Below are 72089 nucleotides of genomic sequence, written 5' to 3' on the forward strand. Positions count from 1 at the left end.
AACAAAAGTTAGTAAATTGCAAATACACCGCCCACCTTCATATCTTTGCTACATCTTGAAAAGGTTCAAAAACAACCAAAATCAAAACTTTCTTATCTTTTACAATTTGTTTCAATCTTCTCTTTGACGTGCCCAACCCTCTTATATTCCAAAACATAATTTTGTCAATCATAAGTTTAATTTTTGAGGCACTACCTTAGCCCTCTTAGACTTTCTCACTTGCTCATCACCTTTATTTCCTCCTTCTGATAGACCCACTGTCACATTATCTAGATCAGAGTAATATTCCTTTTAAGTATCAATGCAAACCTCCATATCTCCCTCAGATAACAAATCATAATTATCCCTACACACCACACCATCCTCATCCCCCTCTCTCTCAACCACCTCCTTCACCAAAAACACCTCCCCATCCTTATCCTTTTCAATTCCCCCCCCCCCCCCACCTCCTTCATAAAAAACTCTGATTTCCTAAGCAATCCTAGAACAATCTCCTAGTTCTACCTGCACCCCTAACATCCTTGACTTATGATCTTGAACACATTCGGTTTTCTCTCCTTTGTTCATCTCTCCCAAATTAACTTCATCCACTTTTTGAGTACTCACATTACTAACCTCATTCACAACTTCTTTATTTTTCTCATTCACATTCGAAGGACCACTCACATCTCCATCATTCTTCTCCTCCACACTCTGATCCTGAATCAGCAAACTAGGACCTTCCTCTTCAACTATCATATTTCCTTTTCTACCCACGTCTTTCCCCACCATCCCATCTCCTTTCTTCCTCATACCTACCTTCCTTTTATCCTTAGGTTTAACTCCAAACCGGCATACCACATCAATGTGACCTTGCCTACAACATTTATTACAATAGAAACCCCTCTTCTCATATATTACCCTTTGCCAACTCTACTTTTGTCCCATCACCAACGGAAAACCCTCCACAGAATCCTTCTACAAATCCACTTCAACTCATAATCTTGCACCAGCGGCTCGTGTTTTATATAATGTGGCATTATCCGTCCCAAAAAATCTACCAAATCTAGAGGCCAAACTCTATAAACAATCCATTCTATATAAATGTAAAGGCAAACCTGGTAAGAAAATCCATTGAGGTGTGATCGATGGCTCCTTGTTGACATCAAAATTCATGGACCAGTTAAATAGCCGAAATTGGCACCCTACCACCTATCTTCCTTCTCGTGCCCATGCATGAATGTAGTCCTTTTCATTTACCAAATGCAACAAAACATGATAGTTGTCCATAAAGCTTATCATTGGAACTTCATAGAGACCCTAGGATTGGATAATATGCCTCCGAAGGACACCAATAGACGGCCTTGCAGAAAGAAATTTAAGCACCAACGCAAACTTCAGATCCTTTTCCATCTCCACATCCGAGAAAACAAAACCCAATTCTCCATTAATCAATTCTAGTTTCCTCAAATGGATTTTGAATTTTGAAGATGGAATTGGCCTCTTCAAAGCTTCTGCAAACGATTTTCCCCCAGCAAAACCTTCCCCTTTCTCAACCTTATCATCCCTCGAACCACTCCCCGCAACCCGTAAACTAGAGTTGGCACATCCTTTAACCCTCTGATAATAGTTACCGTAGACGGCACAACCATGGCTAGCAGCTACCTATTTTCCATATTGAACACCAAAACATAAAATAAAAAATAAAAAACCAAGCTTTTTGTGGACATGTTCCTTAGTGTGCGGTGCCCCTTCCCGAAAATTCACTAAATGTCGATTGTAAGTTGTCGTCACAGGTTAGCCGCTGCAGCTTCATCCTTGTCGTCATCGAAATGCCACTGCTACAGAATGACAAGCCGCCACAAATGCCAGAGACAACGCCGCTGCAACGCTAGAGAAAAATGCTAATCTGTGTCTCACAGAGAAGAAAGGCTCGTGGGTTTCTCCCTCTGCCTTCATCTTCTTTGTCGTATACTCTTCCACGTCACAGTCGCGGCTTCATGTCACCAACACTGGCCAACCCTCCTTCGTGAGAGCTTCCTGGCAGCACAGACGAAGATGCCGTCGCAAAAGCTATTGATCGCTATGTTGTCTTCCCCGTCACCGTCGTAGGTCATCGTCGCGGCTTCGTGTCGCCGATGCTGGCTAACCCTTGATACGTAACTCGCCCTCTTTCAAACCCAAAACACAACAATCAGTTGATAGTAGACCTTGCTTCTCGTCTGCCCTTTACCTTTGAGCTTTTCCTACCTCTTCCGCGAAAGCTTCTCAGCAGCACAGAACAAAGACGCCGTCTTGAAAGCAAGACGCCGTTAATCGCTACGTCGTCTTCCCCGTCACCATCACAGGTCACTGTCACGGCTTCATGTCACCAATGCTGGCTAACCCTACTTCGCGAGAGCTTCCCGGTAGCACGGACGAAGACGCCGTTGTGAGAGCCGTTGATCGCTACGTCGTCTTCCCTGTCACCATCATAGGTTGCCGTCGTAGCTTCGTGTTGCCGACACTGGCTAACCCTAGATATGTAACTCACCCTTCCAAATCAAACTTTATATGGTAAGATGTAATCAAACAATTGATAGAGTCAAAATCTTATATGCAAGGACTGTTAAGTATTTCCTCCAAGGTCTTAAATGTCGATTTCGACTCAGATTTCGGAAGCTCCAAAAGTACGAAAATTTCGATGAAAATTTCTATTTCGATTTCAATTTTAAAAAATAATGGAAATTAGTAGTAAAACATGGAATTCTTTGTGAAACTTTAGAAATGGTTAAAAAAACATTATAATATAAGTTTTAAGACTAATATATTACAAATTAAATACATATATGCTTTGTATGAGGTGTAAAAGTTATAAAATGGTATGTGTATCAAACATATTTGTAAGATAATGTAGAATTTCACCCTAACAAAATTCGATATGATATAAATTTCACCCTAAGAATATGTCTTTTTTTTTTAAAAAAAAAAAAAATCCAAACATGAACCAAATTGCACTTGCCAATTTTGCATAAATTTAATGTCATGTAACTAATTATTACTCTCTAATTTTTTTTAACTTTCTTGAAAATTAATTAATTAAAGAAGTAATTAAACAAAAGTTACAGAGTATGCATGAAGACTAATTAATAAAATTAAAAATCCCAATTAGGTGATCTACAGGCCACGACCCTACTCTTTGCACAACCCAGCCCATACCACTCTTTCTTCTCCACACTATCATCTTTCAAAGAAACCTCCCTCTGAGCAATTACTTTTCTGTAGTCCCTCATCAATAACAAGAATAGTTGCACCAAATTCCCTAGCCATCACACAAATGCTCTCCATCCCTTTCCTTCAGATCCTCTAGGGACAAACCAAATAACACTTATCATTTCAACCCAACACTAACTACTGATAACAAAAACAAGAAAAAAATTAAACAAAAATAAACAAAATAAAATAGTGAGCTTTCATGGTTCCTTACAAGGAAACTCTAGCTGCCTTGACACACAAGACCAAGGCACTATTACTGTCATGAAATATGTGCTACCCAATACAAAAAGGACCATTCTTGTTAAGTGAAGTCTTGAATACATTTTGCAGTGCCAAAAACAGAATCATCACAAGACAAGCTTAAGTAACGAGGAACAGTTTTTGAGTTGGCAACTAAAAGGTAACTACCAAATTACCAGGAAAAACTTTGAAACATGACAATAAAGTGATGAAGAAACTACAATGGTTATCAATCTGAATGTGTCCAACTTTATAGGATGAATGTAGCACCTCTACAATTCGAAATAATATAAATGGCTCCAAATCATAATCTGCAAAAAATTTGCAAGAAGGCTATCAATAGTGAAGTAAGTTCCGTAAGATGACAGAAAGAGCTTAAACCTTGGTTTCTGCATTTTTTTTTTTACAAGTTTTTACGAACCATTTTCCCCATCTTAAAAATGATATAGAATTTACAAAAGGAAAAAAATAATAAATAATAAAATTCAAATATTCGACCTATAATGACCCAAAAATTATACCAATTTTTTTTCTTTTCACCTATTTACTCTAATACCCCTGAATTGTCTGCTATAACCTCCCAGGCTTCAAGTGAGCACTGAGGAAACCCTACTCATATTACATACCTAAGCAATGGAAAACATAAAAATATACATCCATATTTACAATACCAGAATCTAGTTATCCCCAACACATAATTACATAAATACACATCATCCCAGAATCATATACCCCAAACTCCTTGTTACTTGCTCAAAAATACACCCACCTATCAAAACTTACCCTACAAATAGGGTAATGAACTCACCCTCTCTATCCGCGAGCTTGATCCGCTCGCCTAACTGGATCATCTGAAAATATTAAATCATTGGGATGAGACAACGCTCAGTAAGAGAAAATATGCTATTACTAGTGTGTGGCAACTGAGCTTACAAACATATTATACTGACAAATAACTGAAACTAAATTTTGCTGGAAAAACATCTCCTAGTACATCGTACACTCATATAGTTTAAAATACAACTGACATCTTTGAATACAATTTATTCATAATTCTATTACTATAGAATATCTGTTGCTTTTTTGTGAATATATATACATAAAAGTAACAGTGATAATACCCTGGGAAACTGTACATCCTGATTTAACATTTACCCCTCCTCAACCCAACCCTGATACAAACTCCATGGCAGAGTACCTGGTAAACTGCACTCCACCAATCCTTAGCCCGACCTTGACACAAACTCCGTGGCACAGTAACTGGAAAACTGATTAGAAATAGCAACGGTACCGTGCTCTGGTGATAACTGATCTAATTCATCATGGTCTAATACTATATATATGTATTATCTTTCTATTTCATCATGATTTCAAAATAACCATAACACCGTAAATTGATTTGAAAATACTATAATAACTAAACCGAAATATTTATAATAATTGGCCTGTAATATCTAAACTGTATGAACTGTAATATCATAGTGTTATGGCTTTAAAGTTCTGGAAATCATGGTAATCTGTTAATATTGTAAATCATGATAGTCTGAAAATTGTATAATGATATTTTCTGCTAATATATTGTAAAACACGATATCTGAAAGTTGTATAAATTTTGTACAGAGCTGTTATGAGCTCATAGCACACAATTAATTAAATAAACTCTCATGCTATAAAATCTGTATTTTCTAATATACTAATAATTTTTTAACTAAATAATAATCTGTAAAACATATAATTTTCTAATAACCATACTAAAATGCCCAGCATAGCATATTTCCCTTACCTAACTGGCTGGGAGGCTCGCCTCCAACTCTACCCTCACGCCCTCGACGTACCAATCTCAAAATCCTGCAATAATTTATACAGATTTCTTGGTGAATCACTGAATTTCCCTAGAAAATTATCCACTCACATTTCCTGAACCAACCTATTCACAATTTCTTAAACTTTAATATACCTGGGCTTTTGGAAAAATATCTACTGGGCTTCTTAACCCATGCCTGCAATGAAACGACCTGCTTAATAAACTGGGGTTTTTTTTTTTTTTTTTTTATACCATAATACTTAACATGCTCTGATACCATACTAGGGATAAACCCATTCATTAACCTAAGCTACGAGAAGCATAAATCACGTAGACATAACCATATGAAAATATATATACACAATACAAAACCAATGCCACTCAATACCAGAGTACTACATGTTTCCCAAAATATACACATATCACTGTTTTCCCAAAATACCCTCAACTAGCTAGGGTATACAAAAATTCTCCCAAAACATACTCACTCTCTAACAAGGCACCACTGAAGCCCCTCTATCTGTGAGCCTGATCTGCTCGCCTACCTGGCTCACTCGAAAAATGAATTAACACTGGGATGAGCCAATGCTCAGTAAGACAAAATATGCTATTACTAGTGTATGGCAAATGAGCTACTATACTATGAAAATTTGTTTTCTTATAATCATGAATAACTGAATGCAAAAGTACAGGTGCAGTAATAAAATACACCACCCATTTCCATGTTGCTTAACATAACAGTATTATGGGCTATAATTCAAAGTACTTCTAGTACAAGTAAGTATGTTCCAGGTTTCTGCAAATCTATACATACGTAATAATAACTGAAAATGTTCACTGTGGCTATCTGTGTGTCATGACTTGCCCCCTCATAACAGGGTTGTGAAGCCTGTAGGCTGAATTTACCCTAGCTGGCCAACCAAGAATAAATCACTATACTCCAACGGTCGATTTGCCCACCTCAACCCATATTTGGATGGGAAGCCTAACCTCTTCAAGGGCCTAGGTGATCGACCTTACCACGTATTATCTAAATATGTGGTTGCACTCATAAAGTAACATAATATCTGTAGCAATGGTACCGTGCTCTGTAGCTGCAAGTTCAACAGGATCTGATATCATATAATATATTTCTATATATAAATATATCTGATTTACCATCATTCTGAAGTACTGAAATAACCATGATGCTGCATAAACTGTAACTGTAGTTCATACGTAATACTGAGAACTGTATATTAACATTGTCATCTGCATAATCATAATACTGAAACTGTATAATCATGATACTGATATTTGTGTAATCATGGTACTGGGATTCATAAAATCATGGTACTAAAATATCGTAAAATCAGAATACTGAAATATCACAAAATCAAAATACTGAAATATCGTAAAACATATCTCTGTACTGTAATCATATTCATAAGCCACACGATATTGTAATACATAATTTTCATCATTTAAAAAACTACATAATATTTTAAAAAAATGTCTAGCATAGCATATTTCCCTTACCTGACTACTGGAAAGCCCCTATGAAATACTAGTCTAACACCCGCAGGGCCTCCTACAAAACACCCTAACAATAATATTTTTCAGAACTAAATATCAGTATTTCATCGCCTACATCATTTCTTATAACTACCATAAGGTCAAAAACGGACTAAAATGCCTTATCCTGAATTTGGGATGAAATCCAACTTCGATTCCCCAACGATCTGCTCCTGCTCCTGCAGACTTGTAGATAACTTCGCCAGGAGCATCGTGGTAACCTCAAATCTTTGATCTGGTGACTGGCGGGGCCAGAAAAGAAGAGAGAAGGGAGAGAGAGACGTAGGAGAGAGAGAGAGAGAGAGAGAGAGAGAGGAGAGTTAAAAGTGAATAAAAATAAGATTTTTAGCTATTTATAGGGTCAAATTCATCAACGAGACAAGTCACCTCATCAACGAGTCCTTCATTAAATTTTTCGACGAAATTCAGAGCATCCAAAACCTCACTCGGTATTTTCTTGTCGACGAAGCCCTATATTCGTCGATGAATTTTCTTCTGCACTCGTCGACAAACCCCTGTATTAGTCGACGAGTCTTGGCAATTTCCTAAAATTGAAAATATCCCCAAAAATACAATGTCATCGATGAATGCTCTGCGTTCGTTGAAGAAGTCTACTGCCTCCTTCTGTTTCTGTTCCATTTTCCTCCCTCTTTTTATTATTAAAATGCTATTATTCTTTGAGTCACTACATGCAAGGTCCCAAAAACATACTAACTCTGAAAATATAACACCTTAATTTTATTCCAAAAAACACCAATGCATACCCTCACAACACAAAATCCAAGTTCAGATAAAACAGGTAATACTAGAATTACCTAAAAATTCACTTACCCTGATTTTAGGATGATTCCCGAACATCCCAAATCGAATTTCTGCTTCGACTATGTTATAGAGAATCTCCCCAGGATCACCGTGGTGGCTTTTGATAATCGAACCAGGGAGAGATAGAGCCGAATTTGTAGAGAGAAGTGAGAGAAATCAAGTTAGAGAGAGAGAGAGAGAGAGAGAGAGAGAGAGAGAGAGAGAGAGAGAGAGAGAGAATGGGTAAAATGAATTTCTTCCTCTAAAAATTGGTTTTGGGCTATAAATAGAGTGTTGTCCACGTGGCCTCGAAGACGAGCCACGACACCCCGTCGACGAGTCCAAGAAGGAAGTTCGTCGACGAACTCCTAACCCTCGTTGACGAGTTTCACGCCTCGAAAATAGCCCTTTGGTAAAGCGTTTGTCGACAAGGCCTTGCTAAACCCCCTTGAAAAATTTCTCTTCTCTCTCTCTTTTATTAATTATTTAATTCCTATAATTATCTGGTTACTACACGACCTGTAGGTGGACATAAATATTGAGGAAATCAAATGCTTTTAAATTCTTCTTACAAGACAATAAAGATGGTTCAAAATCTTTTACCTCAAATTCATAGATTTGGCCAATACAAAGCTAATGATAGCACCCAAATCAGGTCCATTGCTGAGTCATCCTAGCCATTGAAAAACAAAAAACAAACAAATATATATATATATATATATATATATATATATATGAGCACATAATCTAGTAGTCTGGCTGCTCAAGTCTCAAATTTGCACTCTTTCCAGGAGTAATTAGGTGACCTGCATATCTCGTTTTCTTGGTCCTCTACCTCTACAGGAAGAAGCTGCTTCAAACCATGACAACTTTAACCTCTTTTATTTTCTCCCTCTTCCTCCTCTCCCTCCTCTCCTCCTCTGCCATTTTGCTACTGGAAACCTTTAGAAACACCACACAAACCCTCTCAGACTCCGGCTTCCAATCTATGGCACTGACCCTTTAGCTCACCTCCCCTACCTTGCTCCTCAATTCGTCATCAGTGGCCACCATATTTGCCCCTTTCAATGCCGCCTTCCTCCGTTGTGGCCAACCGTATCTTCTTCTGCTTCAATTTCAAATTTCCTCTCTGAGACTTCATCCCAAAAACCTCTCTGCTCTTCCCCCTAGCGCAACCATCCCCACCTTGTTGTTAAACCACTTATTGATCATCATTGCTCTATCTGACGACATCGATTTCACCATAAACAATGTTAAGATCGAAGCTTCTCCGATTTATGACAATGGATCGTCAATGTTTATATATGGAATTGAAGAATTCTTTAATTCTTATTTTGGGATGCATCAGAATTTGGCCCCAATTTCGACCCCTGATTCAATGGTTAGCAACCTACTGTGGAGTGACCCATTTGGGTCTGGTGTTGGTTTTTTTGCTTTAGTGGCCGTAGTCCTAGTTGGAGGACGAAAAACACGCCAGGAGAGGGAATTTCCATGCAAATCTTGCTACTCCATCTAGCGAGATTTGGCTGCCACGCGTCAGCACAAAATTCCCCTCCTATTTAAATCTCGTTGCTTTGGGAAATATTTTCCCAAACAGGGTATTATTTGATGTATTATTTTAAAATAAAGATAAAATGGGAAAAAAAACTCTCCCTTTTTTGACTTTTCTTCTTCATTTTGTTCCCCAAAATCAGCTACATGACCAACCCATGTTTAATCCTCCCTAGACCTTCCTTCACACATAGGTGGGTCACATCGATCTTAAGGCCCAACTCTTCAATTTGCAATTCGGCTACAAGACTTCCAACTCCTTGATTTTCCTTGCAAATTGCAAGCTCATATTCTACATTTAACTCCCACAGGCCGGTTACTAAGCCCATTAAATGTCCAAAGCCTCTCCTTTTCTTTTCCTTTAGACACGGTTCAAGGAGGGTAATTTTTTCATGCATACATGTCTTTAATTTTCAAAAATTATCTTGCAATAATAAAACACGAATATCCATAAATTGACGGCAAAAATAGGATAATTAACTCAAATGAGCTTAGTGATTAAATAATGAACATAATTAAGTATTTAATTAAACGGTAACACTTAATTAACACATTTAAATACTTAATTACGCAAATTTGACGCATAATCAACTGCCAAATACTCTGACTTAGTTGTTGATAATGCAACCAAATATTGTACCATGGACCTTCAACAAATAGGTCCTCCCATAAGGGTGAACACATACCTTGTTGTAGACCTCCCGTCATCTAGATCCCTTATGTAATATGCATCCACATATCTCATAACAGATGGATCACTCTGTTGCCTGCCAAACATGATGCCATAGTGAGAAGTACCCCATAAGTATATAAAAATCCACTTAACGGCATCCCAATGTTGTCTACCCGGATTTGAAAAAAACTCAGTCACTACACTGACAACTTGTGCCAAGTCTGGTCTTGTATATACATACCATAGCATACATTAAACACCACATTGCACTAGCATAGGGAACCTTTGACATGTCACGAATGTCATCATCTAGCCTTGAGCACTGATCACTAGATAATTTAAAATGATTCGCTAACAGTGTACTTATCGATTTTTCATTAGTCATGCTAAACCAGTAACGACCCGAAAAATAATGGTATTTAAAAAATAAAGAGAGAGGGAAATGGAATCAGTAATAGAAGGAGGCAGTCGAAGCGTTCGTCGACAACATTGCATTTAGGAGTTAAAATTTCCAATAAATTTCCCCAGGCCTTGTCGACGAACACAGGGGTTTTGTCGATGAGGGTTCTTCAAGACCTCGTCGACGAGGTCCCATATTCGTCGATGAGAAGATACTAAGAGGAGTTTTTGGGACAGACTGAAATTCATCGACGAAGGAGGAAGTTCGTCGACTAGGTGACGTGGCTCGTCGATGAATCTCACAACATAAATAGTGCTTAATCTCTGTTTTACGCTGAATTTCAGCACCACTCTTCTCTCTTTCTCTACCCCAACAGCTTCTCCCTCTTCTCTCTTCGATTTCGGCCCCGTCAATCGCCAGATCGATGATCTGAGGCCACCACAAAACTCCTGGCGGAGTTCTCTGCAAGTCTGCCGGAGCGAATCGTTGGTGGAACGAAGTTGGAATTCATCCCAAATCTAGGGTAGGGTCTTTTATTTAGTTTTTAGCATTCTGGCAGTTGTAGGAAATGATATAGGCCAAGAAATATTGATATTCACTTCTGAAAAATGTGGTTTTCAAGGTGTTAAGTGGAGAACCATGAGGGTGTTGGACCCGTAATAGTAGGGGATTTTTAACAGGAAACAGGTAAGAGAAATATGCTATGCTAGGTTATTTGAGTATGTTTTTAGTATAAATTTATAAATGTTCCACCAGAGTATTATTTACAGCAGAGATTTATACAGTTTATCAAATATGATTAATATGTTTTAAAATTACCATGTGGCTTGAGAATATAGATATAGTACAGAAACATGCTTTACAGTATTTTTTCAGAGATGTGTTTTACAGATTATACAGACAGTAAATATATTTTACAGTAATTATAGAAATACCATGATTATACAGTTTTGCAATACCATGACATACAGATTTACAGTTAATTACAAAAATACAGTTGATATAGATATAGTTTTCTACAGCGTCATGGTTTGTACATTTATTACAGAATCATGGTAAAATAGATAGTTGTATATAAAGACGTATTATATAGTATCAGACCCTGTTGGACCATACATTTTATAGAGCACGGTACCGTAGCTACATACAGTTTATAAAGTGCAACCACCTATTCAGATAATACATGGTATAAAGGTCGATCGCATAGAGCCCACGAGTGGACAGGCTCCCCATCAGATATAGGTTGAGGAGGGCTGATCAGACTATGGAGTATAGTGATTTATTCCTGGTTGGCCAGCCAGGGTAAATTCTTGACTTTTTGAATCCCATCCCTGTTTTGATGTTGACAATGCACATGTTTCTTATGTGTGTACTTAGCATGTGAACAAATCCATTAATTTAACACACACATAAGACAACGGCGATGGAAGCTTGTAGGACTTAAAGACTATACGATCAAGCGCATTTCGTGAAGTCGGAAGAGCAAAAATACGAAGACATTTGTTTTTAATTTGTACATGCATTTATATTTAATCTTTGGTCTGTAATATTGCATACATCTACATGATGTGTTTGAATGCTTAGAACGATCGCAGATAGACCCTAGGGACCAGCACATTTCACCAAAAACTCTTTTCTAAATAGACCAAAATCATACAAAGTTTGTGGAATAGTTTTAGGGTAAAAATTAGGGCTAGAACAAAGTTTACGAAAACTTTGGTCGACCGAAAGTAAACCGACACCGGATTTTTTCGGTGTCTTAAAAAAAGACCTAGAAATGACCTTAGGACACTCACTTATGTATACCCATACTTGGTCATTTGAAATAGAGTGATCGTTGGCTCAAATAAGACTAAAATGCACAAGTTTTGCAGTTTCAGTCGACCAACCCTCATAGTTCACTTGTAGCCCGGTCAACCGAACTCTTGTAGTTCAAATGGCCCCAGTCGACCAAACCTCCTAGGAAGTCAACTTTTTGACCACTTGGTCAACCGAGCCCAAAATGTACTCAAACGCTATGGTCGACTGAGGGTCCTCGGGAAATGCCCCAACAACCTGGTCGATCGAACTTCCCAGTTCAAAATGTCCCCATCGACCGAACCTCACTGTTTTGAAAAATTGCCTCTTCCAGTCGACCGAACCTTTAGTTCATTTTTACCCTGGTCAACCGAACTGCGCTAATTTGGAAAAATCGCCCTTCCTAGTCGACTGACCCTTAAGTTCAAAATTGGTCCGGTCAACCGAGCCATATGAACTTCAGTCGACTGAAAGTCTTCTAGTCGACCAGTGCTCTTGGGCTGAAATATTTTTTAAGTGTTTAAAACGTCATTAAACTTAATTAAACTTTTCCAAAATACTGAGGGTGTCCCCAACGGTCATATTTTCCACAAACTTTATAAATACCCCCTTATTACTCCAGATTTGCAACTTTGATTAACTCTATCTCTCTAATCCTTTGTTAATCAAAGTTCCCCCAACTCATTTTTATTGCAAAAATTTCTTCTTTGGGGTAAAAGTTTTCAAACTAAACTCTCCAACTCTCTTTCCATTTACTTATTTCAAAATCATTTTGGAAGAGAGCATTTTAGTTTTGGGCATTTATTTTTATATATACATGCTTACACTCTTACATATCATTTGTATTTGAAAATCACTTTCTTGAGAGTATAGCTTAGGGTTTTCTCCCAAATTATTTCTTTGATAAATATTATTGGGGAGAACTATATTTATTGCACAAATATTTTTCTTGGGCTTAACTCCTAGATACTCCAAGTATTTTAACTTGCATAAATCTTTGATTGGAGAACATAATACCCATTTTTCATATACATTCTATTTGTGCAAAAAATCATTGAAAGAGAAAAACCCTAGGTTCTCCTATAGTGTTATTGAAATATCTTTTTGGAGAAAACATTTATTGGGGTTTAAATATAATTAAGCACCCTTACTCCCCTGAGCATTATTTCACATCATTGGAGTGTGTATTTGTATGAGCTTAGTGTATACATCTTGGCTTGTATTTCAGTAGCATATTTTCATGTACAAAAATGGTTTTCATGTAACGGTTCGATTCAGCCCGTTAATTGAACTGGGGAGCTTCAGCCTCGTAAATGAGACCGATTTGGTTTAGCCCGGAATTGAACTAGGGAGTCTCAGCCCCACAAGTGAGACTAGTTTGGCTCAGCCTAATAATTAAGCTGGGGTTTTTCTCACCCCGTAAGGAGAGGATGTAAAAGGCTTTTGCTCTGCCCGGTTAAGTGAGCAGGTATAGTGGAATCCTTGGGGGTAAGCCCAAGGCGGGGGATGTAGGCTGGTTTGGCCGAACCTCGATAACAAATCTGGTGTCACTTTTTCTATCTTATTTAAATTCCTGCACTTTAATTTTAGCATGTGTATGAATGTTTATTTAATGTCAAAATTATTCTCATGCACACATTTGATTTAAATAAGATACTGCACACGTGTATGTTTGCTTTTATTGTTAAACTCGCTTTACATACACGTATACATGTTGAATGGGATATGATACTGTGGTGAATCAGTGAATTGTTTAAATTAGCCAAAAAAATTTTAAAACCCAATTCACCCCCCCTCTTGGGATCACACCAATTCCAACATAAATCCTGTCTACGAGCCGCACAATCCTGTCATGAGGGGTTAAATCATGACACACAATTATTCACAGGAAAGTTTATAGTTATTACTATGTTTATATAGTCTTACAAAAACAATATATATATATATATATATATATATATATATGTATATTAGCAGTATTTGGAGTAGAAACCTAAAGTACAGAAATGCTAAGCAACAGGTAAAGGATGAAGATTTATATTACTGGTATTGTACTTTACAGATTCAGTGATACATGACTATATAGTGATAGATTTTCACAATATTGTAACTCATTTGCCACACACTAGCAATAACATATTTCGTCTTACTGAGTGTTGGCTCATCCCAATTAATTAAACATTTTTCAGGTGACCCAAGTAGGTGAGCAGACTAGGCTCACAGATAGAAGGGCTGTTGTACTGCCCTGTTAGTAGATAGTGAGTATGTTTTTGGAGTATTTTTGTATAGCCCCAGCCCAGTTAAGGGTATCTTGGGGAACAGTTGTACATGTATATTCTGGGAAACAATTTAGCACTCTGGTATTGTATATAATTGTATATGGTTATGTTTATTTGATTTCTGCTTCTTGCTACTTGGGTTGATAGATGGGTTTAATCCAGTATGGTTTCAGAGCATTTTAAATATTATAGTATATAAAAAAAATCCCCCATTTAAATAGCAGGTCATTGCAAAACCTCTCCAACAACTTCTCCATATAGTTGCCTTGAGATAACCACACTCTCCCTGCAATTTTATCCCAAGAATCTTCTTGGTTGCACCCAAATCTTTCATGTCAAACCCTTTACTTAGCAAAGTCTTCTTCAACTGATTTACCTCAGTCATATCATTCGTAGCAATCAGCATGTCATCAACATAAAGCAACACAAAAATGAGAGAACCATTATTAAGATTCTTTACATACACATAGCAATCATACTCACACCCCCTGTAGCCTATCCGGATCATCTAGGAGTCAAAATGTTTGTACCACTACCTCAAAGACTATTTTAGCCTATAAAGTGACTTCTTTAGTTTACAAACCAAATGCTCATGTCCACATTAACTAAACCCTTGTGGTTATGCCATGTAAATCAACTCCACCAAATCTCACATCGAGTTCTTATGCAATTACTCCATTTCCACCATTATAGCACCCAACCATCTACTTTTCTCCTGATTGAGCACTGCCTCTGGAAAAGTAGTTGGATCCTTACACTAGTAATGAGAGCATAAGACACCAGATCATCAAATCCATAACTGGGCAGTGGCCTAATAGTGCTTTTGGGTTGGTGTATAGCAATATTGTGATCCTGCTGGTTTCTCAAGCTAGAACTCCTTGTATTTGGAACACTATCATCGCTGCCCAGATTCTCTAACTCCACCTACACCACATGCTCATCTCTACTCTAGTTTTCTAGCACTTGTTTCTCTACTTCTTCCTACTAAGTACGCTTCACCCTAACTTTATCATCAAAAATCGTGTCTCTACTAATCACCACTTTGTTTGTCATTGGATCACACAGCTTGAACCCTTTCACACCTTTCTAATACCCAAGAAAAATGTAACATCTAGACTTTGCATCAAGTTTAGATATCTCCTCACTAGAAATGTGCACGTAGGTTAGACAACTAAATACTTTTGAATCGGAGTAGTCTATCGCATTACTTGTCCACACCTCCTCTGTCACTCTCCCCTCTAGTGATGCCTTTGGTGATCGGTTAACTAAGAAACACATCATACTCACTGTCTTGACCCAAAAGTTGTTTGCAAGCCCTGTATTCAACTTGAGGCACCGAACTCTTTCAGCTAGAGTTCGGTTCATCCTTTCCACCACACCATTCTGTTGTGGTGTACAGCGTATTGTAAAAAGTATCCTAATGCCATCTTTCTTGCAAAACTCCATGAACCTTGAATCACCGTACTTGGTTCCATTGTCTAACCTAAGTAATTTAATTCTTCTCTTGGTCAGATTTTCCACCTCATCTTTCCACAATTTAAACCTACCAAACGTATCTGACTTGTGACGTACATACCCAGACCTTCTGTGAGTAATCATCGATAAAACTCACGAAAAGCATATGTCCTATGATGACCCAAAAATATATATACGATTAAAGTACAATAATAATAAAATAATAAAAATGGTTATTAAGTTAATATCAATACAGAAATGTTTTTCTGTAGGATCCTTGATTCCATGCCTAAGAAAGACTTTGTCTTAGCGAGTGCTCAGAGACCATTGCGGCTCAGTCGCTCCCTAGAGGTCGGCCTGGTCAAAATGGAATTTCATAAGATAAACAGGGTAGACACTGTTTATATACGTAAACAAGTATATAAAATAATGTTTTGGTTGACATAATTTGTAAAAATATATGATAAAATAATAATAATAATAATAATAATATAAGTATCCTATGCGGGGCCCACAAGACTGTGTGGGGCCCACATGAGTCCCGAAGCCATGTGGAGGTTTACACGAGTCTCGATGCTGTGTAGGGCTCATAAAATCGTATGAGGATGATTGGAGTTACGTAGGATCCATTTAGGTCTCGAAGTTGTGTGGGGCCCATAAGACCATGTGAGGCCCACATGAGTTTTCAAAATTTAAATTTAATTCTTGTTCAAAAATAAATAATAAAATAAATAAATACTAAAAATAGTTTAAAAGTAATAACAATGATAATAATAATGATAATAATGATTAAGAAAAATAATAAAATAATAAAATAATTAATTAACTAATTGATTAATTAATTAGGTAAGTAATTAATTAAAAATTTATGGTGGCAAGCACTCCCACATGGCCTCCATCCCCATCTCATACTCAACCCATACCTTGCCCATCTCTTGCCCATTCTTTAATTTTAAAAAAATTATAATTTCACCCATTTCCCCACACTTTTATAAATTTCATTTCTTTCCCAAAATTTTCCTATAAATAGGAAGCTCTCAACCTTCATTTTTCACAACAATTTTTCCAAATAAGAGAAGGATTAGTGAGGGAAAGAATTTGTGGTGGAGAGAGAATTTTTGAGTAAGTTCTCACTTACCCACTCTTTCCGATCTCATTTCTTAGAGATAGTTATTGTGTTCGTGGCACAAGGTAAAAGAAGAAGGTAAGTAAATTTGATTTATGTTAGTTTCTTTTTATTAATAATTCATACCCGAGTTTATTTTGTAAGTAAATTTCAATTATGTTACTTAGTTCCATAAAATTTCCATGAGTTTATTTTTATGTATATTTAATTATACCAGTTCTATCTTTAATATATTTGCATTTATTTTTAGATTAAGAAATGTTCTAATCCCTTCGAGTAAATTTTCAGCACTTCCTTCTATTAAAAAAAAATTATATATATGTTTAACACAAAAATTGTGTGGCATGAGTTTATTTTTACGTTGCATTATTCATGAAAATATGAGTAAAGATGAGATTTTCACGAGATTATTTTAAATTGTATAAATTATAATAAGATGATTTTAAAAACCCTTATGGCAAAACAAGTTCAAAGTTACAGATGTTCGGTACCACAGTTTAAAGTTTATATGGATAAGAGTGCACCCACACTGTTTACAGAGTGGTTATTTATGTTAGTGGATTTCTCCTAAGTGCACACCTGGTTCCGGACCAAGACTTAATAAGGAAAATCTCACTTAAAGTTTACGAACGTTGATTAAGTTTGGTCAGCCAGCCAGCTAAGTCCAGTCTTCAGACCACACAATCCAGTTATGGGGGTAAACATGACTTATGGCAAACAGGCCTAAGGGTGGTTTTTCCGATATATGTTTATACATAGTTAATTACATGTACAAAGTTACTGATGATTTGAAGGAAAAGTGTAAATTTACATGAAAAGGATCATTTTAGTACTTAAATGACGATCTAAAGAAAACGTATAAAAAAAAGTATATGTATGTTTATCATTAAATATTTATACAGTTTTAAAGTTTAAAGTTTAATTTAACAGTTATAGTATATGATTATAATTTTTTACTGTTATAATTGATGGTAAAAGTTTTATGTAGAAATTTTTAAATTTATATTTATTCTAGAAGCAGTTTTGAAGTTATAATATTAAATATTGTTTTATGAAATTTTTAAAAAACTCATTTTGATCACACACTAATAATAATCTTATTTACTTACTGAACGTTGTCTCACTCCAATCATATTTTTATTTCAGATAACTCTGAAGGGCATGTCGAAAATCAGGCTTAGCAAGCATGTGGGTGGGGATAGAAAAATAAAGATTGATTAGAAATATTAGTATGATGTTAGATATTTATGCTTATGTAATTTTTCTTCTTTTGAAATAAATTATTGTAATATGGATAATTAGCGCTCTGCTTTAATAATAATTGAGTTTATTTGCTTCCGTTATAAATCAATAGTAAAAAGTTAATATCCCAGACCCTTCAGGGTTGGGGTGTTACATGTCCACCCTGTGATGTTACTCTCACCGGCCCCAAACATCCAAATGAATGTAGTTGAAAATACCCTTTTCCTTGTGAGTGGTTGTTTTAAACTGCACCTATTATGTTTCTCAATAACACAATACTTACAGAAATTCAGCCGACATGTTTTGATACCTTTTAAAATATTCCTATTATGAAGTTCTTTCATCCCATGCTCACCCATATTCCATAACTGCATATGTCACAAAATAGTATTATCTAATTCAGAATCTGTAGTTGCAGCTTTTCCTACAACTGTATTACCCAATAGTGCATAAATATTTTTTGCTAACTTCTGCCCCTTTATCACCGTTAGAACGCCTTTACACACTTTCATTACCTCACTTTCAGACTTGAAACTAAACCCGTTATAATCCAAAGTGCCCAATGAAATTAAATTCTTCTATAGATTTGGTATGTGCCTTACATCACATAATGTTCTCACAACATCATCAAACATTTTAATTCTTATGTTTCCTATTTAAACAATTTTGCATGAAGCATCATTTCCCATTATAATAGAACTAGAATTAACTGACCTGTAATTGTTGAACCAATCCTTATGTCATGTGATAAGAGCATGCCAAATCTAGAATCCAAGAATCCGTGAGGTGATTTAACCCTGATGAAACAAAAATCATATCATCATCACCGCTCTTTAAGTCTCCTTCTTTAACTACATTCACTAATTTTGAAGAACCCTTTTGATTTTTTGCATTCCCCTTCTTCCTTTCAGACACTCTGATTTTATTTGCCCTTTTTCCCGCACTTAAAACACTTTATGCCCTTCTTCTTCTTAGACTGTGACCAAGGCTTATTACTACTCAATTTGTTCCGAAACTTGTTTCTCCCACATTCCTAGTTATCCTTTACCACAAGCTTTTCACCTTGTGAAATCTCATCACTAGCCTTCTTTCTTTGATGAAAACCCAATAGAGCACTAGTTCCCTCTTCCAAATTTACGGTTTCTTTGTCTCATGTTAAATTCGTAACTAGATTTTCATACGTATGAGACACGGGTAGGGAATTCAATAGCATCAATGTCTTGTCTTCTTTCTCGAACTTCACATCAACCTGCATCAAATCACTTATAATCTAATTGAATACATTGATGTGTTGATTCAAATCCGAACCCTTCGCCATCTTAAGCCAATACAACTTCTTCTAGATACAACTTGCTCGTTAAAGACTTAGACATATATCAACTTTCAAGTTTCTGCCAAATAGCTATAAGAGATTCCTCATCCATGACGTGATACAACACGTCATCAACCAAACAAATCCTGATAGTCACCACAACCTTTGCTTCTAATTCCTTCCAGCTTGTTTCATTCATGCCTTTCGATTAGCCTCTATATATAATGTCTTCCCCATACCTTGCTGCGCTAATAGATCCTTAACCCATCTTTGCCATAGTCCAAAGTTTCCTGTTCCATTGAACTTAAAAATATCAAACTTTTTAGAAAAAATTCTAGAAGTCATTATAACCCAATGCTCTGATACCAATTTGTTGTGCAAATAAATGCACAGCAGAAACAAATGATCTTACAATGCAACAAAAAATAGTGAAATATACATAAAAATAATTACACAAATTATATGAAAGCAATAAAAACAATGAGACGTAGTATTACTTAGTTCGGCAATGCCTACATCTACAGATTCAAATGACAGTGATTTTTCACTATCTTCTGTCAAAAGACATATGGATTACAACATACAACATATATATATATTGTTAGCCTTGGGGGCTACATAATCATGGTTTATATGTTTTGATGATATTAACTTATATGTTGTTCCTTGTGTTTTCCATCTTTGCATATCATGTTTAGTATAAGTTCCAGTGACAAATACATGAAGTACTGGATTAAAGGCAAAGATTGGACTGATTAGAAGTCAAGAAGGAAATATCAAAAGGATACTCACTCGGAAAGGACCCAAGCACAACCAAAGAAAGCTTTTTGTTTAAATATATGTAATGGGTGTGTGTTCAAGGTAGTTCATTTTGTAACTCTTGTGGGTTTGGTTTTTGCATGATTTCTAAGCAAAAGTTAAGCAATTTGCACATGCATAATATAACAACCTGCCTAATTTGCTTTCTTTTTTTTTTCCCCCATATTATCATTGAGTATAATAGTATTGTTCAATTGTTAAAACATGATCAACCTGGACCCATGGGTATTAGGGATAAGCCTGTCATAGAATTTTGATACCTAAGCAGCAAGAAACGTAATTTACAAACTTGTCATCCAACCAACCACAATACCAAAGTCCTACTAAAACTGTTATATTTATATACAATCATCCATAAAAAAAAAAAACCAAAAGTAACCTAGGGTCACCTTCCAAAAATAAATCCAACCCTGGCTCTACAACTCACCCTTCTGATAGGGTAGATCAGTCAGACTCTACTGTCGCGGAGCTCTATCTGCTCCTCTACCTAGATTTCCTGAAATGTTTATATAGCTGGGGTGAGACACCTCTCAGTAAGGGAAATAAACTAATATCAATGTGTGACAACATAAGTGTTTTTATGTTATACATAATATCTGAACATACATCATATCTGGTAAAAACTGTTGATATCATACTTGAATAAAACATGATTTCTCATAACATAATATAACGTACTAAATTACTAACATGGAAATCATCTTATATAACTGTACAATACTGAAAGACACCTAGGATGGATAGTTAGCTGATGTCATGTCTTAACCCTACATGATTAGGTTGTGCAGCCTGAAGGTGGGACCTAGCAATGGCTGACTGACCATGCTAAATCAAACATAAGTCTGTAAGTACGATGGGCCCGTCCCTACCTAGTCCCGGATTGCCAGGGGGACTACTCCACTCTACACTGAAGCCATATCGACTGCCATCTTCCACACTACTAGTCGTGTGGTAACACTATCATAATTCTGGTTTTCCTGAAACTCAACTAAACCATACCATCCGGGTTCTAATATCATATTCTGAAAAAAGTTGTTTCGTATTTCATAAGAATATTTGTCATATTAATATTTCATAAATTATGTCTTACCATACATGATTATGGCATTTGCGCCAACATGAATCTCGGCATCTGCGTTGGCATAACATAACATAAATCACGGCATCTGTGCCGGCATATCATAACATGAATCACGGCATCTGTGCTGGCATAATATAATATATTGAACATAATTTTCTGTACTGTTTAATATTATAATCATAAAATCATGATTTCTATATTGCTTATAATTGCTCTGAAAACTATCATGACATACTTTATCTGGGAAAACATATTAATCTGATATACATATTTACATAGAAATTTAAACTCATGCCACACAAAAATATGTAGTCTCCTGAATGTAAAATCTGTTCCAAAATCATAATTTTAGATCAATCATGTTTAAATCATATCCATGTTCATAACAATATTTCCCAAACATAATTATATAATATACATATTTTCCTGAAATTTAATGCAATAAATAATAAATAATTTCATGAAAAATTCTGAATTAATTTATCCCCTTACTTGGCTTACTGGGAAGCCCACAAAAACACCCAATCTTACATCTACAGTGTTCCTAACACAACACCCTAAAATTAACATTTTTCCCAACAAAACTTCAGTATTATCTTCCCTAAAATATTCTCCTCACTCCAAAGACACCAAATACCCAATAATATTGAAATTAACCAACTTACCCAAATTTTGTGATGGTTCCCAAGTAGGCTAAATCAACGATCCACTCCAGCAGATATGAAGAAAATCTTCCCAGGAGTAGCATGGCAGCTTTGGATCGTTGAACTGATGAAGAACCAACCCAAAAACTTAGAGAGAAGGGGTGGAGGATGAAGTGAGAGAAAGAGAGAAAGGTTTGCATGTAAAAATGGTCGCTGAAATCCAATTTTGAACCATTTATACCATTGACTTCGTCAATGAGACACTTCATTTTGTCGACGAGGCCAAGAAGGGAGTTCGTCGACAAACTCATAACCTTCATCGATGAATTTCAGACCCTCGAATAGCCCTCTCTGTAATTGCTCGTTGACAAGACACGTGTCCTCGTCAACGATCCCAATAAGTCGTTTCATCGACAAACGTGAAGTTTTCATTGACGAGGACCTGTTGTGACCCCCTTTAAAATTTTATTTTCTCCTTCTTTTATTATTTAAATAGTATAATTGTTCGGGTCTCTACACATATTAGGACAAATGGGTTTATAACATTTTCATACTTAGTCCCGATTGTGTCAAAACAAGCTTTATGTCCTAAAGTGCCAAGAAAGTCAAATATATTTTTATAAAGGAGATACTAAGCATATGAGATATCAAATGAGCTTTCAAATGTGTTTTTATAAACAAGATGTCTTATATTCAAAGGGAAACTCATAAAGACAAGTTTTAAATCATTTATAATCTTTTACAAACTTGGTCGTGGCTGGGTTTAAAACCTCAGTTATACACCGATCAAATTTCCTGAACACCCTTCGGTATTTGGGTAATAACTTTTTCTAGGAAGGTTCAAAAAGGACAATCTGGGTATCTATGGAAAGCTAAGAAAAAATGCCACAACTTTCATGTTGGTGACTTTTTTCTAATTCAAGTCACTCTTTGACGAGTGGGCATAGACTAGTTGACGAGATGCATCGTGAACAGCGCAACAATGGCTAGAAAATGACTAGTTTCTTTTGGGATTTGCTCTCAACGGTCCAATAACGGCTAGCAAGGGTTTTTGGCTATAAATACAAGTCCATAGACTTGTTTAGTATGGTTTAGGTGATTTATACAAGTTCATAGTGAAAAATATCATTTTATGCAAAACCTAATACCTTGCATCTTAGTTCATATTCAAGTGCTCAATTCTCTCTTACTCATTTATTGTGTTTGATTTAATCCTTGAAAGAATAGTGTGAAGTTTGGTTTGTAAATTATATCAGCTCATTTGTGGAGCATCATTTTGTATTTTCATCATCTTATTGGAAGGTTCTTTGTGAACCGTTGTTGGAGGTTCTTTGTGAATCGAAGGCTCTTGGTGAGCGAGGTAGGGATTTGTTCTCGAGTGTAGGGTTTGGTACCCAAGTTGTAAGGCTTGCTTCGCTGGTGAAGGTGTATTTTAGTGGATTGTTGAATCTTTAACTTGGTGCTAAGGTGTGGACGTTGGCTTGGTGTCGAACCACGTAAAAATACTAGTGTTGATCTTTCTCTACCTTTACTCTTTATTTTATGTCTTGTGCTTGATTTACATTTTTTATATTGTGATTTAATTGCTTGAATCTTGGTAAAAGCTTTATTTTGTAGAGAAAGTCGAAATACGCGAAAAGAGTCCATTCACCCCCTCCCTTTGGACTATATACTCCCGGGTGGGACGCTTAATATATATAACCCCTCGGAGGTTTTTCCCTCAAAACCCAACATATACAACGTTCCAATTCAATATTTAAAAACTAACGCTGAGTAACTGAGCAAAACCATCGATGGTTTCAGACATACCATCAACGATTTGAAGTCGAGACCAAACAATCAATGTAACACTACAAAACAGTCGACTGTTTCTTCTTAACATGACAAAATCATCGACGGTTTTAGCAAATCGTCATTGGTTTCATAATTTTCTTCTATGTTTTCTCTTTGTATATGCATTCCACTCAACATATGAGTCACATATTACAACAGTAATTATAACAATAGATTTAACAGTTAATACAAAAAAAAAGTGTTATTACCATATAACAAGTCACAATATTAATTTTTTTTTTATGAATTCATAATAAGAAATACGAAATAAATAATTATTCCCTATTTTCACCATTGGAATATCTATTACGTTTTTATTCCATGTTAAATGGAATAAAATAAACTTTGTGTGAGTCACTCTTTATAAATTATTACACCCGAATATAATTATTACTACATGTATTCTCATTTTATTTCATCTTATTCCTAGTGTTGATGCAAAAATTGACTCGAGTCGAACTTCTATCTTGCGCCAATAGTCGTCTAGCATCCATCGCTAAACATGCAACCAAGAAGAACTTAGAAGGCACTTGGTCGCCTCCAATGGCGTTCTCCAATGTTTAATTTAGAAAATTGAAAATAATGCGATTTTTTTAATAATTATTTGAAAAATTATAAATAAAATATAAAACTCTTTCCAAAATATGCTATTATTGTTTTTTGATTCAAATGGTGTAAAACTGAAAAATTAATTAACTTTTTTGTTTATCTTTAAAATAAATTAAAAAAAAATTATTTTACATGACTAAACGGGTACTATTTTAATTAGTTTAATTTAACCTTACCATTACTATTACAATTATTATTGAGTTGTTATTAGGTTTTAGAATTGAAAATGGTTGTGCCACTTCCTTGGAACGCAAGTTATGGCTTAATTTCTTGGTGACTAAGGAAATGAGATCAGAGTCAACGATTGAAAACAATGGGCTAACTACCTTTTTTGACTTTGATTTTTATTTTATTTTTTTACTGAATTTCATTTTAAATTTGACTTGAACATTTTGTTCAAATGAATTTCATAGAAATACTAACTCTACCCTTTTTTTGACTTTGATTTTTATTTTAATTTTTTTTACTAAATTTCATTTTAAATTTGACTTGAACATTTTGTTCACATGAATTTCATAGAAATACTTAATTCTAGTGAGATATTATCCACTTTGACCCACTGGTCTCATCCATTTGTTCTATAAAAAGATGTGTCACATAAATGGAGTCCAAACTATCCTAGCAAATTCAAAATATCCCTAGTACACATTTGATGTGATACCGTGATAGGCTCTCCCATCCGATCTCTAACGCCCTCCTCAGAATGACTTACACTTCTGTGTAGGATCCACTCATATGATAGTACTTTTAGGATAACTCTGATACCAAATGTAACGGTTCTGAACTCAATTCCGATAAGGTATAATCCGTTTTAGCCCACTGGTCTCACAGATATGTCATCTAAAAGACATCTCACATAATTGGAGTCCAAACCATCTTTATAAGCCCAAAATCTTCAAAATACGCATCCAATGTTAGACCGTGACACCAAGTATATCCCTCGCCATTATTTAAATATCAAATACAATGTTGAATAAGTTCAACACGTCTGAGTATGGGACATTGTACCTTTATGTGTGTGTGTATATATATATAAATATAAATATATAAAAGTTATTGAAATTGGAGCTTATAATTTTATGGGCATTATTTATTGGATGCAACTTTGACTTTCTAAATAAAAAATTATAAACATTGCAGCATTAAAATGAGTTTTATGATTATTATTATTATTATAATGCAGAACATGCTCCCGAAACAAGTTTGATTTTTGAAATGCAAATAAAAAACTACTCTATAAAAACATTAATTTGACTTAAACAAAGGAGTCATTATATTGGATAATGATACAAGCTCACATGACAGGACTTCACTATATACTGCAAATCTCATATTACTGTACAAGCTCTGCTATATGGATTTGTATGATTAGGAGCTCGTGATATGGAGAGGAGCAATCTTACTCGAACTAAATTGAAAAGTAAATGTAAGAAGAATATAAGCTTTGGATTTCAGTTTTGACCAAAAATGGTCTATAACTAGCTATGCAGAAGTAAGGAAAATTTATTAGAAAAAAAAACAAAAAATGTGTTTAATGAGAAACAGAGTTGGTGTTGACAATGCCCATAAACGGACACTTTGATTTTTGACTGCCTGCATAAACAAATCGATTTTTTTTTTTGATAACCCAGAGACTCTATTTTGCAGTGGGTGGGACACAGAGAAATATATATGCTTGCTGGTCAAGGAAACCTCAAACCCGACGGGCTTTAAATTTAGCTGCTACGGAAATAATGCAACGCATGCTGTGTCTTCAGTTGCATTTATTAAACTTAAAGAAGGCAATCATGTGCTAGCAGCCGAGAGTGGGATCTGCTGGCTGAGCAGAGTACGAGAAACTTCAGAGGAATCACGACCCAGATCGATCAAAATAAAAAATCAACACTTTTGGTGTCCTCCTCCTGCAAGATTTGGTAAAGTCGATAGCTTTCATTAAAAATTTAGAAGAACAGTTTCTGCTTCAGAGTGTTCCCATTTCTGTTCATTTTTCTGGGTTTGATGCTCTGCTCTGTTCTTGAATGATTCCTGTTGTTCATTCTTGGCAAATGGGTGGTGTTAATTTGCTTTCTAGTGGAGACTCTGAAGTAGATACTACCGGGATCATGTGGGATTTCTCTACTCTTCTGTGATTTTCTCTCTTTCATATTTTATAGCACCTTTGGTTGGTTTATAGACACTACTTTCCAGTCTCCTTTTCTGTATTTTTTTTTTATTCTGTTCATCTCTTCTCTCTGTTTTTTTTTTTTTTTTTCTATTTATTTCGTTTGCTCGAGTCCAGTTGCAGAGTTTTGCTTCCAGTCGGTAACCAAACGTTGCTTTTTTTTTTCGCATCCTTTTGACTAATCATACTTAATGAGGAGGAGCCTTTTCTCCGTGTTCCAAGGGACAAAAGTGGACAGCTCTAGAATAAATTAAAATTCCAACTTCAGCTTTAGAAAAAAAAAAAAAATTACAACTCAGATTCTGAACGTGTAGGGGTGATTCATAGGTCTTGAATCTTGATTGACATTTTTCACCTTTTGAGTTTTTTTTTTTTTTATGGCACTTTTCTTACCTGTTTTCAATGAACTTCCCACCAACTTATTAGCATTATAATTAGGATTTCTGAATCCTTTCAATCTTCTTCTTCTTCTTTTTGCATTATCATTTTCTCCATCATGGATGGAAATTGTTACCTGTCTACCTGCCCACTGGTTCAGCTTTTCTTGTTGGCGTATGAGTAGCTGATTTGATCCATATGAACTTCAATGTGTTCTAGCTTTTCTTTGGATTTGGTCATATGGCCAAGACGAATGGATCGAACAGCAACACTGAGATGCAGAAGTTCGCACCGTCAACGAGCCGTGCACCAGAAAACGATGCAGAGAAGAGCTCTACCGTTAATGGGGAAGAACAAAAAGCCTTGGAGAAAAGTAAGGGAGAGGAGAAAACCAGCAGAGTCCCATTTCACAAGCTGTTCACCTTTGCAGATTCCACAGACATCTTCTTGATGACTGCTGGTACAATTGGTGCTGTTGGGAATGGGTTGTGTTTGCCCCTCATGACGATACTTTTCGGGCAGTTGATTGATTCCTTTGGAGAAAACCAGCACAACAAGGACGTGGTTCGTGTTGTTTCAAAGGTAAACATGTGATACATTAGCCCTAACCCGATCCCATTATTTACAGGCAAATGAAAATGAGAAGTATTTCCCTAGGGATTGCCATTTAATGGGAGTTCAGATGTGAGCTTGTCCTTAATTCAGTGCAAAACATGTGGTGCATCAGCATAAATCCTGACATTGGCATAATTAATTCTTAGAGGAAATGAAATGTAACTTTCAAAGGAAGTGCCATTTAGTGGAAGTTAATTTGGACATGGGTTCATCTTTAATTCAGAGCAAAACCAGTAGTTCCTGGTCCTTTCTCTCTCTTTTTATATGTAAAACATGCAATGACTGTGTCTCTACTTTCTAGGTGTCTTTGAAATTTGTCTACTTAGCTATGGGAGCAGCGGCAGCAGCATTCTTGCGTAAGCATCTCTCAAACCCAAAAGGCAACAATATGTCAACCCACACACCCACAAAATGTTTAAGCCACTAGGCACTGACATTCCATTTTGTGTGGTTCATCAGAGGTTTCTTGCTGGATGGTCACTGGGGAGAGACAGGCTGCAAGAATTCGAAGTCTATACTTGAAAACTATATTGAGACAGGACGTCGCTTTCTTCGATAAGGAAACAAACACGGGGGAAGTTGTCGGAAGAATGTCCGGAGATACTGTTCTTATACAAGATGCCATGGGTGAGAAGGTACTATAAAACAAGTTTAATCTGTTCATCGTTTGTGAGATGCGTAGTTTATTTTTGTTTTACAAGTTTTGATTTTTCGCAGGTTGGGAAGTTCATACAGCTTGTGTCGACATTCTTAGGGGGCTTTGTAATAGCATTTGTCAAAGGGTGGCTTCTCACCCTTGTTATGTTATCCTCAATTCCTCCTCTTGTAATGGCTGGCTCGGTGATGTCGATCATGATTGCCAAGATGGCATCCCGTGGACAAAGCGCTTATGCCAAAGCAGCAAATGTGGTAGAACAGACTATTGGATCGATCAGAACTGTAAGTTGCATACTCAGACCTATATATATTATTCTTTTTTATGAGAGTTTATACTTAATTAGGAAATATTCTTGTGGGATGTTGGATTATATCTTCCACTAATTTAAAAGTGTTTTTTCTTCCCCTGTCTCGAGCTTTTGGTTAAAAGGAAGCATGCTTCTGGGTTTTTTTTTTTGCCTTTGTAGGTGGCATCATTCACTGGGGAGAGGCGAGCTGTGGCAGATTATAACAAGTTTCTCGTAAATGCTTACAGAACAGGCATTCAAGAAGGTTTGGCTGCTGGATTGGGTCTTGGTGTGTCTATGTTCATCATTTTCTGCAGCTACAGCCTGGCTATATGGTTTGGTGCAAAGATGATACTGGAAAAAGGATATACGGGGGGTGATGTGCTCAATGTTATTATTGCTGTCCTAGCTGGTTCTATGTGAGTTGCTCTTCGAACATTGAGACGTTTTCTTCACAATTATACCGAACTCTAGTTTCTTCCCATTTCATGCATTCTTATTTTTCTAGGTGTCTAATTTTTTATGTTTCAGGTCCTTAGGGCAGGCATCTCCTTGCATGAGTGCATTTGCTGCGGGTCAAGCTGCCGCCTTCAAGATGTTTGAAACAATCAACAGGAAGCCAGAAATAGATGCTTATGACACTAGGGGAAGAGTATTGGATGATATCCGTGGAGATATAGAGTTGAGAGATGTCTATTTTAGCTATCCAGCTCGACCTGATGAGCAAATATTTAGTGGGTTCTCTCTATTCATCCCCAGTGGCACAACTACAGCTTTGGTTGGACAGAGCGGGAGCGGGAAGTCAACAGTGGTTAGTCTGATAGAGAGGTTTTATGATCCTCTAGCAGGTGAGGTTCTTATAGATGGTATAAATCTCAGGGAGTTTCAGCTGAAGTGGATTAGGGAGAAAATAGGTCTTGTAAGCCAGGAGCCTGTGTTGTTTGCATCCAGCATTAAGGATAATATTTCCTACGGGAAGGAAGGTGCAACAAATGAAGAAATAAGAGCAGCCGCCGAGCTCGCAAATGCTGCTAGATTTATTGATAAACTTCCTCAGGTTGGAAGTAATCTGGTTTTTCTGGATCTTCTATCCTGCCTACCCTCAATTTTATAAGTATGAAAAAAATGAGTATTTTTATCCATTGATTTAAATTTTTCATTCATACAGGGGCTAGACACATTGGCTGGTGAGCATGGTACTCAGCTGTCCGGTGGACAGAAGCAGAGAATTGCCATAGCAAGAGCAATTCTGAAAGACCCTAGAATTTTACTTCTGGATGAAGCTACGAGTGCGCTTGATGCAGAATCTGAGAGAATAGTGCAGGAAGCGTTGGACAGGATTATGGTTAATCGAACCACTGTAATTGTTGCCCATCGTTTGAGCACGGTGAGGAATGCAGATACGATTGCTGTCATTCATCGAGGAAAGATGGTTGAAAAAGGTAATAGTTGTATTCGTAGGTTATCCTTTAAGAGCCAAGAGCCAACAGTACAAAATTGTCTCATGCATTGTCAATTTTGTCGCCTTTTCCGGCACCTCCATTTATTTATTGATAAACTCTCACTTTTGGCGGAGGAATACCGTGGTTACAAGACAAGTAATGGGAGATTACAATAGATTTAAAGGCCTCCCAACAACACCAACATCCAGCCAAAACAGGACTACAAGTTCAAACAAAACAAAACAAGGATCTACAAAACAAACCTCACGCAACAAAACAAACAAAAGAAAAAAACCTCATATAAGCATAAACCAATACCAATAGGAAATCAGCTAAACACATCTCATATAAGCCGTACTCATCTTCTCCAGTTTATACAAACCATTGATAACTCTAGGAAGTTGACTACTATTTGTAAACAAATTATTCCTCCCCATAGCACATTGTCGAGTCAAAGCATCTGCCACTTTGTTCCCTTCTCTATACCAATGATTTATCGAAAAGTCTTCTCCCTCCAATAAACCAATAAGCTGCTCCCAAAAATCCCACATGTTAACATATGTTTTCAAATATTAAGTGTTCCTAAATTGTTTCTGCATTTTCATTGTGTGCAGAAACTTGTACTCATCACATATAATCAAGGTCTTAAATTTCGATTTCGACTCAAATTTCGAAGCTTCAAAAGTACAGAAATTTCGATTTTGATGTCAATTTAGATTTCAATTTGAAAAAATAACATAAATTAGTAGTAAAGCATGAATTTCTTTGTGAAACTTTAAAAATGGTTAACAAACATAATAATATAAGTTTTAGGATTAATATATTACAAATTAAATACATTTATGTTTTGTATGAGGTGGAAAAGTTGTCAAATAGTATGTGTATCAAACATATATGTAAGATAATATACATTAAACATATTCAGTTAATATAAATGAAATTCGTAAATCATTTAAATATTATTTATTATACAAATAATGATAATTTAGACATGAATGGTTAAATAAACTGTTGCTGTAAGTTTATTTTTTTATATAATTTCAAAAGCACTTGTAATAATATTTTTTTTCGATAAAATAAATTAAGATAGAGATTTCACTTCACTCCTAAATTTCTCATTTGAATTATGGCGAAATTCAATCGTATTGTTAAAATTTCGATAAATTTCCCTAAAATTTTGAGATTTCGATAAATTTCGGATGATTTGTTGAGATTTCGACGGAAATTATGCAAGACGGAAATCGACTACCATTTCGATTTCGAGTGTGACAGAAATCGGAAATTTCGACGGAAATTTCGACAATTTCGTGGAAATTTAAGACCTTGCATATAATTAATAACTCTGTGAACCATTTATGTTCATGGCATTTTCACTGGTTTGCACTACCTTTTTCTGGTCAAATTTGTTGTGGACATTTTGGGGGCTTGCTTGTGAGAATTTCCTAATCAATTCTCTAATTTTGGGCTGTACATATGTAGCAACAAATAATTCTGAAATCCCCAATCACTCACCACAGTTGTGAATTTATCAGGTTCACATTCTGATCTGCTTAATGATCCTGATGGAGCATACTCTCAGCTTATACGTTTGCAAGAAGTGAACAAGGAATCAGAACATGAAGCTGCCAACCAAGACAAGGCAGAAATTACAGTGGAATCTGGAAGACAGTCGAGCCAACGGATGTCTTTACGATCCATAAGCCGGGGATCATCTGGACCAGGAAATAGCAGCCGCCACTCACTGTCAGTCTCATTTGGTCTGCCCACAGGATTCAACATCCCCGAAAATGCAATGGCAAATCCAGAAGAAAATTCCTCAGGAGCGGCAAAACCACCTCCAAAAGTCCCTCTTCGACGCCTTGCCTATCTCAACAAGCCAGAGGTTCCTGTGTTGCTCCTGGGGGCTGTATCTGCTGTTATCAATGGTGCAATACTTCCGATTTTTGGCATATTAATTTCAAATGTGATCAAAATATTTTACGAGTCTCCGCATGAGCTAAGGAAGAAATCGAAGTTTTGGGCAGTAATCTTCATGGTTCTTGGCCTGGCATCTCTCCTTGCATTTCCATCGCAATCATATTTCTTCTCGGTGGCAGGTTGTAAGCTAATAAAGCGTATAAGGTCAATATGCTTTGAGAAGGTAGTTCACATGGAGGTTGGTTGGTTCGATGAGCCTGAGCATTCAAGCGGGGCAATTGGAGCAAGGCTATCTGCAGATGCAGCTTCCTTGCGTGCTTTGGTTGGGGATGCGCTTGCTCAGCTAGTCCAAAACTCCACATCATTAATTGCAGGTTTGGCCATTGCATTTGAAGCTAGTTGGCAGTTGGCACTTATTATCCTTGCTATGATTCCTCTTATAGGAGTTAATGGGTATGTTCAAGTGAAGTTCATGAAAGGGTTCAGTGCAGATGCTAAGGTCAGCTTTTAAAGAAGGGAAATTTTGTTTAGCATTAAAAGATTAAGTGGATTACTCTTTTGTAAATAAAAAATAAAAAAATGCAGTATTATCCATTTTAAATGTTCCGAGTAGCCATTTTGAAATTGATCTATTATCTGAGTTCTGTGATATCATAAAATCATGTTCCTTAATTGTTCATGAAGTTGTGTGAATCTAAACTGTGGTTGCAGATTATGTATGAGGAAGCAAGCCAAGTTGCAACGGATGCAGTTGGGAGTATTAGAACCGTTGCTTCCTTCTGTGCAGAAGAGAAGGTGATGCAACTGTACAAAAAGAAATGTGTAGGCCCTATGAAAACCGGAATTAGGCAGGGCTTGACAAGTGGGATAGGGTTTGGGCTGTCTTTCTTCTTGCTCTTTGCTGTCTATGCAGCCAGTTTCTATGCAGGGGCTCATCTAGTTGAGGATGGAAAAACAACATTCTCAAAAGTTTTCCAGGTAAGTAGATCTCTTCCCAAGAAAAACCCAAAATACCTCAAACAAAAAAAAATGAAGTTTGGGCAAGGATTGAAGTTCATAAGCAGCAATTTATGTTAAATTTATTCTGTGAAGTGTGTGGTTTGCAGGTTTTCTTTGCTTTGACCATGGCATCTTTTGCAATTTCTCAATCAAGCTCCTTAACCCCCGATTCCGCCAAAGCCAAAACTGCTGCTGCTTCTATATTTAAAATTCTAGACCGGAAGTCAGAAATAGACCCGAGTGATGACTCTGGGACAACATTAGAAAGTGTGAAAGGAGAAATTGAGCTTCAACATATAAGCTTTAGGTATCCTACCAGACCAGATATTCAGATTTTCCGAGACCTTAGTTTGAAAATTCAATCCGGCACGGTAAAGTTGTATTATTTAATTGTGTTTTTAATGTGTTCTTAAAAAAAACACAGATGGAAGAGCAAGAAGAATTGTAGAAAGCAGTATTTGCACTACCACTGATGCAACTCATTAATGATCAACTTTAAAATGACGTGTTTGTTTGGTATGGATTCTCATTTTTTATTGCAGACGGTTGCTCTGGTTGGGGAAAGTGGGAGTGGAAAGTCTACGGTGATCTCATTGTTGCAGAGATTTTACAATCCCGATTCGGGTCACATAACACTAGATGGAGTAGAAATTCAAAAGCTCCAGCTGAAGTGGTTGAGGCTGCAAATGGGTCTGGTTAGCCAAGAACCAGTTTTGTTCAATCAAACGATCAGGGACAACATTGCATATGGAAAAGAAGGAAATGCAACTGAGGCAGAAGTTTTGGGTGCATCAGAGTTGGCAAATGCCCACAAGTTCATCAGTGCATTACAACAGGTTAGCAGACTACATTTAAAAAAAAAATTCACTCCATTATGACCAGCTGATGAACATTTCACTTTTCAGCTACTATAGAGAAAATTATGCTTCATTGGGCCTCCTGTTTGATGGTATAAAGACATGATTCATAAAATTAAAGTCACAAAGTTATAGTTAGATGATGAACGACCACCCCCCCCCCCCTCCCCCGACTGATTAGGTACTGGTTTTGATTTGATGGCGAGATGAGATCGATAAGGTTGTACTTTTTTTAATTCAGGATTATTGTGGTAAGATTGATGAAAAGGGGCAAGGAATTTTTTCGATTTTAGACTTTTTTGCTCTGCTTGGTTGGTGAACAAATTGATTTTATGAAAGAAATTTTAACTTTTGAACACAATGGTTAAATCGCTCAGCTTGTTTTGAAAAATGCTCCAATTACATAGTTGTACAAGGCACAGTTAAGTGGGAGTTCTTCCCTTCTTGGTTTCCAAACACTGAAGCATGAAATATGTTTTGAATATTGGTAATGCTTACCTTCTTCATTTTTCTTCTTGTAAAATGTAGGGGTATGACACAATGGTAGGGGAGAGAGGAGTCCAGTTGTCTGGAGGTCAGAAGCAACGGGTAGCCATTGCCCGTGCCATAGTGAAGAACCCAAAGATTTTACTCCTAGATGAGGCTACAAGTGCACTCGATGCAGAGTCGGAACGAGTGGTTCAAGATGCACTGGACAGAGTCATGGTGAGCCGAACCACAGTCGTGGTAGCTCACCGGTTATCGACCATCAAAGGTGCAGATGTAATTGCAGTGGTAAAAAATGGAGTGATTGTGGAGAAGGGGAAGCATGAAACTCTCATCAATATTAAAGATGGTTTCTATGCCTCCTTAGTAGCACTTCACATGAGTGCTGCATCTTAGGGCTTCTTTTCCCCTTTGTATTCACATTTCTAAAGTAGGGTTGTTGTGTACTTCCATTGCCTCTTCCACTTGGGAAACAATAAAAACCAAACTTGTTCCTTTGGATTTGATGCCTATTGTATTTCAACCAGAAATTTTTGAGTGTTAAAAATTTAGGCATTCGATAGGTTACTAGAGAAAAAGCATGTCATTATAAAGCAAATGATAATGTAATAAATTTTACTATAAGTTATTAAATTATAAGTTTTGTGAACTAAATTAATCACAGTTTGATTGCTGCAAAGGAAAGTGGGGGAGAATAGGAGAATGAATGTTTGATTTTCTGTAATGATTGATTGTTGATTTTTGTTTGGGTTTGGCAAGATATAATTTCTCACTATTGGGGATAAACCGAAATCAGTAAAGGGACATAGGGAAAGTAAGTCTTAGAAATTAGGAACATGTTTGGATGAAGGATTTTATTTGGAGAAAAAAAATTAAACTAAAAAAATTTTCATTATGATCTCTCTACTCAAATAGTATTAAAAATAAAGGAGGTGTTATAAAATAATACAGGAATAAATAGAAGTGGATAATCAGAAAGTAATGAAGACAAGCAAAATAAAAAAAAATTAAATTAAATAAATAATAAATAAAAGTGAGACCAGATTTACGTGGTTCGGTTTATACCTGCTCCACGGGCGGATAGAATCTGAAACCCACTATTTTAAGAGAAATTACAAAATATACTTGACTTTTGTACAAATATCTCAAATTCTTACCTTACAAAATATCTCATTTTCTCTTTTCTTTCCTACTTCTTTCTTCTCTACTTTCTGCACGCTCAATATTCTGCATTCTGTATTTTGCACTCTGCACTCTTCATTTTTTTTTTTTTTTTTTTTATCCTTATCTCAATCAGGTGATTCCATTTATATAGTTGTGGGAAGAACAAGTAGGTTTGTTTGATAATAATAATGGATTCACATGCATGGGAAACATGAGGGAGATGGGGTAGGTATGTTGAAGACATGGATGGTGACATCCACCATTCATTTCACAACACTCTCCCTTGGATGTCACTCATATATTAACTTATCTAGTTAAGATCTTTAAGATGTCTCATTCCAATAAGATGAACCAATCTCTTGAATGTTTTAGTTGACAAAGCCTTGGTGAATAAATCTGCTAGATTATCACTTGATTGAATATATTGTACATCTATATCACCATTCTTCTGGAGTTCATGCGTATAGAAAATTTTTGAGAGATATACTTTGTCCTATCACCCTTTATGTATCCTCCTCTTAGTTGAGCTATACATGCGGCGTTGTCTTCATACAAAACTATTGGAATATCCTTGATTAACTGAAGGCTACAATTTTCTTAGATATGAGAAATCATTAATTTAAGTCACACGCATTATCTACTGGCTTCATGATTAGGTAGTATTTCAAAATGATTGTAGGATGTTGTTGTAATCGTCTGCTTCACTTGTTTCCAAGATATAGCAGTTTTTCCATAAAGAAATACATATCTAGTTTGAGATTTGGCATTATGAGGATCAGATAGATATCCAGCATCTACATATCTTACTAGCTGAGATTTGGAATTAAATGAGTAAAATATACTCAAATCAGATGTACCTATCAAATAACGTAGAATGTATTTAATTCCATTCCAGTGTCGCCAAGTAGGAGCAAAGTTATATCTTGCTAGTAGATTCACAGCAAATGCAATGTCGGGTCTAGTACAATTTTCCAGATACATCAAAGAACCGATAGCACTTAAATATGGTACTTTAGGACCAAATAATTCCTCCCCCTCATCACGAGATCAAAATGGATCTTTCTTAACATCAAGTGATCGCACCATTGTTGGAGATCCCAGAGGATGAACTTTATTCATATAAAATTGTTTCAATACCTTTTCAGTATATTTAAATTGATGAACACAAATTCCACCATTTAAATGTTCAATCTGTAGGCCAAGACAATATTTTGTCTTTCCTAGATCTTTCATTTCGAATTCTACAATTAAATAATTAACAGCTTTAGTGAGCTCTTCAGGAGTCTCAACTAAATTCAAATCATCAACATAAATAGAAATTATAGCAAATCTAGATTCTAATCTTTTAATAAAAATGCATGGACAAATTGGATTGTTTATGAATCCTTCTTTTACTAGGTACTCACTTAATCGATTGTACCACATGCGCCCAGATTGCTTTAATCTATATAAGAAACGTTGGAGTTTGACTGAATATAAAGTACTAGGTTTTGCTTCAGGCAACTCAAAACCTTCAAGGATTTTTAAATAAATTTCACTATCCAACGATCCGTATAGGCATGTTGTTACTACATCCATAAGACGCATGCTCAGTTGTTCAGCAACTGCTAGCCCAATTAGGAATTTAAAAGTAATTCCATCCATTACAGGAAAATATGTCTCTTCATAATCAATTCCAGATTTCTTCGAGAAACCTTGTGCCACAAGCTTTGCTTTATATCGAGTAATTTCATTATTTTCATTTCTCTTGCGCACAAATACCCATTTGTATCCAACGGGTTGGACATCTTCTGGTGTCTAGATTATGGGTCCAAAAACTTTTCTTTTTAAAAGAGAGTTTATTTCTTATGTGATAGCTTATTTCCATTTTGGTCAATCACTTCTATATCGACACTCATCCACAAATTTTGGTTCAGGATCCTCATTACTTCTGATAATGTCAGTAGCTATTGCATATACAAATGTGTAGTGACCCGAAGAATAATAGAATTTTAAATATTAGAGGGAGAGAAAATAGAAATAGAAACAGAAGGAGGCCGTAAACTTCGTCAACAAACGCTCATTGCATTTTGGAGATAATATTAAATAAAAATAATTTCAAGGAAATTGCTCAGCTTTGTCGACGAACACAGGGTCTCGTCGATGAAGGTCTTCAGAATTTCGTCGACGAGAAAATACCGAGAGACGGTTTGGGCTGCTCTGAATTTCGTCGACGAACACAGGGCCTCATCGACGAATTTTGTGAAGGGCTCGTTGACGAACCTAACTCTATAAATAGTGGAAATCCGGGATAATCTTCATTTCTCTCGCCGCTCTCCCTCTCCTCTCTCTCTTTCTCCTACAACTCCCTCTCCTTTCTCTCTTCATTTCTGGCCCCACCGGTCGCCGGATCGACGATCCGAAGCTACTACGATGCTCCTAGTGGAGTTCTCCACGCATCTACCGGAGCGGATTGTCGGGAAATCGGAGTTGGAAATCATCCCAAATTCAGGGTAAAGCCTTTTAGTCTCCTTTTGGCCCTGTGGTAGTTATAGGAAATGATACGGGCAGAAAAATACTGATGTTTAGTTCTGACAAATATTGATTTCAGGGTATTTTGTAAAAGGCCCTGCGGGTGTTAAGCTTGTATTCCCTAGGGGCTTTTCAAAGTTAAGGTAAGGGAAATATGCTATGCTAGGAAATTTCTAAATATTATACAGTGTATTTATTTACGAAAATTATGTATTAATTATGGTGTGGCTTGTGAATATGTATGTAGTACGGGGATATGTTTTACGAGTTGTAGTTTCGCGATTTTTATGAATTTCAGTACCATTATTTTACGGATTTAAGTACTATGATTATGTGAATCTCAGTACCATGATTATACAAATTCCAGTATTACGAATATGCAGTTCCATGTTATGATTATTCAGATCTCAGTACGTTATGCAGCATCATGGTTATTATGATTACTTCATAATCATGGTAAAACAGATAGATATGTATAGAAATATATTATATGATATCAGACCCTGTTGGACTTGCAGCTACAGAGCATGATACCGTTGCTACAGATACTATGTTACTTTACGAGTGCAACCACCTATTCATATATACGTGGTAAAGTCGACCACCTAGGCCCTTGAAGAGGTTAGGCTTCCCATCCAGATATGGGTTGAGGTGGGCAGGTCGACTGACGGAGTTCAGTAATTTATTCCTAGCTGGCCAGCCAAGGTAAATCCAGCCTACGGGCCGCACAACCTCGTCATGAGGGGCATGTCATGACATAGATAGCCACAGGGAACAATTTCAGTTACTATTACTTACGTATTGATTTACATAAATAGGGATCCTACTTATGTACACTAAAAGTATTTTGAATTATAATCATAATATTGATATGTTAAGCAATAGGGAAAAAGGGGTGGTGTACTTTATTATTTGGGTTGTACTTTTGTACTCAGTTATTCATGTTTATATGAAACATATTTCATGATATATATATATATATATATATATATATATATATATATATATATATATATAGTAGCTCATTTGCCACACACTAGTAATAGCATATTTTCTCTTACTGAGCGTTGGCTCATCTCAGTGTTGAAATATTTTTCAGGTGATCCAGGTAGGCGAGCAGATCAGGTTCGCAAATAAAGGGGCGTCTGTAGTGCCCTGTCAGAGAGTGAGTATCATTTTTGGGAACGTTTTTGTATAGCCCTAGCTAGTTGAGGGCATTTTTGGGGATACAATTATCTTTGTATATATTGGAAAACATTTCAGCACTCTGGTATTAGTTCTGGTATTGTATATAATGGTTATGGATATGTTTACATGATTCTGCTTCTCGCTGCTTAGGTTAATGCTATGGTATCAGAGTACATTAATTGTTACAATATGTTTTAAAAAAAATAGATAATTAGGCTGGTCGTTACAAAATGTATTATTGACAACAACTTTATTTCTATCCCAAATTTCTTGTGTAATGTATTAAGATCTCATTATTATTTCCAGGTATCTATCCCTTTTCAAGGGAAGTCTCTTCAGGAGTTTTCTCTTCAGGAGATTCCTCTTCAGGAGGAGATTTCTCTTCAGGAGATTTTGTAATAGGGATTTCATTTTCAGAAGAAATGGGTTTGTGAATGTCGATTGGATTACTTACCTCTGCAACCTCTTCTAGAGTGTTTACAGATTTCAATTTTCTCCTTCTAGGAGTCTTATCTTTTGCACCAATAGGCCTTCCACGTTTAACTTGCAGCTTAAATTTATTAGCCGGTTATTGTCCTTCACGGACATCAATACGTGCTGGAGTATTTGCAGCAGGTATATGGGATTTTAGTATTGCCTTGGTATCTGCAAAAGAATCAGGTAACTGATTTGCAATCCCTTGAAAATGTATAATCTTTTGAACTTCAAGTTCACATTGATTTGTACGAGAATCTAAATGAGATAAACTCATGGCATTCCATGTGATTTCATGTTGTGTTTCAGGCACTAATTTTGCTCTCCCTAATGTAAGGAATACAATTTCATCAAAATGACAATCTTGAAACTGTGCTTTAAATAAATCACCCGTTAAAGGTTCAAGATATCTAATAATAGAAGGAGAATCCAAACCAACATAGATACCAAGTTTACTTTGAGGACCTATTTTAGTTCTTTGAGGAGGGGCAATAGGAACATATACTGTACAACCAAAAGTTCTTAAATAATAAATATCAGATTATTGCCCAGAGACTAATTGTATGGGTGAAAGATTATTGTAAGCAATTGGTCTTATACGAACAAAACATGCAGCATGAAGAATAGCATGTACCTAAACAGATATGGGCAATTTGGTTCTCATAATCATAGGCCTAGCAATAAGTTGAAGTCTCTTAATAAAAGATTCAGTTAAACCATTTTGTGTATGGGTATAAGCAACATGATATTCAACTTTTATTCCAAGTAACATGCAATAGTTATCAAAAGTTTGGGATCTAAACTCACCAATATTATCCATACGAACCGATTTAATTAGATAATCGGGAAAATGAACTCGTAATTAATTAGTTGAGAAAGAAGTCTAGCAAAAGCAACATTTCGACTAAAAAGCAGAGAAACATGTGACCATCTAGTAAATGCATCAATTAGAACCATAAAGTATCTAAATGGTCCAGATGGTGGATGTATTGGTCCGCATATATCATCATGAATTCTTTGTAAGAAACTAGGTGACTCAAAATTTACTTTCGAAACAGATGGTTTGACAATTAATTTCCCTTGAGAGCAGGCAGTACACATGAAATCTCTAGATAAAAAAATATTTTGGTTCTTTAGTGGATGACCATATGAATTTTCAAAGATTCTTTGCATCATTACATCTTCAAGTTATCCAAGACGATCATGCCAAAGTGTAAATAACTTTGGGTCATTGCACTTCTTGTGCAAGACATTATATGATTCAACTGCTTTAATCTTTGTATAATATAGTCCAGAAGATAAGGTTGACAACTTTTCTAAAATTTTTTTTTTCCTAGAAATAATAGAAGTAATGTAAAGAAATTCTTTACTGCCTTCATTTGTGGTTTCAATATGATACCCATTGAGTCTTAAATCTTTAAAGCTTAACAAATTTCTTCTGAATCTGTTAGAGTATAAAGTTTCATCAATTTGTAATAAAGTACCATTAGATAACTTTATATTAACACTTTCGGAGCCTTCAATCAAATTTGTAGACCCAAATATTGTATTAACATTTGTTGATGATATTTTCAAATAATGGAAATATTTTCTATCTCAAAGAATTGTTTGTGTTGTAGCACTGTCAGCTAAACAAACTTCTTCCATAGACATCTTAGGCTCGTTCAAAGTTTTAAGATAATTTTCACTACAACAAATATTTTAAAAACTCATTACTATAATAATAGCAATAATTAATCAAAATACAATATTACTTACAATATATATGTCCTAAAATATTACATAATTATTTTCATTTGGATTTACAAGGAAATCAGCAACATCAAGATACATAGAGTTGGACTGTTCAGTATCAAGGTCCATTGGAACAATATTATCGGCAAAATTTGTTTCAATTTCTTTACTCTTTTCCTTTTCTTTTATGGATGTTTGGTATAAATCCACCAAGTGTCTGAGTGTATGACAGTTACGCGACCAATGACCTTTTCCTCCGCATATGTAACATTTAGTTTCATAGTGTTTGGGTCGCTGATTTTGATCATTTGCCCTCTTCTGGGGGTCATCCCTCTTCTGGGGGTTTGTTACCTCACGTCGATGCCAGTAATTATTTTGACCACGGCTGCGACCATTCCTACGGTCTCTCCCTTAACCACGAGATGTGTTTACATTCACTTTAGGGAATGGGGTTGAACCAGTTGAACGGGTTTGGTGATTTCTCATCAAAAGCTTGTTATTTTATTCAGCGACAAGAAGGCATGATATAAGTTTGGAAAATTTAGTAAATTTCCTTTCCCTATATTGTTGCTGTATGAGCACATTAGTGGGATGAAAAGTGGTAAAAGTTTTTTCTAACATGTCTTCATCAGTAATATTTTCTCCGCATAACTTTAACTTCGAGCTAATTTTATGTAGAGATGAGTTATATTCGCTGACAGTTTTAAAATCATGCAACCTTAGGTGCAACCATTCATATCGAGTTTTTTGGTAAAATCACTGTTTTTTGAAAGTCATACCTATCTTTTAAATTTCTCCATAAGACGAGTGGGTCTTTAATAATGAGGTATTCCGTTTTTAATTTTTCTTCTAAATGATGTCAAATAAAGATCATGGTTTTAGCACAATCTTGCTGGGATGCGGTATTTCCATTTAATATTGTATTTCCTAAGTTCATTGCATTCAAATGGATTTTTATATCAAGAATCCATGAGAGATAGTTGTTGCCTTTGATGTTAAGGGGAACAAACTCAACTTTGCTTAGGCTCGACATTTGAATAAATTAACAATAATAAAGCGATTTAGAAAAGTGAAACATACTAACTGAAATAGTACAGAAATAGTAATATAATATATATTTTTTTCAGGAGATTAAAAATATACCCTCTTTAAGAGGAAAACAATTACTATCTCTTCTGGAGATTAAATATATTATCTCTTCAGGAAACTTATCTCTTCGGGAGATTAAATATATAACCTCTTCAGGAGAAATATTTTTCCATCTCTTATGGAAATTGGTAATATATATATATATATATATATATATATATATATATATATAGACAGTATAGAAATAAAATCAGCCATTGAGGCGGTATTAATAAACAAAAATAAAACTATCCATTAAGGCAGTATATATATAAATATATCAGCTGGGTAGAGCATCGTATTGATAACGTGTTATAAAATAATACAGGAATAAATAAATGTGGATAATCAAAAAGTAATGAAGACAAGTAAAATAAATAATAAATAATAAATAAAAGTAAGACTGGATTTACGTGGTTCAATTTATACCTACTCCACAGACGGATAGGATCTGAAATCCACTATTTTAAAAGGAATTACAAAATATACCTAATTTTTGTACAAATATTCAACCTTCTTACCTTACAAAATATCTCACTTTCTCTTTTCTCTTCTACTTCTTTCTTCTCTATTTTCTGCACTCTTCGTTTTTTTTTTTTTTTTTCCCCTCTCCTTCCTTATCTCAATCAGGTGATTCCATTTATATAGTCATGGAAAGAGCAAGTGGGTTTGTCTGATAACATGCATGAAAAACATGAGGGAGATGGGGCAGGTATGTTTTTTGGATTTCGCACCGGGTATCCACGTGTCCATTTTACGGTCCACGTGACTAATTCTGCGCCCATTAAAGTTGACGCCACAACTCCAAAGGGAGGGTAAATCCAGGAGTCCAATGGCGAAAACGAATACGGGAGGGTTTGAATACCTGACCTCGTGAAAGGCACTCCCACAGTCCACACTATCAACCACACCCTGAGGGTGATGGGACAAGTATGTTGAAGACATTGATGTTGACAACCACCATTCATTTCACAATAGGAGATCATTTATTTTATATATATATTTTCTCTCACACTTGTTTGAATTACTAAATATAAAAATTTGAAATATTTATATTTTTCTTTTCCTTTCCCTCATTATTTTTTAAGGTATAAAACAAGACAAATAAATTTTATATGGTAACAAGCCAAGGGAATTGTTGAGTTGTCACATTCACCGAGGATGGAGCTGTCCAAAGAACCAAACAAGTGGCGGTCACCCTACTTACGCATGTAATATAAATGTTGCAACTTTTTCATAGAGCTTGTAGAGTAGTTGAAGGGGTATATGAAGGATTTGGGCAACGGAAGCCTTATCGTGGAAAGTGACATCTTTGTTTTGAGTGTTGCTGTGTGAAAATTGCCAACATATATATATATATATATATATATATATATATATATATACACACACACTGTACAAGTTGAAAGAGAAATGAAAAATGAAATACATAGTTAATGCAAGTTAAGTTAAACCCAAAAGTTCTTTGAAGTGTAAAACATATTGAGGAAAGTAACAGAATTCTATTTTTCATGTTTAGTTATCGAGTAAACGAAAATAAAATAAATAAATAAACATAATTTTTTAATCATATTAGAATAACTTTTTATTTCTCGTAATATTTACATAGTGAGAAAATATTGTAAAAAAAATGAATTTGAATTTTTTTTTTTTTTTTCTCATTTCCTTTCTTTTCCTTTCCTCAAACAAAATTCTAGATTCAAAAGGAGCCTAAATATATCATTGAGAGAATAGCAGAACACAAATTAAGAGAAAAAAAAAATTAGACAAGATTGATCAATCACTGAAAATGCTACTGATAGTTAAAAGTGAGAAACTACTAATCATCATCTTCACTTTCATCACTATATGAAACCAGACCCGTTTTAGCAACATCATGGGACTCGTTGGAATTGCCATTAGGTTTTTCAGTTTCAACAGCCTGCGTTTTCACCCGGTCTGAAGGTTGTGGTTCTTCCAAACTGGGCAGGTCCAACTTGGCTTTCTTTGCTTGGGGCTTAACTTTAATAATCATACCCGGCGGTGGACGAGCCATTGGATGCTTCCTTCCAGCTAACTTTTGTTCCTGCAAGTATGAAGAACTAGAGCATTGTAACAGCTATTTCTAACAGCGAAGTACCACAGGCCCGTACACCCAGTGGTATCTCCTTGCCCTCCACAAGGGAGTGGCAGGGTTTCGGTAAATAGTTGTCTGCTCCTGTGCGAGCCATTGTAGAGGCTTGGCCCAAATATTAGAGGGGCTTCGCAGAAAAGAACAGCCAAGTAGAATTTTGATTTGCTTGGGATATCCTCTACAGGACCAAGCCCACTCTATTTCTAAGAGTTGGACCATCATTGTATCAAATTCTTTTTCTGCGTTTGGGATGAATTATGGAGTTGAGAATTTAAAATTATGCAAATTTTATATAAAATTCCATACAGCTTTGTATTAAAATTTGTCCAAGTTTGCAAATTTTAGATTCACAATCCCAAATTTGTATTCCCAAACACCACACTGGCTACCCAGGGAAAACACAGTAAAAAAAGTCCACTGAGAATGATGGAAGAGTCTGCAGACTAGGTCTACTTCAAACAGTATTGTTAAGAAGATTTTGAATTAAGGAACCCCTAGAGGGAGGCAACAGTGCATCTCCCCTGCATCCATCACCCATCCTCCAAAATAACAAACGGAGTCCCCTTTGCTGCTTTGTGGAATCAAGATATCCCAATGAAGAATGTTCCATCAGTTAATGTACACCAGAGGAAAATAGCTAATCAAGCTTAAGAATTTATATTTTACCTTTTAAATATTTCTTATACTCCTTGTCATACTTCTTAATAAATTATTATTTTTTTCAATTAAAAAAAATAACAATAAGCAACTGAGGCCACATGCAATTCCAAATGTGTCGTACAAATATTCGCCAATACAGCACGATCAATAACTGACCTGGACTTCAGAAACAGGAGGTGTTTCCTTGAGTTCATGCACAACTGTAGCTTGAGCTGCCACTGCTACCTAAAAATAAAGCAGGGAATGATGTTTGAGAATAGAGATGAATTAACAACCATCAAGAAGAGGATAAACAAGAGCACGCAATATCAGACAGATACTAACAAAAAAAGTGTATGATTCATGTGCAGTTCACATATCTATTTTGAGAGAAGGTGAACTGGCAATCATCAAGGAATGCCAAAACAAGAGCATGCAATGTGTCACAGATAATAGGCAAAACTTTCATAAAGTCTATGGACACTCAAAATTTTTGGCAGATAACCTCATATAAATTTAAACAAGACAACATAGCGATGATATATTGCGTGAAATTGTTGGCCCTGTACAGATTGAAATATTGGACATCCTCAATATTCAAAAGAGATAAAAGATAATGAAAAGAATTCCTTTGCTATTCACTGTTTCTGATGCAGCAAACTTTTGTAAGCCAGAGATTTCTCAACAGGTCCATGCTTCATCACAGCATGCATACAAATTTTATATAAAATATGGGAACCTCTTTGAAAGATATGTGTAGCCTCCATAAGAATGGCACAATCTTGTTGAATACTATTGAGCTGGGGGTAGAAATAGAGATTAGTAGTAGACTACTATTCTGATTCAAGTGTAGAAATTTTTCTAAATTCATTTGTAAAAGCCAGAAAGAATATGGGCTAACGAGGGATGAAATCTTTTGCTGATGAAGTAGGAAAAGAATACAAAATACGAACCACAACCTAAAGGCTCTAAAAGAGAAGCAAAACTAACACAATATGCAACATGTAACTCCAGTAAAATTGGCTCCAAAATGGGGAAAGTGAGTATGAAATTATCTCATTATTTTCATTTTCTTGATTGAGCAATCATGAGGACAAAAGCTTGACGAGGACATTGTGTATAAATTAAATTAAGATGGATGAAAAAGATGCTTCAAGAGGGAAGTTGTGATTGTCTCTTATCTTGCTTTTAGCAGTCTTTTACTCCTAATTTGTTGATAGCTTTGCTTGACTACTGCAAAATGAAAACTTAACTGCCAAAAATAAAGGATGAATGAAGTGGAAAGCTGCTTCTGGGGTGTAAGGTAATTGTGCAGGGCCCGCAGGCACATGCAAGATGTGGAAGTCCATCAAAGATTTATAACATATATAAAATAAGAAATGAAAACTTTCTTTTAAAAAAATATACTTTTAAACAATACTTATTTTGTTAATTTGGGGGGAAAAAAAAAAGGTGAATTGACCTGTACAAAAGGATGCATGCAGCAAACCCACATATTTGGGAAGAAGACTTGAGACTTGAGAGAATAAGAAAAGGATTAGTTCATGAGATATGTAGCATTGTGGATACATGAGTGTGTGAGAGAGAGAGACAGAGAGTGAGAGCCATGTAAGTAATTTAGTAAAGTGCAACAAATCACAATGATTGCATGAGTAGTGAGCAACAAGTTTTCAGTGAAAGGAACTACAAGCACATGACCAAAATCAGTCAGTCAAGGCACTAAGTGAGAAAAGACAAAACAATATAAACAGAATGGTCTACGATTATTATTCAACTAAATATTTTCTCACATAAAGCTGAACAGAATAATAAGTTCATCTAATCAACCCAAGTAGTTGAAAAAATATAAGAATTTGGATTTTGTTGCTGTAAAAGCAATGTGTATTTTTCATCTCACAACAATACTGATGCTAAGGGGAGCTTAGGCGCATTGGTAAGGTTGTCGCTGTGTTACCTGGAGGTCACAGGTTTGAGGTGTGGAAACAGCCAACTGCAAAAATGTAAGGTAAGGCTGCATACTATAGACCCATTGTGGTCCGCCCCTTCTCCGGACCCTGCATATGTGGAAGCTTTGTGCACCGGGCTGCCCTTTTTTTTTTTTAAGCAATACTGATGTTATCAAGTAGGATTAATTACTCCAATGGTTACTGAACTGAACTGGTGACTAAATTCTATCGTGCTTCCTCAAGTTTAATTTTTTTCCCAACCGAATCACTGAACATCTATCTGGGTACAATTTAGTCACCGTCATCAGTTTACATGGTCACCAGCAGTAAGCTTTTCTTTCTTCTTCCTCCTCCTCCTCTTCTTCTTCCATCTGAATAAGAGAATATTTAGAGCAGAAGTTCAGACAGAAGATGAGTATATGCTGGGTGCCATGTTTGCGCTTGTGTGCAAGAGAGAGAGAGAGAGAGAGAGAGAGAGGGAGGGAGAGAGAGAGAGAGAGAGAGAGGGAGGGAGAGAGAGAGGGAGGGAGACAGGGGGAAGGCCTTTCATAATATGGGAGAAAGACTCATGATTGCTGAGGCCAGCAGGAAAAATTACCGTCTCGATCAATGAAAGATGATGTAGGCTATTGAAGAGAAGCGTCTCGCCTCTTGAGATCAAATTCTACCCATGGCCAACATCCACTCTCTCTGCCTTGACTAAATACCAGAAAGGGTCATTTTCTCCTCTGGCCATGAAGCTCTAAGCCCCTCAACTCCACCATCCATGTTGCCTTTAATGCCCACTTCAAGGCTATTAAATCCTTACTATCTCATTCCAAGTTATTTTAGGTCTACTCCTAAACCTTTTTTCTGCCCCTCATAATACTAGTTCACTCCTCACTGGTGCACTATTATGCCCATGTTGCAGATGCTCAAACCATCTAATTTGTTCCTCCCTCATCTTATCTTCTATAAGAGCTACTCATAACTTATTGCAAATATGTTCATTCCTTAATTTTTCTTTTAACGTTATATCATCTAACATTCTCATCTTAGCAACTTTTACTTTTTGGATATATTGTTCCTTGGTCGCCCAACATTCTAATCCATATAGCATAGATGGTCTTACAATCGTCCTATAGAACTTTCCTTTTAGTTTTAAAGGTATTCTACGATCACACAACATGCTCGAAGCACTTCTCCATTTTACCTAATCTGCTTTAACTCTATGTTTTACATCTTCTTCAATTTCTCCTTTAACTTGCATAATAGATCCAAAGTATCAAAATTTGCTAGTGAGATTGATTTCTTGACCATCAAGTTTAAAATTTTCCCTAATATTCCTCCAACTATGACTAAAATTCATTTTATATATTCTATCTTATTTTTCCTTATCCTAAAATCTCTAGATTCTAAAGACCCTCCATAATTCTAACTTAGATTCTACTCCACCTCTTGTTTCATCAATCAATACAATATCATCTACAAACAACATACATCATGAAACCTCATTTTGGATACTCCTAGTAAGTTCATCCATCACTAGAGCAAAAAGTAAGGGCTCAAAGCAGATCCTTCATGTACACCTATTGTACTAGGAAATTCCCTAACCTCTCCACCTATAGTCCTAATGCAAGTCATTACTCTGTCATGTATATCCTTAGTGACATGTACATAGCCCCCTCCCCCCTCACTCTCTCTGTCTCATACACAAAGTGTCGGTGCATGATTGCAAATCAATTGCACTTCATATAGGAATTGGACCCATGTAAGGACTCATGTTTTGCAAAAAAAATGGTTATAATGGATAACAATGGCCCACCCCACCCCACCCCAACCCAAAATGCATACTGCAGATACCAAAAACATCACATATATCATATTTTACTAGCAGTCAAATCTATAAATCAAACATCGTTTTATTCTGTATAACTACAAATCTCTTATCCATAGTGTGATATGGGCAGGACAGTTCTTGGTCTCTAATCCCCAAAACGATTAATTGCATGCATGCAATAATCTGCATGAGAAACGCATGCAATCAATGATGAGCTTAAAATACCAAAGCTGCCAAATTTGTATTCTTAAGTGAAATGAGAAATATCTAAAACTCGGATTGGGTCTGGCAAGGTCAAATCTAATCAATAATATTAATGAAGATGCCTTGATAACACAAGAAACATTTCCACTAAGAAGCAGAATTTATATGAAAATGCAATTAATTTAGACCTTAATCTCATTAAAATTCTTCAATTCAGGAATGGTTGGAAAATTACTTGAAAACTCCGTAGTTGTTGGGCTTCATCAGCTGCCAGTTGCCGCTCATATTCCCTCTTTGACTACACAAACAATCAAAACTTTAGAAAACTAAACTATTAGTAAAATAATTTTTTTAAAAAAAAAAAGAGCAGGATTCCAAATAATTTCCATGTTAAAAAATAGAATCAAAAGCTCCACGAAACTCAAGCACCACTACTTTCAATAGCAAGAGGTGACAACTAATAATAATAGCTCGTATTTATATAAACAAATCCAAAAAGCAACAATGGTTTGCAAAGGCAAAATTCTCAGCCCATTCAACAAGCTCTCTAAAATTCAAAATATACATGAGAATTTGATAATTTTAAGTGTTGGCAAGGTATTAAGCACTCTCACCATTTCTAGCTTCTCTAGAAACTCAGTCTCATCTTCATCCAAAGCTTTGGGTGGTCCTGCAAGAAAAAGATCATGATTACTCTACATTCTCTTCAAGTGATTGTTGGATGATGGTAGCCAAGGATAAACATAATTTCCCTTTTTGCAAGGTGACATGCTACTTTTCAGTAGCTTCTAATACAGGTTGCTCAGAAACTGTTCTTTCGATTACCTTTGCTTTATCCCACAAACAGACAAAAAGTGGAAAACATGAAAGATAGACCAAAGAGACTGCATATGATCAACACATCCAAAAACAGATAATGAATAATTCATGGGAATGTACTTGTTGCAGATTGTTTCTTTGTAGCAATTTAGCATGATATCATGTTAATCTCCGAGTATCAACTGAGTATTTTACCCATATTTTTCACAAAATTCTAAAAGACATTTCCCCAAAGATGTAGAATATATGTAAAACAGATCGCAAGTAATAGACTTGAGCACTAACTGTGTTTGAACCGTTCATTAAATTCTGCATCTCGCTTGTCCTTATTCTCCTTTAGTATCTGCGAAAAAAATAATAATAATAAATCAAAAATAAGTGAAACTGTTGAAGGATATTTCCCAAGATAACACAGAAAAAGGAAATGCTTGTTAAAGAAACAAAAATGGGCTGTTGTCCAACCTATAAGCAACATCATCAAGTAATCTGGTCAACCTTAAGTGCCACTGTCCAGTGCAATTATAAAAACCTTTGGCAGTCAACTGTATAATGTGCAAAGTTCAGTCTAGAATCTTGATAGTGGCTGCTTCATGCAATAATGCTGAAGCTTAGGACTGTATCCAGTTACCAATCCGGGAGCTCTCCTTGGCAGAAACATCAGTTGTCCTCTTAGTCATATCATCACATTTGTTATTAGCTAGTATTTTACTAGAAGTTGCTAGCTAGTGAACTTATAAGAGAACAACATAAAGAAACCAAACTATCTGGATCTAAGCATGTAGTATCCAGGTTCTTATCCAGGGGAAAAAAATGCACATGGTATCCAAGCACCCTCCCTCGTCAAACACTCGTTGCCTACATAGGTTGTGTTAATGAATTATGTTGCTTCAATATTTACCGTGCATGCTTGCTATTTGCTTGCATGAATTACTTATTGCTTCCGCTTACTTTGCATTTGACTGTTATGAATGTGTTCTCGTGGTAAACCACAATATACTTTGGCTAATTGGCTAAATAGCTATGCAAGAGTGATTTAACTAGTGCTGCACAGCCCTTCACAAGGTGTGAAGTGTTCGGCCCGTGACACTTTCAAACCAACAACAGATGAGAGAAAATAAATTTGTCTTCAACTTCTCCCCTCCTAAAACTTTCTTTTATCTTCCATCTACTCCCTCCAACCAAACAGTGTGAATGCAGTAGATAGTTAACTACTTCGTGATACTTAAATTTTTATCAGCAGCCACAAAAAACTTGACTGCCTCCAATTTCATCCCTTTCTCAAGAAGATCCCAATGGGACATGGCTCCACACACACACGCGCACACACACACAGGGAAAGCGCTTGTTAAGCATCTAGCACAGTTACAATTTAAGGAAAAGAACAACTTTGGATTGTTGTAAAAAATGACTGTCGATTGGTAAAAATGAACACGCGACTGCAGTCAGAAAAAGAGGAGAAAATCAAAACGAATCAGTAAAAGGGAAATTCAGAAGGGAACCTCAAAAAGAGGGCGGTCTCTCTGAGCGGTGCCATCTTCAACTCGTTCACCCCTTGTTTTCCTAGCAGTATTCAACTGCAAACACCATCCATGACGAATTAAACACCAAAGAACACAAAACTTATAGCGAGAAACAAATTACGATTCAGAGTGTAAATACCCAAATTGCAATACAGAATTAACTGCATCCTAGGGTTTACATATCAGAGAGAGAGAGAGAGAGAGAGAGAGAGAGAGAAAATTAGTACCTGTTCCTCGGAGACGAAATTCACCAACTTGACGGGAGGAGGGAACTCGTCATCCATCTCAGCCTTAACTTCCGATCACCCGCCACTTCTTCACTTGTTCATTCCTGCTACTGTCTTAAAACAGAACCCAACTGTTGCCGTGCGCGGTTAGCGACGGAGGACGAGATTACGGAGAAAGTTGTCTTTTCCATAAACGATTTCACGTCGTGGGGTCTAGGAATTTACATGCTCCATTTTAGTTGTCTTTCCATAAACGATTTCACGTCGCGCGGTCTAGGAATGTGTGTGTGTGTAAGTCGTCTATTCTAACCGGCGTTTCCTTTTCCAAAAAATTATATTTTTATTTAGTGAACAAGAACAACTAGAACCGAAAAAAATAAATATTACAGCAAGTTAGTAAGGTTCAGAACATACAAAATTTAATATAATTTTGTATTATATTTTAAAATTTATTTTTTATTTTTCAAAAGAAATTAGTAATTGAAGATATAAAAATAAAAAAATAAAAATAAAAAATTAACCTAAATACCCCATCCTAAATTATTTTTATAATTCATCATAATTGCTCTTTTAAATAAATTAAATATCCTTCAACTCTAATTATTTTCTTTGCATTTATTTTCTCAAGAATAATATTTTTTTTTTTTTTAAATACATGCATAGGTATATGCCCACGACTAGACGTATTAAAAAAGGCTTAGGCAATTTCTTTTCAATTTGTATTTTTTTAATTTAATATTCTGAGAAGACCGTTCAACTTTTAGCGAACAACCACTTATAATTAAATATTTTAAAGAATGGTAAATGAACAATTTTAAAAATAAATATTTAAAAATTACACAAATGTTTTTAGAATTTTAAATTTTTGAAATTTAATGATTTGTGATATGTGTGTTCGTGCATCATGTGTTGCTACTATTAATTAAAATATATTTAGCTTCATTTTTCTTAAAATACTATTTTTCTACTTGATAATGTAAAATTATATTTTATAATATTAAAAAATTAAAAAAAAAATCTAACTCAGCTAGACTATTAATTACAATATTTATAAGTTACGAGTATATAAGCAATTTAGTAAAAAAAAAATTTATTTTTAAATATTTTTTTTATTTCCGGTTATCTTCTTAACTCCTCATTATTCCGGCCTTAACGTGTGCCCATAGATTAATTAAGAAAAAGGAAGCAATTTTAATTTATATTTTTTCCTCATTGATTAATTTTAAAATACATTTTCTTCTATCTACAAATTTAAAATTAAAGTAAATAAAATTATCAACTAATATTAGATAAATATTTTAAGTAATTAATTACTATATGTTCTTTAAAAAAACTACCTTATTTATATAAAAAACTAAAAAAATGCTTACTTGTCCGTGCGATAAGAGCCTTAGACCCCTACAACAAAAATTGTGTAGTGTAAGCAACACGGCACCTCATAAGTTTATGTGACACGATTTTAATTAGTAAAGAAATCATAATATATATATATATATATATATATATAATTTTTTCTTTATTCTCTGACGCTCCATTTAGAACTCAAAAAATACTAAAGATAAGAAAAGTAAATATCAAACAATTTACATTTTCATGTTTAATTATCAAGAAAAGTGGGAAATAAAATAAAAAATATACTAAATCTATGAATAAAATTTAGATTTTACATATCATTAATATTTAATTTTTCTTAATTTTTAATCATATTAAAACAAACTTTTATTTTTTTTTATAGTATTTAATAGAGAAGGGAAACATATTTTTTTTTTTAAAAATGAGTTTCCTTTTTATTTTCTTTTCCTTTCCCCCTGCAAGGAAAATCCGTGATCCAAGTGGAGAAAGTAAAGGAAAGGAAAATGAGAAGAAAACTCATTTTTCATTGTATTTTTCCCTTTATAACAAATACTATTACAAATAAAAGTTTGTTCTAATATAATTAAAAATTGAGGAAAATTAAACGTGAATGGTGTATAAAACCAAATTTTTATTCATTATTTCAATATATTTTTATTTTATTTTTTTCAATTTCCTTAATAACTAAACATGAGCAATTAAATCCTTTCAGAGCCTATTTGGGACTCAAGAACTATTACAGAAAGGAACGGAAAATATTATGGAATCGACATTTTCAAGTTTGGTTATCAAAGAAAATGAGCATAAAATATAAAAAATATATACTAAAACTATAAATAAAAATTTGATCTTACGGATTATTAATATTTAATTTTTCCTAATTTTTGGTCAAATTAATACAAATTTTCATTTTTAATAGTATTTAATAAGAAGAAAAATATAATGGAAAATGTATTTCCTTCCCTTCTCTCGCATAAAATTTTTGATCCAAACATACCCTTATATTTTCATTTCCTTTTTCTCATATTTTCCAAGTTCTGAGTGCCTAAAATTAATATTAATAGATGTAGGGCAGGAAATGAAACTAACTTAGGGCCAAAATCATAAAAATGTCGTTGGAGAGTAGCTGCATTTCATAGCTTAATTGCAGCCATAGAATTGAAGGACCGTGCCCTAGGCTACAGCTACACGTCGAGGGAAGAGGACCATATGCATGAATGCATATGCATTCTCCTTCCTCCGCCTATTTAAACTCCTTTCTTCATTTCTTTCTCAATTCATCGTGGGAATCATACGACTAATTCCCTTCTTGCCATTTCAATCCGATTCGATCCAAACAATGGCGCAGCTTGTCGGAGTACTAGTTTCCACGCCACGGGTTATGTGCTTCAACGGCAGTCCCGCCGGGTGCATTCAGGCCGGTACTGCTCCCTTTTCCGGGCCCCGCAAATACGTGGGCAATGGGTTCTCCGGCGAGGTCCGTCGTCGGGCCGGTGGAACTACAGAAGGGAGAAGAATGTCTATAAGATCAAGAAGCTTTTCTCGATATAAGCATATCATGATGGGAGAAGCGCCGAGGGAGAATGCAAGCTCTTCGTCATCCGAGTTCAATGAAGAGTACAGCTACCGTACTGATGAAATCAACATTGATGAATCATCCTCGTCTTCATCCTCATGTTCTTCTTCTGAATCCGATATTATTAATTATAAAAGCGATGATGATGAGAAAACAACAAGTGGAGATGAACCTGCGGCTGCAGCACGAGCATTCTTCCGCCAACGATACATCTGATATTGAAGATTCTACTTGTGATAACTGATGCTACCTCTCTCTCTCTCTCTCTCTCTCTCTCTCTCTCTCTCTCTCTCTCTCTCTCTCTCTCTCTCTCTCTATATATATATATATATATATGCATCTTTGGGTTCTTAATTATATATATATATATATATATATTTATGCATTTTTGGGTTCTTAATAGTTGGTTTCAGTCTTCAAATACAAGCTAGCAGCTTGCTTGAATAATGTTAAGGTGGCACCTATATGTATTGTATTGGCGTGTTAGCAAATAATAATAATAATAATAATAACTATTATATTATTATTATTATAATAGTATATGTGTGTATGTGTGTGAGAATGAAGAACAATGTTATGAAGAGTTTATTTTATATAAAACATAAATTGTTGAAAATTTCACTTGTGAAGTTTGTCTCACATTGGAAAAAGTGAGTATTTGATCGGTGCTTATATACATGGTGTAACCCAAGACCCAATAGGTTTAAACTTTTGGGTCAAATTGGTGTTCACCCATGTGTATCAAGCACACATATGGACTCTTCCGATAATAACAAGTGGTATCAGAACCAATGGTTCAAAACTCTGGGTATGGGAGTGTGTGATTGAGGTTAAGAAAGATCATCTAAGCTGCCAAGATGGATCTAAATTGGATCAAGACGTAAGAGGTAGGATTGGTTTGGAGGCGCCATTTAGAATACAATCCAAGACACGTAAGACAACTCACTTCAGCAAACTATTGAAGAATTTGCCAAGTAAGGGAGAAAATGACTTCCGTTCAAGGGGGACCAGTTGGAACTCACATGTCTAAAAACGCAACTTTTATGTTTTCTAATTGCCTTATTGCTTTACTGTATGAATTATTTGGCTAAAATAGAAAATGCTAAACTCCAAATATTTGCAAAAGATATATATTTTTAGCCTGACCCCAAATAAGGGGAGGGAACATGATCAACCCATATAAATGGGTAAACATGCACCAACTTAACCCAGAAGGTTAAACTATCATGAGATCTTGGTATCATCCACGTATATAATTCACCCATCCTTCACTTATTTTTTCAATGTGGAATAACTCTTGCTAAAGTTTCAAAAATACTCTCTCTCACTTGTGGTGTCTCCTTCGGAAAATAGTTTAATTCTCCAATAGTTGGTCAAGTGGGTCTTATCACCATGTGTACATGCATGCCTCGGATTTGCATTTCCACGTGACTTCAAATAAAATCCCAACTCTCACATTTTGACCTCAGTTAGTTGAGATGACCCTAATAGTCTCGGTTACAAACTTGGTCCTCTAACTATTAGTATGTCATATCCATCTAATTACCCAACTATGACGAAATTTATTGGCTATGATCACACACTTGATCCTCCAACTATTAGCACGGCAAGGGAATTTGGATATATAAATATCTAATTCTTCACATGTTTCATAAATATAACCTTTCTTATGCTTATGTAGTTCAATTGTATTCTTTGAGTTACTAAAAAGATATTCTACGAATTACTAAAAATAGGTAAAAATATCTTCCTTTTCTTTTCTGTGAATTATTTTTTGAACAATAAAATCCGCGAAATAAATTAATGAACTTCTATGAAATGGTATCATGAGATTTAGCCAATTACATGTCTTGATCATGGGATATCATTGAGAAATAAGAATTTGTGTTATCAAAGGATTTCCCGTGATTATTTCTAGTATGGAATGAGTCAATCATCCACTTTGGTATCTTTATTGAACAAAAATAGTGATATTATTCCACCATTGATTAAGAATTCCCATTTTTGAAAAGTATCATGATCAAGTGAGTCTTGCAATCAAGCTCCCTTCTGCCTTTGCACTCGAGATCCAATTTCTGTCCAGCCCGAGGAAACCTTTGTATGCCTTCATTGCCTTTTAGGATGTCTACATCTCGTAGGCCCTAACGCAATGTTAGAATTCTAGCTCTTCCAAAGTGGTATCTCACTTTAATTAATGAATGGGTGACCTTCGCCTAATTACTAGGCAACCATCATTGCCTTGCTAGCCTCTATCACTAGGGTGGCTACCTGATATTCTTGAACAGCCTAGGGGAGACAAGTAATTCGTCTCGTCTAAGCATTTTTTCAATGTAACTCTTCAGAAGATTCCCCTAACTAGGCAACTGTCACCATTGTTAGAGCATGTGGCTCATATTGAGTGGAATACATGCTCACAAAAAGCAAGATGAAACAAGAACAAGGAAGCTGAGCTGCAGGAAGAAACCATCGACAGTTGGGTTGATGGTTTGGTCGATGGATTACTCTTAAGAGATAACCATCGACGATTTCAGTATGCACAACTCATTCTTAGCATTAAACCGTCAACGATATTGTTCGGCGCTAAATGTGGGATTTGAATCAGGAAGATCAATAGATTGGAGATTTTGGAGGATTTTCCTCCAAGGATTACTACAGGAGTATTTTAGATAATTTCTAAGTCTTCTATACAAATAGGGTTAGCATATAAACATTATTTTGTAACCTTTGTTTGATACGATAGTGAAAATTCAACCACTTACTCTTGTGGATGTACGCGCATTGCCGAACTACGTAAATTCTTGTGTAGTGTGTGTTTTTATTGCTTTCCTTTATTCTCTTTATGATTGATTGGTTTCGTATTGTTCATCGTTGATTGCTGCATTGCACGTTCCGATTCAATTTGTGTTTCCGCTATACATTGGTGTATACTTCGCACAAAAAATTGGTATCAGAGCTATTGGTTGCAATGGCTAGGATTTTTTCAGCAAAGTTCGATACTATTAAGTTTGATGGAGTGGGAAATTTCAGACTTTGGCAAAGGAGGGTTAAGGACTTGTTGGTATAGCAAGGTATGGTGAAGACACTATACGGAAAACAATCGGAAGGTATGGATAACATGAGTTGGAGGGAGTTGGAAGCGAAGGTTGTGGCTACTATTAGGCCTTTCTGGCTAATGATGTGATGTATCACGTCATGGATGAGAAATCGCCGATGGCAGTTTGGCTGAAATTGGAGAGTCGGTACATGTCCAAGTCATTGACGAACAATTTGTATCTTAAGAAAAAACTTTATGGGCTTAAGATGGCAGAGGATTCAGATATGAATCAACACATTAACATATTCAATCAGATCATTAGTGATCTGAAGCAGGTTGATGTGAAGTTTGAGGGCGAAGACAAGGCGTTGATGTTGTTGAATTCTCTACCTACGTCTCCTACGTATGAGAATCTAGTTACGAAGCTGACATAAAGGAAAGAAACTCTGGAGTTAGAGGATATTACGAGTGCCTTGTTGAGTTTTCATTAGAGGAAGAAGGCAAGCAATGATAATTCTCAAGGTGAAAGACTTGTGGTGGAAGGTAATTAGAATCGTGGGAGAAGCAAGTTTCGGGGTCGACTGAGTAACAAGAATGCTTGGTCCAATTCCAAGAAAAGGAAGGACATATGGTGTTTTAAGTGCGGGAAAAGGGGGCACATAAAATCGGATTGTCTAAAAAGGAAGAATAGGAATGCTGAAAATAAAAAAAGTTCATAAAACAAGGCGAATGTAGTGGAAGAAGGAGACTCTAGGGGCGATGATGGTGATATGCTCTCGGTTTCATCTAGTTTATATGGGCTCATGGATTCTTGGATCTTAGATTCAGCGTGCTCTTATCACATGACGCCCAACAATGACTGGTTCACCACTTACAAATTGGTGAATTCTGGTTCTATTTTGAGGAGAAATTATGCTTCATGCAAAGTTGTCAGTATGGGGAACATCAGAATCAAGATGTATGATGGTGTGGTGAGGACGTTATGTGATGTTAGGTACGTACTGGACTTAAGAAAGAATTTCATTTCGTTAGGCACTTTAGATTATAAAGAATTTAGTTACAAGTCTGAAGGTGACCAAGGGCGTTATGATTGTGATGAAAGGGTAGAAAGTACTGGAGAATATTTATACAATGCTAGGTACCATAGTTGTAGGTGGAGCTGCAACTGCAGAGTCTGATTCGGATAGCACTGTCTTATGGCATATGTGTTTAGGGCATATAGGTGAGTGTGGAATGAAGGAGCTTCACAAAAGAAATCTTTTGAAGGGGGTCAAATCATGCAATCTAGATTTCTGCAAGTATTGTGTGCTTGGAAAACAGAATACGGTCCAATTCATGGCAGCCACGCACACAAAATAAGGAATCCTCGATTATATTCATTCAGATGTTTGGAGGCCGGTGAGAGTAACATTAAGAGGAGGGCATATGTACTTCATGAGTTTCATTGATGATTATTCATGAAAGGTACGGGTCTACTTCATGCGGCACAAGTCAGAGACGTTTGCTAAGTTTAAATTATGGAAAGCTGAGGTGGAAAACTAAACCGGGAGAAAGATTAAGTGCCTCAAATCAGACAATGGCACTGAGTATACAAATTTGACCTTCAAAGAGTTGTGCGAGCAACATGGCATAAGGAGACATTTTACGGTAAGCAAGACACCACAACAAAATGGTGTGGTGAAAAGGATGAATTGAACCCTAACCGAAAGGGCTCGGTGTCTGGTTCAATGTTGGGCTCACTAAGAATTTATGGACCAAGGCGATGAGTATGGCTTGTTTCTTGGTTAACATATCACCAAGGGCACCACAAGATGGAAAAGTTCCTGAGGAAGTGTGGATACGTAAGGAGGTAGACTACTCCGATTTCTCTCTCTCTCTCTCCCTCTCCCTCCCTCCCTCCCTCCCTCCCTCCCTCTCCCTCCCTCTCCCTCCCTCCCTCCCTCCCTCCCTCTCCTCTCTCTCTCTCTCCCTCTCCCTCCCTCTCTCTCTCTCTCTCTCTCTCTCTCTCTCTCCCCTCCCTCTCTCTCTCTCGGGCCGTCTATTGCCAGAATCAACGATTTGACGTTACTACGTGAATCAAGAGGAAAATCTCTACATTTATAGCGGATCAAAAATTCGTTTCGAGGATTTTCAGGTTTTGACCCAAAACCGAGGTAAGGGTCCGATTTCATTTTCGTTTCGGTATATGTGTAGTAGTAAGAATTATAGTGAAGTATAGTTCTTTGATATTTAGGTTTTGGGAACTCGATTCGTAGTATTGGAGCCATAGTGTTCATGTTTTTGCTTTCAGGTTAAGGTAAGGAAATTCTGTTTATATCAGTTATTTTTTAAATCGAAATCGGTAAACAAGTAGTTTATGATTGTATGTATGTTTTGACTACTTATTTAGGAAAATCTATTAGGTGAAAATACGGGATTTTCAGGTTATAGTTTTGGGAAAAATTAGGAGTTTCGTGTATCATCTCTATTCTGTTAGAAAATCATATGTTGTATAAAATTGTAGTAATGAGATGATTGTACCTGTATTTGTATTAAACTATATTCTCGAATTGAAAACAATATGATTTGTTGTATACTCAAAAAAGTGTGGAATGAACTGCTTTATGTAAATTGTTCCATTTTTTTTTGTAAAACAGTTGTGACGGCTAATTACCATAAGCTGAGGGGTATAGGAACATAAATTCCAAAATTGTTTTAGGTTTTGTGAAATTTGCCACGTCTCGGCTAATTACCATGGGCAAACGCCATGTCTCAGTTAAATATCGTGGGCGAGAGTGTCCGGCTCTATATTTTGAAGGTGTGAAATATCGCTTGTTTGTTCCAACTGGTCACCAATGGGTGTGAGTGGACACCGTATTAGCAACAATATCGCTATGGGGCTTCGATTATTGCAGGGTATCAGGTGCTTGAATGTGATGACACTGACCGTATGTTTGGTATCGTATGTACTAGAATGGGATTATGAAAAATACTGGAACTGTATTGCGTTATGTTTTATGTTGAAATAACACTTGTATGTCACACACTGATATAACATGTTATCTTCCTTACTGAGAGGTGTCTCACCCCAATTATACAAATGTTTTTTCAGGTCCTTTGAGTAGCTGAAACTAGCATCCTAACATTCGGAAGCGTGGGTGTCAGTTAGCAACGTATAGTACTTGAGTAAGTACTGATTTTTATAACCAGGTTGTCATCATTGGGTTATGTAGACACCCAGGGTATGTACTTTATTTTAGAACGTCGACTCTAGTCATGTATAAACTCTGGTATGGTACGTTGTATGTATTAGAAAGAACATTTCCGCTGCATATTTGATGTGTATGTATGTGTATATGATTGTGTATAGGGTTTACGTGTACCCTACTGGATCGGACCCTCATTCAGTGTAGTATCGTGTATGTTTTAAATAATACAGAGACAAGTTAGGTTACTAAAATCACACACAGGGCCCATCTGCAAGTTTGGGGCGTGACAGCACGGCCCTTTCACAACAGTGTGAAAATAGTCAGATCGGGACACCGAACCACCTAAATTCTTGTGTCATGTGTGTTTTTATTGCTTTCCATTATTCTCTTTGTGATTGATTGTTGACCTTATTGATCATATCTCGTTATGATTATGACAAATACTTTAATGTTCAATGGTTGATGAGTTTGTGTGCAGGACCAATCGGAAGTATCATATGGTGCATGCACATGAGCTTGAAGAAGATAAAGACCTTGAAAATTATTTCATGTTGTATTGTAATTTAATCATTTATTTGGGGTGTAATAGTAACATAGGGACATGGTTTGTAATAATTAATATCTTACCTGTATGGTCGGAAGGATAAGCTCAAGATCATAGATGGACTTTAGGGGTCGATCGACACTGAATTTTTTTGGTGTCTTCAAAAAAATCTAGAATGACCCTAGGACACCCACACATGCATATATATTTAGTTTTGAGGAAAAGGTGATCACATATTTAAAAAGAACCAAAATGTATGAAAACTACATGTTCGGTCGACCGTACTTGATAGTACAAAAGTTTGACTTGCCCGATTGACCAAGCTTACCCAGTTCATTCTCACCCGGTCAACCGAACTCCTTAGGAGTCAAATGTTTGACCTTACGGTCGACCATATCCAGATTGCATGCCAACGTCCTGGTCGACCAAGTTCCCACATGTGGAACTCAACGATCTGGTCAACTGAACTGATTAGTTCAAAAAGTACTCAGTCGACCAAACCGCGTTAAAAAGGGAAAATCGCCCTAGGACACCATATCCGGTCGACCGAACTTCTAGTTCAATTCACATTCCCAATCTACCGAACTTGCACAGACTTGATCAACCGAACTTCCTTCGGTCGACCGGTGCTCTTGGGTTGGACATTATTTTTTATCGCGGTTTAATTTCTTAAACAGGGTTAATGGGGTTAAAATGTTTTGAAACAAATATAAAAATATTCTACATGTCCTATGTAAGAACCCGAACCGTGATAAGGGGTTTAAATAAATAAAAGAGGAGCAAAATTGAGAATATGGCAGATTTCGTCAACAAAGGCTTTGTTCTTCTCGTCGACGAAATTCAAAGATTCGTCGACGAGGAGAAGCTGAGGAGTCTCGGAAAAACCGGCGATCTCAGATTCGTCGACGAAGCCACCAATTCGTCGACGAAGTCAATGAAAGATTCGTCGATGAGAACACTATTTCGTCGATGAAATTAGGCCAAGTCAAAGAGCTATAAAAGGAAATTTCCATTACTTCTTCACCAAGTAACTTAGAAAATCTCTCTCTCTCTAGATTTCTTCGCCGATCATTGATGGAATCGGAAATCTGAAGTTACCACGAAGATCGTGAAAGGATTCTCTACAACTTCTATGGATTGGAATCTCAATTTAGAGATTTTTGGGTTTCGGCGTAAAATCGAGGTAAGGCTCGATTTTCAATTATGGTCCGATAGCTTTGTAGATAACAGTCTTGTGAGTATATTCTGTACTGAGATTTGTAGGTTTTAAAACCCCGTTCGCTGTTTAGGGGCCTTGGAGTTCGGGATTTGCTTTCGGGGAAAAGGTAAGGGGAAACTGTGTTATACTGGTTATTTTTGAAATCGGACTCGGTGAAACTGTGGTTCACGGTCCTATGTGTGTTTTGACTACTCATTTGGGGAGGATCTAATGGGAAAAATTATGGGTTTTTCATTATTACAGTTTTGGAAAAAAGGGGGGGCGACGGGCTGCATCCCTGGTTTTATTGAAAACCGTGGGTATATGTTGATTTATACTATGATATTGGGATGGTCGTGCCTTGACTTTGTTTAAACTGTATTTGTTTGAAAAATCATGATTTTGATTACCAAATGGGTGTGGTTTTTTTGGTTATATAAGCATGCATATTTTGTATCTTGGTGAAATAAAAACGGGGTTCCGAATTGTTCCAGGTTTGAAAATTCGGCTTTTGCCGAAGAGTGCGCAATACCACTAGATTGGCCGGCTTTCAAGCCGAAGGGTGTGCGAACACCAGATCTGCACCAGTTCAACGTTGATGCTATGTCAGGTTACCAGGGGCACCGGCGTTTGCCGAAAGGTATGAAATATCACCAGACTGCCGGCGTTAGCCGAAAGGTGTGAAATACCACCAGATCACTGATTTTTATCGAAGGGTGTGAAATACCACCAGACAGTCCGGCTTCGAGCCGAAGGGTGTGACGACACTAGATTGTATTACTTGGTTTGTGAAAATACTGGAACTGTTTTGATTGTTTTGACTATTGATCCATGCATGTTAGTGTATCATGATAACACTCAAATGCCACACACCGATATAATCTGTATTCTTCCTTACTGAGAGGTGTCTCACCCCTGCTGTACGTACATTTTTACAGGTCCTTTGAGTAACTGGAACTAACATCCTGGTGTAGGGAGCATAGTGGCGGGTGTACTGCAGTTAGCGCTGGGTAAGTGCTAAGACTGTAATTTTGGTGAGTTGCCATTTTGAGATGTTTTTGGACACCCGTTTGTACGTTTTGATAAAGTCTATTTCTGCTCTTGTATAGACTCTGGGATGGTACTATATATGTTGTTATAGAATGACCTTTTTTCGCTGCATATATGATTGTGATTTGATGTGTTTAGGGTGTTTGAGAACCCCATGGGGTCGGACCCTCATCCATTGTACTGTATCTTTGGATATTTTATCAAATACAATGACAGATTAGGTTACATTTTCACCCTTCGGTCCCATTTCGGGGTTCGAGATGTGACAGCTTGGTATCAGAGCTAACCAGGTTACTAGATCTTGTAAACTTAGTTAGTCTTAATTGTGAGTACATACCAGAGTATAGGATGTGGATATGGGTAGAGTTGGTTGAGGTTTGTTCGGTTGCTAGACCGGGATTTGTCAACGGTATTCCGTATTTTTCCTGTGATGACGATTCCAGTAAAAGTAGGGCAGATCATTGATGACTTTCGTATCGGTGTGATAAGACAGACCTAGACCTGGCAGGGAGTAGTTAACACAATTAATGTAGATCATTGTGTTAACTGTATGTGTTGTAGGGATACTGATAGATTCCTATTGTGTTGTAGAATGGAGCCCAAGGATAATAACCTAGGAAGTGGCTCCGAGGAGACTGCGAGTGATGAGTCTCCTTCTATGCCTCGAGGTTTGACGAGGCAGGAATTACGGGAGATCGGGCGGAGTGTGAGGAGACGCAAGTGCTCTCCTACTGTTGCGGGGTGCACCATTGAGAGGTTCACACACATGCATCCTCTGACGTTCTCTAGAGGACCTGACCCGACGATAGCAGAGGATTGGGTGGAAAAGACTGAGAGGATCTTGGAGGTCCTGCATTGCACGGATAGGTAGTGAGTCCTTTATGCCACCTTTCAGCTATTTGGGGAGGTAGGTCGATGGTGGACTGCGGTGAGTCTGTTGGAGAAGCAGAGAGCCGGTCCTGAAAATATGACGTGGAGCCGTTTGAAGGAGGTGTTTTTCGACAAATACTTTCCAGCTTCCGTACGTGATGCGAAGGCAGATGAGTTTTTTGTGCTAACTCAGGGGAGTTTGACGGTGCAGGAATATGCGGCTCGATACATAGGGTTGTACCGCTTTGCACCATGTATGATCTCGAGCGAGTATGAAAAGACTCGGAGGTTCGAGAAGTGTTTGAAGAAGGATATCCACAGACTAATGGGTATGCTTCAGACCTGTGAGTTCTCGGTGTTGGTGGATAAAGCCACGGTGATTGAGACCGGTATCCAAGAAGATGAGGCAGATTAGGAATCGAGGAAGAGGACAGTACCTTCTGGTTCTTACACAAGATCTCGTCAAGGATCATGGAAGAAGATGAACCAGGGCTCTGGTTATCGTAAGAATGCCGAGCGCCAGGATTCTCAGATAAGTCAAACTCGTGGACGTTGTGCCAAATGCCACAAATGGCACGAGGGTGAGTTCCAGTCATTTGGGGGTAACTGCTATAACTGTAGCCAGCCAGGTCACATGTTTCGTGATTGTCATGCACCGAGGCGAGACGTGCCTGCATATAGTGTGAACTGAGGGAGCAATCAGATACCTCGGGGAACCATTCAGGTGAATACAACTCCGGCCAGAGTATACTCTCTTACTCCAGCAGATGCTGAGCATGCAGGTAACGTGGTCACAGGTACCTTATTATTGCTTTCAAATAAAGCTTATGTTTTGTTTGATTCGGGTGCAACTCATATGATCCTTTGTGTCTGTGAATTTTTTGGGACGATGTGGGGTTGAGACCCGAGACATAAATGAGGTGTTATCTATTACTACGCCATTTGGGAGTGTATCTTTCTGTAGGAAGATGTTGGTAGACTGCCCAGTGAATATTTAGGGAAAGCTGCTACCAGGGAATCTTGTGGTATATGACATGTCGGGGTTCGATATCATTCTGGGGATGGATTGGTTGTTCTCGAGTTATGCTGTGATTGACTGTCGTAGGAAGGTGGTAGTTTTCAGACCTCCTAGAGAGCAGGAGTATGAATTCGTGGGATCGTGTGTGCATCCAACGCCACAGATTCTATCAGCATTACAGGCAAGAAGGCTACTCTTGGATGGATGTCAGGGGTACCTAACTTGTATGAACGAACCGCCGCGGGATGAGTTGAGACTCGAGGACATTCGGGTAGTCAGCGAGTTTCCGGATGTGTTTCAAGATGAATTACCTGGTTTACCTCCAGATGGTGAGGTGGAGTTTGCGATAGAGTTGCTGCCTGGTAAGGTACCGATCTCTAAAACTCTGTACCGGATGGCTTCAGCAGAATTTCGGGAGTTGAAGGAGCAGTTGCAGGAATTATTGGACAGGGGATTCATTCGACCTAATGTTTCGCCCTGGGGAGCTCTAGTATTGTTTGTGAAGAAGGACGGGTCGATGCGGATGTGCATTGATTACCGTGAGATTAACAAAGTAACTGTGAAAAATTGCTATCCTTTAACTCGTATAGATGATCTTTTTCACCAGTTGTAGGGGACGCGGGTCTTTTCGAAGATCGACTTATGATCAAGATATCATCAGGTGAGGGTCAAATCATAGGATGTAAAGAAGACAGCTTTCCGAACCAGATATGGCCACTATGAGTTCTTAGTCATGCCTTTTGGGTTGACGAATGCTCTGGCGGTGTTCATGGATCTGATGAACAGGGTTTTCCATGAATACCTGGATCAGTTCGTGGTGGTGTTCATTGATGACATTCTGGTTTACTTGAGGAATACGAAGGAGCATGTGGAACATTTGAGGTTAGTGTTACTGATTTTGCGGGAAAAGAAATTGTATGCTAAATTGAAGAAGTGTGAATTCTGGTTGAGTCAGATTGCGTTATTAGGTCATGTGGTCTCTGGGGATGGTATATCAGTTGATCCTAGCAAGATTGAAACTATGGTCGACTGGGTAAGGCTAAAGAATGTGCAGGAGGTTTGGAGTTTTCTGGGACCAACAGGTTACTATTGTTGGTTTGTAAACGGTTTCTTTAAACTGTCTGGACCTTTGACACGATTGACCCAGAAAGGAGTCCAGTTTGAGTGGACCAGTGATTGCGAGCAGTGCTTTCAGGAGTTGAAACACCGGTTGGTTACTGCTCTAGTGTTGACCATTCCTTCGAGGGGTGGTGGGTTTGTGATTTATAGCGACACATCTCTAAAAGGTCTAGGATGTGTGCTTATGCAGCAGGGTGAAGTAGTGGCATATGCTTCTCAGCAATTAAAAGAGTACGAAAAGAATGACCCTACACATGATCAGAAATTGGCTGCTGTGGTATATGCACTGAAGATCTAGCGACATTATCTGTACGGGGTGCAGTGTGGGATCTTCACTGACCATAAGAACCTTAGGTATTTCTTCACGCATAAGGAGTTGAATATGAGGCAGAGACGGTGACTAGAGTTGATTAACGACTACGATTGTACAATCAGTTATCACCCAGGGAAGGCTAATGTGGTAGCTGATGCGTTGAATCGAAAGTCAGGGCCTACGGCTGTATCTGTGATTGCGACTCAATATCATGTCAGGCGAGATTTGGAAAGTCTTGGCGTGGAATTGGTGGTTGGTGGGCATCAGGCTTATCTTGCTGGTTTGGTGGTCCAACCGACCTTATTTGAGCGTATAAAAGTCGTGCAGGCTAGTGATGCAGAGTTGGCAGAGGTTTTGGAAAAGGTACAACAGGAACTGGCTACGGAATTTAACATCTCTGAGAGAGGTGCGTTGAGGTTTGGGACTAGACTATGTGTTCCAAATGATGATGAGATCCGATAGACGATTCTAAAGGAGGCGCATCGTTCTATGTATACGGTACATCCTGGTAGTACAAAGATGTATCGGGACTTGCGCGAGACCTTCTGGTGGTCTGGTATGAAGAGGCAGATTGCTCAGTTCGTGAAGCAGTGTCTGACGTGTCAGAAGGTGAAAGCTGAACATCAGAGGCCGGTAGGGCCGTTACAGCCTTTGCCTATTTCGGTGTGGAAATTGGAGCATATTTCCATGGATTTTGTGACCGGATTGCCACCAGTACTTCACAGGCAAAATGTTATTTGGGTGATCGTACATAGATTGACGAAATCTGCTCATTTCATACCAATGAAAGTTAGTTATCTTTTAAGTAGGCTGGCAGAGTTGTATGTGTAGGAGATTGTGAGAAGGCACGGGGTACCGGTGTCCATTGTGTCAGATCGAGATCCGAAGTTTACTTCTCGATTCTAGATGAGCTTGCAGGAGGCATTGGGGACGAAGCTTACTTTCAGTACAGCGTTCCACCCCCAGACTGATGGACAGTCGGAGAGGACGATACAAATATTAGAAGATATGTTGCGAGCTTTTGTGTTAGACTTCGGTGGTAGCTGGATACAGTTTATGCCACTTACAGAGTTCGCTTATAATAACAGATTCCAGTCTAGTATCGAGATGGCATCGTTCGAGGCTTTGTATGGTCAGAGGTGTCGATCTCCTTTGTGTTGAGATGAGGTTGGTGAACGTCAGGTGTTAAGACCTAAACTCGTGCAGCAGGCATCTGAGAAGGTGGGTTTGATCCGAGAGAAGATTAGATCAACTCAGAGTCGACAGAAGAGTTATGCAGATATTCGCCGCTGTGAGTTAGAGTTTGAAGTGGGAGGTAAAGTATTTCTGCGTATCGCTCTGATGAAAGGGGTGATGAGATTTGGGAGGAAGAGCAAGTTGAGCCTAAGGTATATCAGACCATTCTAGGTACTTGAGCGAGTGGGTCCAATAGCCTACAGAATTGCATTACCTCTAGCACTTTCGAGGGTCCATGATGTGTTTCACTTATCCATGTTAAGGAGATACGTATTGGATCCTTCACATGTTGTCAGTTATGGTAAGTTGAAAATTGGGGATACTTTAGCGTATGAGGAGATACCTGTTCAGGTTCTGGACCGTAAAGTTCAGAAGCTTCGTACCAAAGAGATACCGTTAGTAAAGGTATTATGGCGAAACCACGAGGTTGAGGAAGTTTCTTGGGAACTGGAAACGGAATACGCCGGAAGTATCCACAGCTATTTTAAGCACTTGTACATGATCCTACTGTGGGTTGGGATAGGTGGTTGGTCGTCGGAAGTGTGTGTGTGAACTCCTGAGACTATTGTATATGTAACCACGGTATTCCTCCGCCATAAGTGAGAGTATGTATGTGTATATGTATGCTGGGACTGCGTTGTAGTAGTCGCCAGTTGCTTGTTGGTAGTTCGTATATGTGTATTCCGAGTATGATTTTAAGAATGAGAGATGGCAAATTTCGAGGGCGAAATTTTTGTAAAGAGTGGAGATTGTAAGAACTCGAACCGTGATAAGGGGTTTAAATAAATAAGAGGGGCAAAATTGAGAATATGGCAGATTTCGTCGACGAAGCTGAATTTCGTCGACGAAACCTTTGTTCTTCTCATTAACGAAATTCAGAGACTCGTCGACGAGAACACTATTTCGTCGACGAAATTGGGCTGAGTCAAAGGGCTATAAAAGGAAATTTCCATTACTTCTTCACTAAGTAACTTAGAAAATCTCTCTCTAAAACTCTCCCTACTCTCTCTCTCTAGATTTCTTTGCCGATCGTTGATGAAATCGGAAATCTGAAGTTACCACGAGGATTGTGAAAGGATTTTCTATAACTTCTACGGATCGAAATCTTGTTTCGGAGATTTTCGGGTTTCGGCGTAAAATCGAGGTAAGGCTCGATTTTCAATTCTGATCCGGTAGCTTTGTAGATAATAATCTTGTGAGTATATTCTGTACTGAAATTTGTAAATTTTGAAATTCGATTCGCTATTTAGGAGCCTTGGAGTTCGGGATTTGCTTTCGGGGAAAAGGTAAGGGGAAACTGTGTTATATTGGTTATTTTTTAAATCGGACTCGCTGAAACTGTGGTTCACGGTCCTGTGTGTGTTTTGGCTACTCATTTGGGGGGGATCTAACGGGGAAAACTATGGGTTTTTCATTATTACAGTTTTAGAAAAAAAGGGGGGCGACGGGCTGCATCCCTGGTTTTGTTGAAAACTGTGGGTATATGTTGATTTATACTATGATATTGGGATGGTCGTGCCTTGACTTTGTTTAAACTGTATTTGTTTGGAAAATCATGATTTAGATTACCAAATGGGTGTGGTTTGGTTATATGAGTATGCATATTTTGTATTTTGGTGAAATAGGAACAAGGTTCCGAATTGTTCCAGATTTGAAAATCCGGCTTTTGTTGAAGAGTGCGCAATACCACTAGATTGGTCGGCTTTTGAGCCGAAGGGTGTGCGAACACCAGATCTGCACCGGTTCAACGCTGAAGTTTTGCCAAGTTACCAGGGGCACCGGCGTTTGCCAAAGGGTGTGAAATATCACCAGACTGTCGGCGTTGGCCGAATGGTGTGAAATACCACCAGATCACCGATTTTTACCGAAGGGTGTGAAATACCACCAGACAGTCCAGCTTCGAGCCGAATGGTGTGACGACACCAAATTGTATTGCTTGGTTTGTGAAAATACTGGAACTGTTTTGATTGTTTTAACTATTGATCCATGCATGTTAGTGTATCATGATAACACTCAAATGTCACACACCGATATAACCTGTGTTCTTCCTTACTGAGAGGTGTCTCACCCCTACTGTATGTACATTTTTATAGGTCCTTCGAGTAACCGGAACTAGCGTCCTGGTGTAAGGAGCGTAGTGGCCGGTGTACTGCAGTTAGCGCTGGGTAAGTGCTAGGACTGTAATTTTGGTGGGTTGCCATTTTGAGATGTTTTTGGGCACCCGTTTGCATATTTTGATAGAGTCTGTTTCTGCCCTTATATAGACTCTAGTATGGTACTGTATATGTTGTTATAGAATGACCTTTTTTCGCTGCGTGTGATTTGATATGTTTAAGGTGTCTGGGAACCCCACAGGGTCGGACACTCTTCCATTGTACTGTATCTTTAGATGTTTTATCAGATACAATGACAGATTAGGTTACATTTTCACCCTTGAGTCCCATTTCGGGGTTCGGGGCGTGACATCCTAACGGCTATAATTTTTCCTATCTCTATATATAGGGCTTCATTTTGCAAAAATTAAAAAATTATATTGGCCAAACAATTAGCAAATTTTCTCTGATTTTCAAAAGCTCTATTTCTCACATCTAAACTTTATTTCTCCATTCTTACTCATCCTCATTGCAAACCTTACTAAGTAAGAGTGTTATTGTGAGTATCTAGTTAAGCTTACACTCTCATTAGTTCTTGTTGATTGATATATATATTTTTATCTGAGAGTAAACTTGAAGTTTTTCTAGGAGACTTCATTAATAAGTCTTCCGTAGGAAAACTTCATAGAACATATGAGTTTTGCATCATCATTACAATACTCAAGAGTTCGTATTGCTTTTTGTTTGTGAAATAAATTTTTGCAAACCAATTTCAAATATCTCATGTGATTTACTTTGAGAAATATTTTGTTGAGATATTTCTGCATACGCAAAAAGATTTTTGTTGAAATATTCTTTGATTGATTTTATCTTCTTGAACATAAAGATCAAATTGTTTTATAAATTATATCTAAATATCTTTTGTGATTTATCTTGAGAAAAATATTTTGAGATATTTGTCAACGTGTTGAAGATCTTTGTCGTTATATCTTTTTATCTTGATACAAAGATCAAATAAATATTTTACAAATCATTTTTGAATATCTCTTTTGATTTATATTGAGAAAAATTATTTGTTAAAATATTTGAAGTGTACTTGTGATCTTTGTTTGTGCATTGTGATTAAATATATTGTGTGATACAAAGATCATATCATTTGCACTCTCACGCACTGATTACATCGCTAATATAATTATTTGAGAGTAGACACCTAGACTACACTGAACTTATCAAATCCTATCTTTTAGTAGTGTATTGACTATACTGTGCATATTGGGTACATATCTGCTTTACATGAAAGTATAATCATTGTACCATTTTATTGTGAACTTACTGTTGTATTTTCAGGTCTGGCCTGAGGGGGTGGTAATCCAGCCCAGAAGGATTGTGTAGGTTGAGATCAACCCAGTGTTAATTGATCTAGTTGTAAAGGTTGAAATCAACCCTGTGCTAATTGACCTGATTTGTTTAGGTGCCGCTCCACCCATTAAGTGAGCCTATAGTGGTAATCCTTATGCTTGTTAGCCAAGGCAGGGACGTAGGCAATTTGACCGAACCTCTATAACATATTGCATGTACTGTTTACTTTTTCACACTTTACTTTTATTGCACATGTATGTTTATTTGTTAATTGCATAGACTGACCTTAGGTTGTACTACACTATTGATAAAACTAGTAAACCTAGGCGATAAATTTTTAAACACCCAATTCACCCCCCACCCCCTCTTAGGGTTGCACAAAGTTGGTTTCGTATTGTT

At 36.7% G+C, this 72089-nt stretch overlaps 2 protein-coding genes across 2 annotated transcripts; one reads left to right on the forward strand and one right to left on the reverse strand.

The window, feature by feature from the left end:
* The first annotated feature begins 26149 nt into the window (after positions 1-26149).
* Positions 26150-34754, forward strand: LOC131156384 (ABC transporter B family member 11-like). Its single transcript, XM_058110020.1, has 13 exons — positions 26150-26367; positions 27213-27575; positions 27910-27964; positions 28068-28243; positions 28326-28547; positions 28733-28971; positions 29084-29609; positions 29721-29994; positions 31527-32410; positions 32623-32889; positions 33018-33281; positions 33453-33746; positions 34296-34754. The coding sequence occupies exons 2-13, from the start codon at positions 27234-27236 to the stop codon at positions 34647-34649; spliced, it is 3897 nt and encodes a 1298-aa protein (XP_057966003.1). The 5' UTR covers positions 26150-26367; positions 27213-27233; the 3' UTR covers positions 34650-34754.
* Positions 34755-44146: 9392 nt separating this feature from the next.
* On the reverse strand, positions 44147-52085 carry LOC131155598 (uncharacterized). The gene is made up of 7 exons (XM_058108840.1): positions 51740-52085; positions 51492-51566; positions 50278-50335; positions 49788-49843; positions 49409-49471; positions 45382-45450; positions 44147-44517 (listed from the first exon to the last, which is right to left on the reverse strand). The coding sequence occupies exons 1-7, from the start codon at positions 51794-51796 to the stop codon at positions 44272-44274; spliced, it is 624 nt and encodes a 207-aa protein (XP_057964823.1). The 5' UTR covers positions 51797-52085; the 3' UTR covers positions 44147-44271.
* Positions 52086-72089: the final 20004 nt, after the last annotated feature.

The sequence above is a fragment of the Malania oleifera genome, chromosome 5 (assembly GCF_029873635.1).
Source record: "Malania oleifera isolate guangnan ecotype guangnan chromosome 5, ASM2987363v1, whole genome shotgun sequence".
Taxonomy (NCBI): Eukaryota; Viridiplantae; Streptophyta; class Magnoliopsida; order Santalales; family Ximeniaceae; genus Malania; species Malania oleifera.

Excerpts from the sequence above, each read along its gene's own strand:
- LOC131156384 (XM_058110020.1), top strand. The coding sequence starts at position 27,234 with ATGGCCAAGACGAATGGATCGAACAGCAACACTGAGATGCAGAAGTTC. Across the intron at positions 28,972-29,083 it reads GCTGTCCTAGCTGGTTCTAT|GTCCTTAGGGCAGGCATCTC; the intron begins GTGAGTTGCTCT and ends TTTATGTTTCAG. Across the intron at positions 32,411-32,622 it reads GGTTCAGTGCAGATGCTAAG|ATTATGTATGAGGAAGCAAG; the intron begins GTCAGCTTTTAA and ends CTGTGGTTGCAG.
- LOC131155598 (XM_058108840.1), bottom strand. The coding sequence starts at position 51,796 with ATGGATGACGAGTTCCCTCCTCCCGTCAAGTTGGTGAATTTCGTCTCC. Across the intron at positions 49,844-50,277 it reads TAATGAACGGTTCAAACACA|GACCACCCAAAGCTTTGGAT; the intron begins GTTAGTGCTCAA and ends TTTTTCTTGCAG. Across the intron at positions 49,472-49,787 it reads TTCTAGAGAAGCTAGAAATG|TCAAAGAGGGAATATGAGCG; the intron begins GTGAGAGTGCTT and ends TTGTTTGTGTAG.